Source organism: Triticum urartu, chromosome 3 (assembly GCF_003073215.2).
Source record: "Triticum urartu cultivar G1812 chromosome 3, Tu2.1, whole genome shotgun sequence".
In the NCBI taxonomy this organism is placed as follows: domain Eukaryota; kingdom Viridiplantae; phylum Streptophyta; class Magnoliopsida; order Poales; family Poaceae; genus Triticum; species Triticum urartu.
In genome coordinates, this window is record NC_053024.1 from 650,610,069 (window position 1) to 650,681,701 (window position 71,633).

The 71,633-nt window shown below is 43.6% G+C and overlaps 4 protein-coding genes and 1 pseudogene across 7 annotated transcripts; 2 read left to right on the plus strand and 3 right to left on the minus strand.

Moving 5' to 3' along the window:
* Window positions 1-26,956: 26,956 nt before the first annotated feature.
* LOC125548989 (male-cone protein 1-like) lies at window positions 26,957-27,580 on the plus strand. The gene has a single exon (XM_048712491.1). It carries the CDS (start codon window positions 27,063-27,065, stop codon window positions 27,384-27,386), a length of 324 nt encoding a protein of 107 aa, XP_048568448.1. The 5' UTR covers window positions 26,957-27,062; the 3' UTR covers window positions 27,387-27,580.
* A 1,620-nt stretch (window positions 27,581-29,200) lies between these two features.
* On the minus strand, window positions 29,201-37,139 carry LOC125545701 (pentatricopeptide repeat-containing protein At3g29230-like). 3 transcript variants are annotated; one of them, XM_048709731.1, is made up of 8 exons: window positions 35,142-37,139; window positions 34,958-35,038; window positions 34,741-34,800; window positions 33,668-33,719; window positions 32,518-32,717; window positions 31,695-31,763; window positions 29,961-30,739; window positions 29,203-29,863 (listed from the first exon to the last, which is right to left on the minus strand). In XM_048709731.1, exon 1 carries the CDS (start codon window positions 37,062-37,064, stop codon window positions 35,304-35,306), a length of 1,761 nt encoding a protein of 586 aa, XP_048565688.1. In that variant the 5' UTR covers window positions 37,065-37,139; the 3' UTR covers window positions 29,203-29,863; window positions 29,961-30,739; window positions 31,695-31,763; window positions 32,518-32,717; window positions 33,668-33,719; window positions 34,741-34,800; window positions 34,958-35,038; window positions 35,142-35,303. The 3 variants fall into 3 exon arrangements, with proteins under 3 accessions (XP_048565687.1, XP_048565688.1, XP_048565686.1); XM_048709730.1 differs by having other exon boundaries at window positions 29,201-29,863; window positions 33,668-34,800; XM_048709729.1 differs by lacking the exons at window positions 29,203-29,863; window positions 29,961-30,739; window positions 31,695-31,763; window positions 32,518-32,717; window positions 33,668-33,719 and having other exon boundaries at window positions 34,800-35,038.
* LOC125545702 (EPIDERMAL PATTERNING FACTOR-like protein 9) lies at window positions 31,087-32,366 on the plus strand. Of its 2 annotated transcripts, none has more exons than XM_048709733.1 (3): window positions 31,087-31,371; window positions 31,506-31,579; window positions 31,916-32,366. In XM_048709733.1, exons 1-3 carry the CDS (start codon window positions 31,257-31,259, stop codon window positions 32,096-32,098), a joined length of 372 nt encoding a protein of 123 aa, XP_048565690.1. In that variant the 5' UTR covers window positions 31,087-31,256; the 3' UTR covers window positions 32,099-32,366. The 2 variants fall into 2 exon arrangements, with proteins under 2 accessions (XP_048565690.1, XP_048565689.1); XM_048709732.1 differs by having other exon boundaries at window positions 31,099-31,371; window positions 31,913-32,366.
* Window positions 37,140-40,752: 3,613 nt separating the features above from the next.
* Window positions 40,753-43,428, minus strand: LOC125547109 (annotated as a pseudogene).
* Window positions 43,429-62,243: 18,815 nt separating this feature from the next.
* Window positions 62,244-65,923, minus strand: LOC125545703 (endo-1,3;1,4-beta-D-glucanase-like). The gene is made up of 7 exons (XM_048709735.1): window positions 65,633-65,923; window positions 65,444-65,465; window positions 63,836-63,959; window positions 63,573-63,663; window positions 63,368-63,457; window positions 63,181-63,284; window positions 62,244-62,586 (listed from the first exon to the last, which is right to left on the minus strand). The coding sequence occupies exons 1-7, from the start codon at window positions 65,853-65,855 to the stop codon at window positions 62,446-62,448; spliced, it is 795 nt and encodes a 264-aa protein (XP_048565692.1). The 5' UTR covers window positions 65,856-65,923; the 3' UTR covers window positions 62,244-62,445.
* Window positions 65,924-71,633: the final 5,710 nt, after the last annotated feature.

The window sequence follows — 71,633 nt, forward strand, 5'->3', positions numbered from 1 at the left end:
TTAGGCAGATTACTTGTTTCTTGTGTGAAGGGACTACTGTTGGAAATATGCCCTAGAGGCAATAATAAATTAGTTATTATTATATTTCCTTGTTCATGATAATCGTTTATTATCCATGCTAGAATTGTATTGACAGGAAACTCGGATACATGTGTGGATACATAGACAACACCATGTCCCTAGTAAGCCTCTAGTTGACTAGCTCGTTGATCAATAGATGGTTACAGTTTCCTGACCATGGACATTGGATGTCATTGATAACGGGATCACATCATTAGGAGAATGATGTGATGGACAAAGACCCAATCCTAAGCCTAGCACAAGATCATGTAGTTCGTATGCTAAAGCTTTTCTAATGTCAAGTATCATTTCCTTAGACCATGAGATTGTGCAACTCCCGGATACCGTAGGAGTGCTTTGGGTGTGCCAAACGTCACAACGTAACTGGGTGGCTATAAAGGTACACTACAGGTATCTCCGAAAGTGTCTGTTGGGTTGGCACGAATTGAGACTGGGATTTGTCACTCCGTGTAAACGGAGAGGTATCTCTGAGCCCACTCGGTAGGACATCATCATAATGTGCACAATGTGATCAAGGAGTTGATCATGGGATGATGTGTTACGAAACGAGTAAAGAGACTTGCCAGTAACGAGATTGAACAAGGTATCGGGACACCGACGATCGAATCTCGCGCAAGTATCGTACCGCTAGACAAAGGGAATTGTATACGGGATTGATTAAGTCCTTGGCATCGTGGTTCATCCGATGAGATCATCGTGGAACATGTGGGATCCAACATGGGTATCCAGATCCCGCTGTTGGTTATTGACCGGAGAGTCATCTCGGTCATGTCTGCATGTCTCCCGAACCTGTAGGGTCTACACACTTAAGGTTCGGTGACGCTAGGGTTATAGAGATATTAGTATGCGGTAACCCGAAAGTTGTTCAGAGTCCCGGATGAGATCCCGGACGTCACGAGGAGTTCCGGAATGGTCCGGAGGTAAAGATTTATATATGGGAAGTCTTGTTTTGGTCGTCGGAAAAGTTTCGCGCATTATCGGTATTGTACCGGGAGTGCCGAAAGGGGTCCGGGGGTCCACCTGCCCCGGGGGGCACATGGGCTGTAGGGGTGTGCGCCTTGGCCTATATGGGCCAAGGGCACCAGCCCCAAGAGGCCCATGCACCAAGAGATAAGGGAAAGAAAGAGTCCTAAAGGGGGAAGGCACCTCCTAGGTGCCTTGGGGAGGATGGACTCCTCCTTGGCCGCACCCTTCCTTGGAGGAAGGGCCAAGGCTGCGCCCCCCCCTCTCCCTTGGCCCTATATATAGTGGGGGGAAGGGAGGGCAGCCGCACCTAAGCCCTGGCGCCTCCCTCTCCCTCCCATGACACATCTCCCTCCTCCCGCAGCGCTTGGCGAAGCCCTGTTGGAATCCCGCTACTTCCACCACCACGCCGTCGTGCTGCTGGATCTCCATCAACCTCTCCTCCCCCCTTGCTGGATCAAGAAGGAGGAGACGTCGCTGCTCCGCACGTGTGTTGAACGCGGAGGTGCCGTCCGTTTGGCGCTAGGATCATCGGTGATTTGGATCACGACGAGTACGACTCCATCAACCCCGTTCTCTTGAACGCTTCCGCGCGCGATCTACAAGGGTATGTAGATCCACTCCTCCCTCGTTGCTAGATGACTCCATAGATAGATCTTGGTGACACGTAGGAAAATTTTGAATTTATGCTACGTTCCCCAACAGTGGCATCATGAGCTAGGTCTATGCGTAGTTTCTATGCATGAGTAGAACACAAAGTAGTTGTGGGCGTTGATTTTGTTCAATATGCTTACCGTTACTAGTCCAATCTTGATTCGGTGGCATTGTGGGATGAAGCGGCCCGGACCGACCTTACACGTACTCTTACGTGAGACTGGTTCCACCGACTGACATGCACTAGTTGCATAAGGTGGCTAGCGGGTGTCTGTCTCTCCCACTTTAGTCGGATCGGATTCGATGAAAAGGGTCCTTATGAAGGGTAAATATCAATTGGCATATCACGTTGTGGTTTTTGCGTAGGTAAGAAACGTTCTTGCTAGAAACCCATAGCAGCCACGTAAAACATGCAAACAACAATTAGAGGACGTCTAACTTGTTTTTGCAGGGTATGCTATGTGATGTGATATGGCCAAAAGGATGTGATGGATGATATATGTGATGTATGAGATTGATCATGTTCTTGTAATAGGAATCACGACTTGCATGTCGATGAGTATGACAACCGGCAGGAGCCATAGGAGTTGTCTTAATTTATTTATGACCTGCGTGTCAACATAAACGTCATGTAATTACTTTACTTTATTGCTAACCGTTAGCTGTAGTAGTAGAAGTAATAGTTGACGAGACAACTTCATGAAGACACGATGATAGAGATCATGATGATGGAGATCATGGTGTCATGCCGGTGACGATGATGATCATGGAGCCCCGAAGATGGAAATCAAGAGGAGCAAAGTGATGATGGCCATATCATGTCACTATTTGATTGCATGTGATGTTTATCATGTTTATGCATCTTGTTTACTTAGAACGGCGGTAGTAAATAAGATGATCCCTCATAATAATTTCAAGAAAGTGTTCCCCCTAACTGTGCACCGTTGCGACAGTTCGTTGTTTCGAAGCACCACGTGATGATCGGGTGTTAGATTCTAACGTTCACATACAACGGGTGTAAGACAGATTTACACACGCGAAACACTTAGGTTGACTTGACAAGCCTAGCATGTACAGACATGGCCTCGGAACACAAGAGACCGAAAGGTCGAGCATGAGTCGTATGGTAGATACGATCAACATGAAGATGTTCACCGATGATGACTAGTCCGTCTCACGTGATGTTCGGACACGGCCTAGTTGACTCGGATCATGTAATCACTTAGATGACTAGAGGGATGTCTATCTGAGTGGGAGTTCACAAGATGAACTTAATTATCCTGAACATAGTCAAAAGGTCTTCGCAAATTATGTCGTAGCTCGCGCTTCAGTTCTACTGTTTAGATATGTTCCTAGAGAAAATTTAGTTGAAAGTTGATAGTAGTAATTATGCGGACTAGGTCCGTAAACTGAGGTTTGTCCTCATTGCTTCATAGAAGTCTTATGTCCTTAATGCACCGCTCAGTGTGTTGAACCTCGAACGTTGTCTATGGATGTTGCGAACATCTGACATACACATTTTGATAACTACGTGATAGTTCAGTTAAACGGCTTAGAGTTGAGGCACCGAAGACGTTTTGAAACGTCACGAAACATATGAGATGTTTCGAGGGCTGAAATTGGGATTTCAGGCTCGTGCCCACGTCAAGAGGTATAAGACCTCCGATGATTTTCTTAGCCTGCAAACTAAGGGAGAAAAGCTCAATTGTTGAACTTGTGCTCAGATTGTCTGAGTACAACAATCGCTTGAATCGAGTGGGAGTTGATCTTCCAGATGAAATAGTGATGGTTCTCCGAAGTCATTACCACCAAGCTGCTTAAGCTTCGTGATGAACTATAATATATCAGGGACATATATGATGATCCTTGAGATATTCGCGATGTTTGACACCACAAAAGTAGAGATCAAGAAGGAGCATCAATTGTTGGTGGTTGGTGAAACCAGTAGTTTCAAGAAGGGTAAGGGCAAAAAGGGATGCTTCATGAAACGGCAAATCAGCTGCTGCTCTAGTGAAGAAACCCAAGGTTGAACCCAAACCCGAGACTAAGTGCTTCTGTAATAAAGGGAACAGCCACTGGAGCAGAATTACCCTAGATACTTGGTAGATAAGAAGGCTGGCAAGGTCAATAGAAGTATATTGGATGTATTATGTTAATGTGTACTTCACTAGTACTCCTAGTAGCACCAGGGTATTAGATACCGGTTCGGTTGCTAAGTGTTAGTAACTCGAAATAAAAGCTACGGAATAAACGGAGACTAGCTAAAGGTGAGATGACGATATGTGTTGGAAGTATTTCCAAGGTTGATCAAATATCGTACGCTCGCTCTACCATCGAGATTGGTGTTTGCGTTGAGCATAGACATGATTGGATTATGTCTATCGCAATACGGTTATTCATTTAAAGAGAATAATGGTTACTCTGTTTATTTGAATAATACCTTCAATGGTCTTACACCTGAAATGAATGGTTTATTGAATCTCGATCGTAGTGATACACATGTTCATGCCAAAAGATAGTAATGATAGTACCACCTACTTGTGGCACTGCCACGTAAGTCATATCGGTATAAAACGCATGAAGAAGCTCCATGTTGATGGATCTTTGGGCTCACTTGTTTTGAAAGGTTTGAGACATGCGAACCATGTCTATTGGTGTATATGCATGAAGAAACTCCATGCAAATGGACCGTTTGGACTCACTTGATTTTGAATCACTTGAGACATGCAAATCATACCACATGGGCAAGATGACTGAAAGCCTCGTTTTCAGTAAAATGGAACTAGAAAGCAACTTGTTGGAAGTAATACATTTTGATGTGTGCAATCCAATGAGTGCTGAGGCATGTAGTGGATATCGTTATGTTCTTACTTCACAGATGATTTGAGTAGATGTTGAGTATATTTACTTGATGAATCACGAGTCTGAATTATTGAAAGGTTCAAGTAATTTCAGGGTGAAGTTGAAAGATCGTCGTGACAAGAGGATAAAATATCTATGATATGATCATAGAGATGAATATCTGAATTACGAGTTTGGCACAGAATTAAGACATTGTGGAAATTGTTTCACAACTAATACAGCCTGGAACACCATAGTGTGATGGTGTGTCCGAACATCATAACTGCACCCTATTGGATATGATGCATACCATGATGTCTCTTATCGAATTACCACGATAGTTTATGGGTTAGGCATCAAAGACAACCACATTCACTTTAAATAGGGCACCACGTAATTCCGATGAGATGACACCATATGAACTATGGTTTAGAGAAACCTAAGCTGTCATTTCTTAGAAGTTTGGGGCTGCGACGCTTATGTGAAAAAGTTTCAGGCTGATAAGCTCGAACCCAAAGCGGATAAATGCATCTTCATAGGACACCCAAAACAGTTGGGTATACCTCCTGTCTCAGATCCGAAAGCAATAAGGGATTGTTTCTAGAATCGGGTCCTTTCTCGAGGAAAAGTTTCTCTCGAAAGAATTGAGTGGGAGGATGGTGGAGACTTGATGAGGTTATTGAACCGTCTCTTCAACTAGTGTGTGGCAGGGCACAGGAGTTGTTCCTGTGGCACCTACACCAATTGAAGTGGAAGCTTATGATAGTGATCATGAAACTTCAGATCAAGTCACTACCAAACCTCGTGGGATGACAAGGATGCGTACTACTTCAAAGTGGTACGTAATCCTGTCTTGGAAGTCATGTTGCTAGACAACAATGAACCTACGAGCTATGGAGAAGCGATGGTGGGCCTGGATTCCAAAATGGCTCGAGGCCATATAATCCGAGAGAGGATCCATATATGAAAACAAAGTGTAGACTTTGGGAGAACTACTTGATGGTCATAAGGCTGTTAGGTACATATGGATTTTAAAAGGAAGACGGACAATGATGGTAGGTATCACCATTAAGAAAGCTCGACTTTTTGTTAAGATGTTTTCCGACAAGTTCAAGGAGTTGACTGCGATGAGACTTTCTCACTCGTAGCGATGCTAAGAGTCTGTTGGAATTATATTAGCAATTACTGCATTATTTGTGAAATCTTGCAGATAGGATGCCAAAAACCATTGTTTCCTCAACGATTTTTGAGGAAAGGTTGTATGTGATACAACCGGAAGGTTTTGTTAATGCTGAAAGATGCTAATAAGTATGCAAAGCTCCAGCAATCCTTCTAAGGACTGGAGTAAGCATCTCGGAGTTGGAATGTATGCTTTGATAAGATGATCAAAGTTTTGGGTGTATACAAAGTTTATGAGAAACTTGTATTTCCAAAGAAGTGAGTGGGAGCACTATAGAATTTCTGATAAATATATGTTGACATATTCTTGATCAGAAATGACATAGAATTTCTGGAAAGCATATAGGGTTATTTGGAAAGTATTTTTCAATGGAAAGCCTGGATTAAGCTACTTGAACATTGAGCATCAAGATCTATAAGGATAGATCAAAATTCTTAATGGTACTTTCAAATGAGCACATACCTTGACATGATATTGAAGGTGTTCAAGATGGACTAGTCAAAGAAGGAGTTCTTGCCTGAGTTGTAAGGTATGAAGTTAAGACTTAAAGCTCGACCACGGCAGAAGAAAGAGGAAGGACGAAGGTCGTCCCCTATGCTTTTGTCATAGGCTCTATACGGTATGCCATGCTGAGTACCGCACCTGATGTGTGCCTTGCCACATATCTGGCAAGAGGGTACAAAGGTAATCTAGGAGTAGATCACCAGATAGCGGTCTAAATTATCCTTAGAGGAATAAGGATATGTTTCTCGGTTATGGAGGTGATAAAGAGTTCGACGTAAAGAGTTACGTCGATGCAAGCTTAACACCTATCCGGATAGCTCTGAGTAGAGATACCGGATACGTATAATGGAGCAACAATTTAGAATAGCTCCAAGTAAAACAGTTATTTGAAATGGCTCCGAATATAGCGTAGTAGCTGCATCTACAAGATGACATAGAGATTTGCGAAGTACATACGGATCTGAAAGATTCAGACCCGTTGACTATAACATCTCTCACAAGCATAACATGTTCAAACCCAGAACTCATCGAGTGTTAATCACATGGTAATGTGAACTAGATTATTGACTCTAGTAAACTCTTTGGGTGTTAGTCACATGGGGATGTGACCTTGAGTGTTAATCACATATCGATGTGAACTGGATTATTGACTCTAGTGCAAGTGGGAGACTGTTGGAAATATGCCCTAGAGGCAATAATAAATTAGTTATTATTATATTTCCTTGTTCATGATAATCGTTTATTATCCATGCTATAATTGTATTGATAGGAAACTCAGATACATGTGTGGATACATAGACAACACCATGTCCCTAGTAAGCCTCTAGTTGACTAGCTCGTTGATCAATAGATGGTTACAGTTTCCTGACCATGGACATTGGATGTCATTGATAACGGGATCACATCATTAGGAGAATGATGTGATGGACAAAGACCCAATCCTAAGCCTAGCACAAGATCATGTAGTTCGTATGCTAAAGCTTTTCTAATGTCAAGTATCATTTCCTTAGACCATGAGATTGTGCAACTCCCGGATACTGTAGGAGTGCTTTGGGTGTGCCAAACGTCACAACGTAACTGGGTGGCTATAAAGGTACACTACAGGTATCTCCGAAAGTGTCTGTTGGGTTGGCACGAATCGAGACTGGGATTTGTCACTCCATGTAAACGGAGAGGTATCTCTGGGCCCACTCGGTAGGACATCATCATAATGTGCACAATGTGATCAAGGAGTTGATCATGGGATGATGTGTTACGAAACGAGTAAAGAGACTTGCCAGTAACGAGATTGAACAAGGTATCGGGATACCGACGATCGAATCTCGGGCAAGTATCGTACCGCTAGACAAAGGGAATTGTATACGGGATTGATTAAGTCCTTGACATCGTGGTTCATCCGATGAGATCATCGTGGAACATGTGGGAGCCAACATGGGTATCCAGATCCCGCTGTTGGTTATTGACCGGAGAGTCATCTCGGTCATGTCTGCATGTCTCCCGAACCCGTAGGGTCTACACACTTAAGGTTCGGTGACGCTAGGGTTATAGAGATATTAGTATGCGGTAACCCAAAAGTTGTTCGGAGTCCCGGATGAGATTCCGGACGTCACGAGGAGTTCCGGAATGGTCTGGAGGTAAAGATTTATATATGGGAAGTCTTGTTTTGGTCGCCGGAAAAGTTTCGCGCATTATCGGTATTGTACCGAGAGTGCCGAAAGTGGTCCGGGGGTCCACCAAGGGGGTCCACCTGCCCCGGGGGGCACATGGGCTGTAGGGGTGTGCGCCTTGGCCTATATGGGCCAAGGGCACCAGCCCCAAGAGGCCAATGCGCCAAGAGATAAGGGAAAGAAAGAGTCCTAAAGGGGGAAGGCACCTCCTAGGTGCCTTGGGGAGGATGGACTCCTCCCTGGCCGCACCCTTCCTTGGAGGAAGGGCCAAGGCTGCGCCCCCCCCCCCTCTCCCTTGGCCCTATATATAGTGGGGGGAAGGGAGGGCAGCCGCACCTAAGCCCTGGCGCCTCCCTCTCCCTCCCATGACACATCTCCTGTTGGGGAACGTAGTAATTTCAAAAAAATTCCTACGCACACGCAAGATCATGGTGATGCATAGCAACAAGGGGAGAGTATGATCTACGTACCCTTGTAGATCGCAACGGAAGCGTTGACACAACGTAGAGGAAGTAGTCGTACGTCTTCTTCCCGATCCGACCGATCCAAGCACCGTTACTCCGGCACCTCCGAGTTCTTAGCACACGTACAGCTCGATGACGATCCCCGGGCTCCGATCCAGCAAAGCGTCGGGGAAGAGTTCCGTCAACACGACGGCGTGGTGACGATCTTGATGTTCTACCGACGCAGGGCTTCGCCTAAGCACTACAACGATATGATCGAGGTGGAATATGGTGGCAGGGGGCACCGCACACGGCTAAGGAACGATCTCAATGATCAACTTGTGTGTCTAGAGGTGCCCCCTGCCTCCGTATATAAAGGAGCCAAGGGGGAGGGGTGCGGCCAGCCCTATGGAGGCGTAGGAGGAGTCCTACTCCTACCGGGAGTAGGACTCCCCCCCCCCCAATCCTATTCCAACTAGGATTCCCAAGGGGGAAAGAGGGAGAGGGGTGGCCAGCCACCTCTCCTAGTCCTAATAGGACTAGGGGAGGGGGAGGCGCGCAGCCCTTATGGGCAGCCCTTTCACCTTTCCACTAAGGCCCACTAAGGCCCATATGATTCCCGGGGGGTTCCGGTAACTTCCCGGTACTCCGGTAAAATCCCGATTTCACCCGGAACACTTCCGATGTCCAAACATAGGCTTCCAATATATCAATCTTTATGTCTCGACCATTTCGAGACTCCTCGTCATGTCCGTGATCACATCCGGGACTCCGAACAACCTTCGGTACATCAAAATGCATAAACTCATAATAACTGTCATCGTAACATTAAGCGTGCGGACCCTACGGTTCGAGAACAATGTAGACATGACCGAGACACGTCTTTGGTCAATAACCAATAGCGGGACCTGGATGCCCATATTGGCTCCTACATATTCTACGAAGATCTTTATCGGTCAGACCGCATAACAACATCCGTTGTTCCCTTTGTCATCGGTATGTTACTTGCCCGAGATTCGATCGTCGGTATCCAATACCTAGTTCAATCTCGTTACCGGCAAGTCTCTTTACTCGTTCCGTAATACATCATCTCACAACTACCATATTAGTTGTAATGCTTGCAAGGCTTATGTGATGTGCATTATCGAGAGGGCCCAGAGATACCTCTCTGACAATCGGAGTGACAAAACCTAATCTCGAAATACGCCAACCCAACATGTACCATTGGAGACACCTGTAGTACTCCTTTATAATCACCCAGTTACGTTGTGACGTTTGGTAGTACCCAAAGTGTTCCTCCGGTAAACGGGAGTTGCATAATCTCATAGTTATAGGAACATGTATAAGTCATGAAGAAAGCAATAGCAACATACTAAACGATCGGGTGCTAAGCTAATGGAATGGGTCATGTCAATCAGATCATTCAACTAATGATGTGACCTCGTTAATCAAATAACAACTCATTGTTCATGGTTAGAAAACATAACCATCTTTGATTAACGAGCTAGTCAAGTAGAGGCATACTAGTGACACTTTGTTTGTCTATGTATTCACACATGTATTATGTTTCCGGTTAATACAATTCTAGCATGAATAATAAACATTTATCATGATTATAAGGAAATAAATAATAACTTTATTATTGCCTCTAGGGCATATTTCCTTCAGTCTCCCACTTGCACTAGAGTCAATAATCTAGATTACACTGTAATGATTCTAACACCCATGGAGTCTTGGTGTTGATCATGTTTTGCTCGTGGAAGAGGCTTAGTCAACAGGTCTGCAACATTCAGATCCGTATGTATCTTGCAAATCTCTATGTCTCCCACCTGGACTAGATCCCGGATGGAGTTGAAGCGTCTCTTGATGTGCTTGGTCCTTTTGTGAAATCTGGATTCCTTTGACAAGGCAATTGCACCAGTATTGTCACAAAAGATTTTCATTGGACCCGATGCACTAGGTATGACACCTAGATCGGATATGAACTCCTTCATCCAGACTCCTTCGTTCGCTGCTTCCGAAGCAGCTATGTACTCCGCTTCACATGTAGATCCCGCTACGACGCTTTGTTTAGAACTGCACCAACTGACAGCTCCACCGTTCAATGTAAACACGTATCCGGTTTGCGATTTAGAATCGTCCGGATCAGTGTCAAAGCTTGCATCAATGTAACCTTTTACGGTGAGCACTTTGTCACCTCCATATACGAGAAACATATCCTTAGTCCTTTTCAGGTATTTCAGGATGTTCTTGACCGCTGTCCTGTGATCCACTCCTGGATTACTTTGGTACCTCCCTGCTAAACTTATAGAAAGGCACACATCAGGTCTGGTACACAGCATTGCATACATGATAGAGCCTATGGCTGAAGCATAGGGAACATCTTTCATTTTCTCTCTATCTTCTGCAGTGGTCGGGCATTGAGTCTTACTCAACTTCACACCTTGTAACACAGGCAAGAATCCTTTCTTTGCTTGATCCATTTTGAACTTCTTAAAAATCTTGTCAAGGTATGTGCTTTGTGAAAGTCCAATTAAGCGTCTTGATCTATCTCTATAGATCTTTATGCCTAATATGTAAGCAGCTTCACCGAGGTCTTTCATTGAAAAACTTTTATTCAAGTATCCCTTTATGCTATCCAGAAATTCTATATCATTTCCAATCAGTAATACGTCATCCACATATAATATCAGAAATGCTACAGAGCTCCCACTCACTTTCTTGTAAATACAGGCTTCTCCGAAAGTCTGTATAAAACCAAATGCTTTGATCACACTATCAAAGCGTTTATTCCAACTCCGAGAGGCTTGCACCAGTCCATAAATGGATCGCTGGAGCTTGCACACTTTGTTAGCTCCCTTTGGATCGACAAAACCTTCCAGTTGCATCATATACAACTCTTCTTCCAGAAATCCATTCAGAAATGCAGTTTTGACATCCATCTGCCAAATTTCATAATCATGAAATGCGGCAATCGCCAACATGATTCGGACGGACTTTAAGCATCGCTACGGGTGAGAAGGTCTCATCGTAGTCAATCCCTTGAACTTGCCGAAAACCTTTCGCGACAAGTCGAGCTTTGTAGACAGTAACATTACCATCAGTGTCAGTCTTCTTCTTGAAGATCCATTTATTCTCAATTGCTTGCCGATCATCGGGCAAGTCAACCAAAGTCCATACTTTGTTCTCATACATGGATCCCATCTCAGATTTCATGGCTTCAAGCCACTTTGCGGAATCTGGGCTCACCATCGCTTCTTCATAGTTCGTAGGTTCATCATGATCTAGTAGCATGACTTCCAGAACAGGATTACCGTACCACTCTGGTGCGGATCTTACTCTGGTTGATCTACGAGGTTCAGTAGTATCTTGATCTGAAGTTTCATGATCATTATCATTAGTTTCCTCACTAACTGGTGTAGGTGTCACTGAAACAGTTTTCTGTGATGTACTACTTTCCAGCAAGGGAGTAGGTACAGTTACCTCGTCAAGTTCTACTTTCCTCCCACTCACTTCTTTCGAGAGAAACTCCTTCTCTAGAAAGGATCCATTCTTAGAAACGAATGTTTTGCCTTCGGATCTGTGATAGAAGGTGTACCCAACAGTCTCCTTTGGGTATCCTATGAAGACACATTTCTCCGATTTGGGTTCGAGCTTATCAGGTTGAAGCTTTTTCACATAAGCATCGCAGCCCCAAACTTTAAGAAATGACAACTTTGGTTTCTTGCCAAACCATAGTTCATACGGCGTCGTCTCAATGGATTTTGACGGTGCCCTATTTAACGTGAATGCGGCCGTCTCTAAAGCATAACCCCAAAACGATAGCGGTAAATCTGTAAGAGACATCATAGATCGCACCATATCTAGTAAAGTACGATTACGACGTTCGGACACACCATTACGCTGTGGTGTTCCGGGTGGCGTGAGTTGCGAAACTATTCCACAGTTTTTCAAATGTACACCAAACTCGTAACTCAAATATTCTCCTCCACGATCAGATCGTAGAAATTTTATTTTCTTGTTACGATGATTTTCAACTTCACTCTGAAATTCTTTGAACTTTTCAAATGTTTCAGACTTATGTTTCATTAAGTAGATATACCCATATCTGCTTAAATCATCTGTGAAGGTGAGAAAATAACGATATCCGCCACGAGCCTCAATATTCATCGGACCACATACATCAGTATGTATGATTTCCAACAAATCTGTTGCTCTCTCCATAGTACCGGAGAACGGTGTTTTAGTCATCTTGCCCATGAGGCACGGTTCACAAGTACCAAGTGATTCATAATCAAGTGGTTCCAAAAGTCCATCAGTATGGAGTTTCTTCATGCGCTTTACACCGATATGACCTAAACGACAGTGCCACAAATAAGTTGCACTTTCATTATCAACTCTGCATCTTTTGGTTTCAACATTATGAATATGTGTATTACTACTATCGAGATTCAATAAGAATAGACCACTCTTCAAGGGTGCATGACCATAAAAGATATTACTCATATAAATAGAACAACCATTATTCTCTGATTTAAATGAATAACCGTCTCGCATTAAACAAGATCCAGATATAATGTTCATGCTCAACGCTGGCACCAAATAACAATTATTTAGGTCTAATATTAATCCCGAAGGTAGATGTAGAGGTAGCGTGCCGACCGCGATCACATCGACTTTGGAACCGTTTCCCACACGCATCGTCACCTCGTCCTTTGCCAGTGCCCGCTTATTCCGTAGTCCCTGTTTCGAGTTGCAAATATTAGCAACAGAACCAGTATCAAATACCCAGGTACTACTGCGAGCTCTAGTAAGGTACACATCAATAACATGTATATCACATATACCTTTGTTCATCTTGCCATCCTTCTTATCCGCCAAATACTTGGGGCAGTTCCGCTTCCAGTGACCAGTCTGCTTGCAGTAGAAGCACTCAGTTTCAGGCTTAGGTCCAGACTTGGGTTTCTTCTCCTGAGCAGCAACTTGGTTGCTGTTCTTCTTGAAGTTCCCCTTCTTCTTCCCTTTGCCCTTTTTCTTGAAACTAGTGGTCTTGTTAACCATCAACACTTGATGCTCCTTCTAGATTTCTACCTCCGCAGCTTTCAGCATTGCGAAGAGCTCGGGAATAGTCTTGTTCATCCCTTGCATATTATAGTTCATCACGAAGCTCTTGTAGCTTGGTGGCAGTGATTGGAGAATTCTGTCAATGACGCAATCATCTGGAAGATTAACTCCCAATTGAATCAAGTGATTATTATACCCAGACATTTTGAGTATATGCTCACTGACAGAACTGTTCTCGTCCATCTTGCAGCTATAGAACTTATTGGAGACTTCATATCTCTCAATCCGGGCATTTGCTTGAAATATTAACTTCAACTCCTGGAACATCTCATATGCTCCATGACGTTCAAAACGTCGTTGAAGTCCCGATTCTAAGCCGTAAAGCATGGCACACTGAACTATCGAGTAGTCATCAGCTTTGCTCTGCCAGACGTTCATAACATCTGGTGTTGCTCCAGCAGCAGGCCTGGCACCCAGCGGTGCTTCCAGGATGTAATTCTTCTGTGCAGCAATGATGATAATCCTCAAGTTACGGACCCAGTCCGTGTAATTGCTACCATCATCTTTCAACTTTGCTTTCTCAAGGAACGCATTAAAATTCAACGGAACAACAGCACGAGCCATCTATCTACAATCAACATAAACAAGCAAGATACTATCAGGACTAAGTTCATGATAAGTTTAAGTTCAATTAATCAAATTACTTAAGAACTCCCACTTAGATAGACATCCCTCTAATCTTCTAAGTGATTACGTGATCCAAATCAACTAAACCATAACCGATCATCACGTGAGATGGAGTAGTTTTCAATGGTGAACATCGTTATGTTGATCATATCTACTATATGATTCACGCTCGACCTTTCGGTCTCCGTGTTCCGAGGCCATATCTGCATATGCTAGGCTCGTCAAGTTTAACCTGAGTATTCTGCGTGTGCAAAACTGGCTTGCACCCGTTGTAGATGGACGTAGAGCTTATCACACCCGATCATCACGTGGTGTCTGGGCACGATGAACTTTGGCAACGGTGCATACTCAGAGAGAACACTTCTTGATAATTTAGTGAGAGATCATCTTATAATGCTACCGTCAATCAAAGCAAGATAAGATGCATAAAAAAGATAAACATCACATGCAATCAATATAAGTGATATGATATGGCCATCATCATCTTGTGCTTGTGATCTCCATCTCCGAAGCACCGTTATGATCACCATCGTCACCGGCGTGACACCTTGATCTCCATCGTAGCATCGTTGTCGTCTCGCCAATCTTATGCTTCCGCGACTATCACTACCGTTTAGTAATAAAGTAAAGCATTACATCGCGATTTGCATTGCATACAATAAAGCGACAACCATATGGCTCCTGCCAGTTGCCGATAACTCGGTTACAAAACATGATCATCTCATACAATAAAATTCAGCATCATGCCTTGACCATATCACATCACAACATGCCCTGCAAAAACAAGTTAGACGTCCTCTACTTTGTTGTTGCATGTTTTACGTGGCTGCTACGGGCTTAAGCAAGAACCAATCTCACCTACGCATCAAAACCACAACGATAGTTTGTCAAATAGACTCCGTTTTAACCTTCACAAGGACCGGGCGTAGCCACACTCGGTTCAACTAAAGTTGGAGAGACAGTCGCCCGCAAGCCATCTATGTGCAAAGCACGTCGAGGGAACCGGTCTCGCGTAAGCGTACGCGTAAGGTTGGTCCGGGTCGTCTCGTCCAACAATACCGCTGAACCAAAGTATGACATGCTGGTAGGCAGTATGACTTGTATCGTCCACAACTCACTTGTGTTCTACTCGTGCAAATAACATCAAACCATAAAACCTAGGCTCGGATGCCACTGTTGTGGAACGTAGTAATTTCAAAAAAATTCCTACGCACACGCAAGATCATGGTGATGCATAGCAACGAGGGGAGAGTATGATCTACGTACCCTTGTAGATCGCAACAGAAGCGTTGACACAACGTAGAGGAAGTAGTCGTACGTCTTCTTCCCGGTCCGACCGATCCAAGCACCGTTACTCCGGCACCTCCGAGTTCTTAGCACACGTACAGCTCGATGACGATCCCCGGGCTCCGATCCAGCAAAGCGTCGGGGAAGAGTTCCGTCAGCACGACGGCGTGGTGACGATCTTGATGTTCTACCGACGCAGGGCTTCGCCTAAGCACTACAACGATATGATCAAGGTGGAATATGGTGGCAGGGGGCACCGCACACGGCTAAGGAACGATATCAATGATCAACTTGTGTGTCTAGAGGTGCCCCCTGCCTCCGTATATAAAGGAGCCAAGGGGGAGGGGTGCGGCCAGCCCTATGGAGGCGCAGGAGGAGTCCTACTCCTACCGGGAGTAGGACTCCCCCCCAATCCTATTCCAACTAGGATTCCCAAGGGGGAAAGAGGGAGAGGGGTGGCCGGCCACCTCTCCTAGTCCTAATAGGACTAGGGGAGGGGGGAGGCGTGCAGCCCTTATGGGAAGCCCTTTCACCTTTCCACTAAGGCCCACTAAGGCCCATATGATTCCCGGGGGGTTCCGGTAACTTCCCGGTACTCCGGTAAAATCCCGATTTCACCCGGAACACTTCCGTTGTCCAAACATAGGCTTCCAATATATCAATCTTTATGTCTCGACCATTTCGAGACTCCTCGTCATGTCCATGATCACATCCGGGACTCCGAACAACCTTCGGTACATCAAAATGCATAAACTCATAATAACTGTCATCGTAACGTTAAGCGTGCAAACCCTACGGTTCGAGAACAATGTAGACATGACCGAGACACGTCTTTGGTCAATAACCAATAGCGGGACCTGGATGCCCATATTGGCTCCTACATATTCTACGAAGATCTTTATCGGTCAGACCGCATAACAACATACGTTGTTCCCTTTGTCATCGGTATGTTACTTGCCCGAGATTCGATCGTCGGTATCCAATACCTAGTTCAATCTCGTTACCGGCAAGTCTCTTTACTCGTTCTGTAATACATCATCTCACAACTACCATATTAGTTGTAATTCTTGCAAGGCTTATGTGATGTGCATTACCGAGAGGGCCCAGAGATACCTCTCCGACAATCGGAGTGACAAAACCTAATATCGAAATACGCCAACCCAACATGTACCATTGGAGACACCTGTAGTACTCCTTTATAATCAGCCAGTTACGCTGTGACGTTTGGTAGTACCCAAAGTGTTCCTCCGGTAAACGGGAGTTGCATAATCTCATAGTTATAGGAACATGTATAAGTCATGAAGAAAGCAATAGCAACATACTAAACGATCGGGTGCTAAGCTAATGGAATGGGTCATGTCAATCAGATCATTCAACTAATGATGTGACCTCGTTAATCAAATAACAACTCATTTTTCATGGTTAGAAAACATAACCATCTTTGATTAACGAGCTAGTCAAGTAGAGGCATACTAGTGACGCTTTGTTTGTCTATGTATTCACACATGTATTATGTTTCCGGTTAATACAATTCTAGCATGAATAATAAACATTTATCATGATTATAAGGAAATAAATAATAACTTTATTATTGCCTCTAGGGCATATTTCCTTCATCTCCCTCCTCCCGCAGCGCTTGGCGAAGCCCTGTTGGAATCCCGCTACTTCCACCACCACGCCGTCGTGCTGCTGGATCTCCATCAACCTCTCCTCCCCCCTTGCTGGATCAAGAAGGAGGAGACATCGCTGCTCCGCACGTGTGTTGAACGCGGAGGTGCCGTCCGTTCGGCGCTAGGATCATCGGTGATTTGGATCACGACGAGTACGACTCCATCAACCCCGTTCTCTTGAACGCTTCCGCGCGCGATCTACAAGGGTATGTAGATCCACTCCTCCCTCGTTGCTAGATGACTCCATAGATAGATCTTGGTGACACGTAGGAAAATTTTGAATTTATGCTACGTTCCCCAACAACTACCCACTATCCTGCTAAGTGTCACATTTACCCCATGGTACAACGAACCATCCAGCAGAAGAAAGAAGTAAAGAAAGGAGCCCTTATGGGAATTTTAGAAGAAACTGTGATGAAGGAAGAGGTGGAGGACACACCTAAAGAAGACCCGAGTAAACCCTGCACTAAGTCTTGCTATTCATGTGGAGAAGAAGGACACATCTCCCAAAATTGTTTGAATGGGGATATAGTAGAATTCCCGACAGAGGAAGTAGAGTATGACCCACAGGAAATAGAAGCCCTAATTGGAATGGAAAGGTCCAGGAAGAGAAGCAGATTGGATTCCAGGAGGGACCTGAGTCATATCACCTGTTATAGGTGCAAGGAGTCAGGGCACTACCTCAACAGTTGCCCAAAAAGGAAACCTCGATACTTGTCAGAAGTAATATGTTTTAGTTGTAATGGAGCAGGGCACTTTGCCAGAGAATGCCCCAAGGAGAAGGAAACTTGTGCTAGATAGTTGAGTTTGCAACAAAAAATGGAGTAGTAGAAGTGAGAACATTTTCTTTTCTATTGAGGTGTTGAGTTGAGACATGTAATGGAAAAGCGAGAGATTGTAATCACTTGAGAATGAATAAAATTAGCATCGTTGGTACTGATATGGATTTTATGAGTTGTTACTCTATGAAGAAGAATTTTGGCCATTCTGAGGATATAAGAAATATGTTCTATGGAAGATTTGTGCATTTTAAGGGTGGTAGTACCCTGTAAGAACCATTGACCCCTGGAAAAGATAAGGATACTCCACTGAGTGGATTTCGGACAAAATGAATACGAGTTTTGTCTCGATATGTGTGATGCCCCAAGAGTATGTGGGATGAAGTTGGAGACCGTCAGTTGTTTGGACCAAAGGTGATCAGGGAGTCCAAAGAGAATGTTAAGTTGATAGACTGAAGGTAGCTCAGTCCAGGCAGAAGAGTTATGCAGACTCAAAAAGAAAAATGCAAGGAGGTAGCCTATGAAATTGGAGATAGAGCATGTCTTCGCATGTCCCCTATGCGAGGAGTTAAACGGATTGGAGTTAAGGGACAGTTAGCCCCGAGATTTGTAGGACCATACTGAGTTTTGGAGCGTATGGGAGAAGTGGCCTACAAGTTGGAGTTACCCGAAGGACTGTCAGAAGTTCATGATGTGTTTCATGTTTCCCAGTTGAAGAAGTGCCATGCAGAGATGGCCAATATTACCCTGTAAGGACGCTTGACCCTGGAAAGGATAATGATGTTCCACGAAGTGGAATATGGACTCCATAAGTATAAGTTTATATCTCGGTATGTGGGATAACCCACGAGGATGAAGAGATAAATTACTATTGGATATAAAGGAGGTATGATGTCGGAAGTATGGATCAATGGAAAACTCCATGATGAGTCTGAATAATCATGTCCTAGTTTGGTGCCAATATAAGGAAGGAAGACAATACAATTGGATGGATTTAAGAATACTAGGAAGTTGGAAGTTGGAATAATGATCAGTTGCCCGATGATAAAGTTCAAGGGCTACAAGTGATGAGATGGGCCATAACCCACAGGTCCCAGGACCTGCCAAGAAGCAAGCACACTCTTGCTGAAGGAAAAACCCCGGAAGAAGTTACGATTTTATCGATAGAAGATTTTATAGGAGCAACGCAAAACCTGAGAGTTGTGAAGGAACGATAGATGTTTGCTAGGCTTGCAGAATCAATGGATTATTCCGAACTTGGTTCGTCGACGAGAGAAATTCTGCAATGCTTGTGAGGATGACTGAGTGTTAGTATGCGAGATTCGCTAAACTGTATACATGGTAATGATTTGGGTGCGGGATGGATTGATCACCATACCGACTTACTCTCATTATTCGCCTTGCTATATGGGATGGTAAATCTGAGTGACTTACCTATAGTAGAGTGCCGACGATCAAAACCTTGTTTAAGCCTTAGAATGGTATAGGTATTTTTCCTTTGTACAAGGCAGCTTTGTCACCCGTAGGTTATACGGTGAGGATCAACCCAGACCCATTTCCTGCAAGAGAAACCATAAATTGTTAACCACCATGAGATATCGATAGTTATTTAGAATTGGCGCCAGACCCGTCAGCTAAGGAGACCAAATCTCGGAATAACCTTACCAAGAGGAAAGGACAAAAGAATTGAGGAAAAAGGTTATGCCGTTACCGGAAGAGCTCAGAGGAGGAATTTTCTCGAGGATCTGAGAAGACCGACACTGTCAAGAATAAGGATGGAGTATATGAGTTTTGATGGAACAGTAACCATGCTTCTAAGGGTGGTAGCACCCCAGACCCCTGTGATGAGCGATGGATTTTGAGGAGACCCCCAAACCCTAACCTTTTCTTGCTAGCCTCTCCGAATCTCGAGGACGAGATTCATTTTAAGGGTGGTAGGTTTGTAACATCCCAAAATTCTAAATTTTGGAATGTTATAATAAATAGATAGATTTGATTGACTGTTTGATTGATTGACTGAAAGTGAGTGAAATTCGAAACTTTTTGAAAGTTAAACAAGAGGGGGAATAAAAGGACTTTCCCAAACTTTCATTGCCTTTATGCTCTCCGTGAATTCAAATACTTTTTCATCACGAAACCCTGGAGAGAAGATGACATGACTTCTTCCATTTATTAAATGACAAGGGGTGTTGAAAATATTTGAATTTCATTTGAGAATATTTCCAATTCTGAAACTTTATGCAACTCAATGATTTTCACGAGAGAAGATAAAATGACTTCTTCAAATTATATGAAATATGAGTTGGGAGTTTCAAAGGATCAAATTCAAAGTCTTTTGAATTTATTTTCAATTTGGAGTTATTTGAGTTTTATTCAAATTATTTTTCTCCAAAAATAAAATATATGGAAAATAGGGTAACAACATGATTCCCTACAATAGAAAATTGGAGAAAAATTAATTTGAAATTATTTTGGTTTTTTTTAAATGATTTTTGTTGGATTTTAATAGACTAGTAGCACTGTTTGAATTATTAGAATTTATGTGTACTTTATTTAATGCAAGAAAAATGTTCACCGTGTAGAAAATCTTTTTCTGAAAATTTTGATATATTATATGCCTATATAATATTTTCTTTTAATTTGTTTTATTATTTTATTTGTCTGGAAATGTTTTTTTAAAACAAAAAAAGAATCTTGACTGGGCCGACCCAGCCGAAGCCAGGCCAAGGCCCAGCTCCGCGCCGCCTTCCCCGTCGTCCCCGACCGGGACTCTCCCCGGAGTCCGGCGCCGCCCCGCCTCCATTGCCCCTCGCCCAAGCCGCCCTCGCCTCCCCCCTCCTTAAATCCGGAGCCCCGGGCCCCTCTCCCTCTCCTCTCCCCGCATCGCCGCAGATCCGCGCCGCCGCCGCCGCATCGCTTCGCTGCCCACACCGCTGCTCGCCTGCGCCGCCGCCTGCTAGCGTCGTTGCCCGCGCCGCCCTCTGCCGCATCCGCCACTCGCCTGCGTCGCCGCCCGCTCCTCGCCGGAGCCGCTTCGCGCCGCTAGTGCCGCGCTAGAGCTCGCCGTCGCCTCGCCGGAAACCGCCGCTGTCGCCGTTGCCGTTGACCCGCCGTGGACCGGTAAAAAAACCGCCCGGTCTGATCCGGTTTTATTTTAAGTTCAGTTTATTTTTTATAAAAAAACCCTAGACTAGATCTGTTTTTTAGGTTTTATTAAACAGCGAACGTCCACTGTTTAGACCTTATAAGCGAGTGTTCGCCTTTTAGTTTTTTTCTTTTTCTGTTATTTTCGGCCAGGGACCCGTTTGTGAATAACATATTTGCAGAATAGCCCATAATCTTCAAAACACCGTAACTTTTTGCTCGTTAGTCCAAATCCAACGAAACCAACGCCCACGTCTTCGTTATGATCCCCTTTATCCAGTAATCCAACTCAAACATGTTTTTGAAAATTTTAAATTTTGAATTAGATCAGAATTGAATGCAAACTCCGTTTGATCATAACTTGAGTTTCGTAGCTCCGTTTGAGTTGATTCTTTTTGCAAATCGAAGCTCTTGACCTAAACATTCTAATAAGGCCAAATTCACATAATTTTGGTACTGTTAGAAATTGTTTTATGTTGCAAGAGTTATTTGTTTGGTTTTGATGTTTTCCGAATCGACTTCTTCGATCTTTCTGATCTTTTGAGTGATTGCTTATGTGTGGTTACTATTGCTTGATTACGATAGATTGACCAGAGTGTGATGAGTAGAGCTATCAAGATTTTTGAGTGCGAATCATCTTCATCAACATTGCAGGAAAGTTCACACTTTGATCATATTCCTTTATCACCCAGTTTTTATGCATTAGTTTCAACCTCAAACATTGCATGAGTAGGATTGGTAACATGTGGGTATTGGGAAGTAGTTGATGAGGTAGGAACCTATTACCTGTTTATTTTCAAACCCTTGGGAGTTACTATTACGTTATGCTTACATTGCCGTGCTATGCTCGTAGACGTGGATTGGGTTTTGAGAGTATTCATGACAGATGTGAGATTGTTAATTCATAGTTTATTTAAGGTGGCAACTTAAACACACATCTGGGTGGATTGAGGTACCTGGTTATTCCAGGATTGCCTGTCTAGGCACCTGGGTAGACCAGGATTGCCTTTTTTTATGGACCGCCACCCAGGCTCAAAGGGATCATGAGACTATTCATACTAGAAACTTCCGTGTGCAGCCACAAGCTATTATGGGCTCTAGCATAGTTGACTAAGTTGTGCGAACTCTTACAGTGGTAGACTAGCAGATGTAGGGGATGTAGGTGGTACGGTCTACCCGATCGTAAGGTGCTAGCGCTTCTGAAAGACTATGTCTCGGTCATCCGTCTTCTCAAACACCATGTAGTGCGAGAAACCAAACGGAGGCGGTCGAGTCTTGTGGGGAAAAGTGCGCAAACCTCTGCAGAGTGTATAAACTAATCATGATTAGTCGTGTCCCCGGTTATGGACATCTTGAGTATCTAGTACTTGGATTATCATGTGAATCTCATCATGTGACTTTAAATAATTTTATTGGGTATAATGATGTTACTTAATTGGGATTGAGAATGCTGTCAACCATTCTCAATGTTCAACAACCACCATGATAGTTAAATAAAATTTAATCCTTTGCAGTAGGGAAAAATTGGCTTCACACAAAACTATAACCATAGAGCTTTTCCACCAGCCAAATATGCATGTAGTGATAGCCATTATTCATCATTCTCCTATGGTGTGAATTTGCCAGTACATTCAATGTACTGACCCTCTGTGGCTGCAACGTCTCATGTTGCAGGATATCTTACGACGAGTAAGTGATACGTTAGGGTTACGATTTCTACACTCAACTTTGCCGTTGGTGTTGATGGGAATCCACAATCTTGTTACTTCCGCTATTTTGGATTGAGGTAATAGTATTTACGTTACTTTTACATGTGATTTACCTCTATTATAAATCCTCGAGTACTGTGTGTGTCAGCATACCGATCCAGGGATGACACTTAAGCACAGAGACTTGATCCATTCGGGTCGGGTCGCTACAACATGACACACATGTATCGTTGCTATTAAGGGTAAAAAGATGGGGTCTATTCCTACATGAATAGATCTTGTCTACATCATGTCATCATTCTTATTGCATCACTCTGTTTCCCCATGAACTTAATACACTAGATGCATGCTGGATAGTGGTCGATGTGTGGAGTAATACTAGTAGATGCAGGCAGAAGTCGGTCTACTAATTTTGGACATGATGCCTATATACATGATCATTGCCTTGGATATCGTCATAATTATTTGCTCTTCTATCAATTGCCCAACAATAATTTGTTTATCCACGGTATGCTATTTGTAGGATCAAAAGTATGTCTAGAGGGGGGTGATTAGACTACTTGACCAAATAAAAATCTAGCCTTTTCCCAATTTTAAGTCTTGGTAGATTTTAGCGACTTAGCACAAGTCAAGCAATCAATCTGCACATGCAAGTCTAAGAGTATAGCAGCGGAATGTAAAACATTTGCATATGAAGGTAAAGGGAGGAGTTTGGAGGGAGCAAACGCAATGTAGACACAAAGATTTTTGGCGTGGTTCCGATAGGTGGTCTATCGTACATCCATGTTGATGGAGACTTCAACCCATGAAGGGTAACGGTTGCGCGAGTCCACGAAGGGTCCACGAAGAAGCAACCTTGTCTATCCCACCATGGCCATCGCCCACGAAGGACTTGCCTCACTAGGGTGATCTTCACGAAGTAGGCGATCTCCTTGCCTGTACAAACTCCTTGGTTCAACTCCACAATCTTGTCGGAGGCTCCCAAGTGACACCTAACCAATCTAGGAGACACCACTCTCCAAAAGTTAATAGATGGTGTGTTGATGATGAACTCCTTGCTCTTGTGCTTCAAATGATAGTATCCCCACACTCAACTCTCTCTCACGGATTTGGATTTGGTGGAAAGATGATTTGAGTGGAAAGCAACTTGGGGAAGGCCAGAGATCAAGATTCATATGGTTAGAATGGAATATCTTGGTCTCAACACATGAGTAGGTGGTTCTCTCTCAGAAAATGAATGCTAAAAGTGTAGGCACGTTCTGATAGCTCTCCTTCATAATGAAGGAAGGGTGGAGGGGTATATATAGCCTTCACACAAAATCTAACCGTTACACACAATTTACCAAACTCGGTGGGACCGAATCAGAAAACTCAGTCAGACCGATTCAGTTCAAAATGTGAATGTTAGGCTTTTCGGTGGGACCGACATGTCAACTCGGTGGGACCGATTCCATTAGGGTTAGGGCATAACGTAATCTCGGTGAGACCGATTACACAAACTCGGTAGGACCAACTTTGGTAATAAGCTAACCAGAGAGTTGGTCAGGCAAACTAGGTGGGACCGAATCGCTCATTTCGGTGAGACCGAAACGTTACGAAAGGGAAACAGAGAGTTTGCATTGCGAACGCGGTGGGACCGATCGCTCATCTCGGTTGGACCGAAACGTTATGGAGGGAAATAGAGAGTTTGCAATCTCATCTCGGTGAGACCGAGATCCCTATCAGTGAGACCGAAATGACTAGGGTTTCTGGCAGTGGCTATGTCAAGTGAACTCGGTGGCGCCGGATAGAACATTTCGGTGGGGCCGAGTTTGACTTTTGGTTTGGGACATATGTGGATATGAGAAAGTGGTTGAGGGTTTTGGAGCATATCACTAAGTATTTTGAGCAAGTAAGTCATTAAGCAACACATCATCCCCTTTTAATAGTATTGGCTTTTCCTATGGACTCGATGTGATCTTGGATCACTAAAATGAAAATGTAGAGTCTTGAGATTGAGCCAATGTGTGTCCTTTGCATTTTGAGGGGTCCACATTCCTAATCCATGCCATGCCAATCATTGAAATTTCTAAAATGATCATCTTGAAATAGTATTAGTTCAATGAGCTATATGTTGTTAGTAATTACCAAAACCACCTAGGGATAGTTGCACTTTCACTATTTTCTCGAGAGAAGCCACTAGTGAAATCTACGGCCCCGGGTCCATTTTCTATCATACTGTTTTCAGATCTATTATTCCGAAAACCCAAAAATACCTTGCTGCACTTTTTGTGTGTGTTTTCGCTAGATCTATTTATCCAATCTCATACAATTTAATCTATCTCAATGCCGATGAGGGATTGACAACCCCTCTTACATGTTGGGTTACAAGTATTTGTTCTTTGTGTGCAGGTATCGTTTACATAGTGTTGCTTGGTTCTCCTACTGGATTGATAACCTTGCTTTTCATAACTGAGGAGAAATACTTACCATTGTTGTGTTGCATCCTCCTCTCCTCTTCGGGGAAATACCCACGTAGATACAAGCAATCACCATAATCTTTCAGTCCTGTCCGAAATGTGACTCCGATCGGCGCCACGAGAGGCCCAACGATGGGCGCCAACTGTCGTGGTATTTGCATGGCAGATGCCATGGGATGGACTAATCCCGCATTAGGACACCGTCAGCGCTCATGGTCCCTAACCACACGAGATAAGTCATCCCATGCCATCTGCCGTGCAAATACCACGATAGTGCTGATTGTACTCCTCGCCCGTGACGACGTACACCAGGGCCTACACCATCGTGTGGATTGCTATTGCGGCGGCTGGTCCTCCTCGTCGCTGGAGGAGATGACGATCTAATCCCGCATTAGGACACCGTCAGCGCTCATGGTCCCTAACCACGCGAGATAAGCCATCCCTTGCCATCTGCCGTGCAAATACCACAATAGTGCTGCTCGTACTCCTCGTCCGTGACGACGTACACCAGGGCCTACACCGCCGTGCGGATTGCTATTGCGGCGGCTGGTCCTCCTCGTCGCTGGAGGAGATGACGATCTCCGCCTTCGTCGAGGAGTCGCCCACCGATGAGGACGACGGCCCCGGAGTTCGAAGGCGGCGTTGCCACGATCCTCCGGAGCTGATCCCGAAACCACCGCTTGCCGGCGCCGAGGCCCATGACTTGCCCATCACCGGAGTTGTGGAGGAAGAGGGGCTAGGAGGGGAGTAGGAGGAGGAAGAGCAGAGAGATTGCAATGTGGACGGTGCCGGAGCACGACTTAAATATCCGCGACTAGGCCATGCGAAGGGCCGATCAGCCACTTTAATGTGGCGAGTTGGTTCCTCGGCAAGTTGCGTCCGTATTGAAGCTGCGGCTCCTGAGAAGTCGCGTAGTACTATGTTACCATAGACTCCAAACACCTTTCTCCTCATTAACTAGCTGCCACATAAGTAATCTTGTCTTGGGATATGTTATGTTCCTAGCTAAGTTACTCCCACTATGACTAGCCTCACATACAGTCGCACGCCCAACACCGGCTGCAACGCGTAGGAGATATTATTTGTGTAATTCTCGAATTAGTAAACTAATAGCTAGTTTATAAACTGTTATTTGATTTCATTTAAAAATACAAATTTGAGCTTATGTGGATAATGAGATTGGGAGATAATTGCTATCTTGTTACACAGATGAAACTTTTGATTCAAATTTGATATTTTTCAAACTTGCACCTGTCCTTTTTCCTAAAGAAACACCGATGGTTCTTCTCTTTTGCTCTCTTTCCTCGTTTGTTCCTCGGTTTGCTCCGGTACTGGTCAACGTCTATGGCATTACCTCACCTTCATGAATCTCTCCCATCGTCACTTTGGTTCTTCCCGGGACAAAAGACCTCCACCACGTCAGTCAACCTAACTTTTGTAGAAATATTGTTCAACACGGCTCTTGCTTGGAGACATGACGAGAACCTCAAAATAGTATTCCTCCAAAAGTTGGTTGATTAGGTAGCGGTCTCAGTCTTCTTCAAGTGTCACTAGCTAGTGGAGCACTTGCCCAACCAGGAGTGGCTGCTGTCTGCCGCCTCTTTCTCCTCTACTAATTCTTACACCGCTTTCACAGTCAATGGTCTCATGCCAGTCCCCTGTTCAGACAATCATATGCACACTACTACTCCTACTTCTCAAACACGAAAAAACAAAGAATTACTCGTCTCTCCATTGGCACCATCTTCTAGGAAATTACATGAGCGACGCGGCCAAACGCACGTCGTCGCGGGCCACGCTACCCCCACGCTATATAAGCCCTAGCCATCGCCCAAACGTGACACACACCCAGACAATCAACTGCCCCCCACGCACGCACACATCAAGCGCAGCTGATCCCCCAGTTGATCGATCCGGCAGCTAGCTAGCCATGGCCATGGCCGGGAGGAAGGTGACGACGAGCAGCGCCAGCGTCGCCGCAGCGCTGGTGGCGCTGCTGGTCGTGGCGGCGGCGTCGGGCGCGGCCGGGATTCATGTGTGCAACGTGGACACGGGGAGCATGCTGAACAACTGCAGGTCCTACTGCTCGGTGGGCAGCAACGAGGCCAGCCCCAGCGGCGCGTGCTGCGGCGCGGTGCGCGGCGCCAACTTCAAGTGCCTCTGCAAGTACAAGGGCTTCCTGCCCAAGGACATCGACGCCAACCGCGCCATGCAGATCCCCGCCAAGTGCGGCTACGGGCCGGCCTCCTGCTAGTCACCCACTACCAACAGCTTGCTACCAACTTTCACTCGTTCGTAGGAGTGTACGTACGTAGGTTGATCTGATGTGCGTGCATGCTTTGTGTTGGCCATGCATGCTACTACCTTTGTATCCTCTTCCGCTTTTCCTAAGTCATGTTGCTGTGTGTCCACAACTATGTGGCAGAAATAAAACTTATTTCCCGCGTCTTTCTCTATATGTTAGATTTTTTTGGTCATCGATTAATAATGCCAATAAGTTCTATGAAACTTTAAAAAATATTCCAAAAAAACATTTCTAAACATTTGGGTCAACACTACAAACGATCATAGGTCAGAGGTGCCTGCAAGAGTCTTCGCAAAATGTAAACAAAATTTAGAAAGTTATATATAGCGATATCACTAGTTAAGGAATGCCCCTTGTGAAGAGTGAAATCCACAAAACCATCACAATTGTGACATCAATAACAAAAAACCACCACTTTACGTTTTATTAGCAAGATGCACCAAATGCAATGTTATCTTTGACAAAAGAACACTAAATGCCCCTTGACCCAGGTATTGATGTGGCAAATGACAGACGTTGCAAAGAGCAGGCATGGGGTGATGGTCGTTAACTAGCAAGGCGTTAAGATGACCAACCGACTGTCTACTACAACAAGTTTTGCCCAACTCCGGTGATGAATGGGCGATGACAGCGGCGCGCCTTCGGCTCGCTTCAATGCTTGTAGTCGTCGCTAGGTGGTCTATGAATCTGGATGCAATTTTTATTATTTCTGGTGTTCGTTATACTGTCATGATTGAAGACGAATAGATCGGATGTTTTTTGCAAAAAAAAATGACCAAAGAGCCCACTCATCAATATGTTCCCATGCTCACCGTCACCGAGTATGAACTGGGGTGGAGAGCCAAACCACCCGGCTGCAGATGAGATGTAGTGGTGAGAGAGGTGGAGATGTGAAGTATCGTTTAACTAGTGATTTCGCCGCCGCAAGAGGTGCCCACTTGTCGCAATCTAAGAGTTTTCTTTTTTCGTAGACTCGTTTATTCAAAATATTTTATCTCTTAAACCGTGTGTCAAATTTCAAACCGTTTTTATCTTTGAATTCCTCACGTCAAGATCTTCGAAACTAGAACCCATGTTGATAGATTTCCATGAACTTTTTTCACAAAAAAACCAGATGAAGAAAACCGAGCAGAAAGCACTTTTTTGACTTTCTTTTTCCTTTTTCAAAGAGGCACAACTGTGGCTCTTGCAAAGCAATTTTGTGTCTCTAGGTTGTTTTTTTCTGGCTCACTGGTGCAGAACAACAGCTACCATTTTCTTATAGTTAAAAACATGATTTAAAAAATGATCATTAATTTTTAAAAATCATGATTTTAAAAAAATGTGGGTTTGAAACAAATTCCACAAATTTGAAAAAAAAAACTTTGCAAAATTTAAAAACGATCAATAAATGTTCATGAATTTGAAAAAAAACTCACAAATCTAAAAAATCATGAAGTTTGAAGTTTTCACAAAAAATAGAACTTTATTCATCAATTGGAAAAGGTAAGAAAGTAAAGAAAATGGCAATAAAACACAAAAAATGGAGAAAATCAGAATGGAAGCATACCAAAACCGTGACAGTGTGAGAAGCTTTCGTAGGCTGGCCCATCTAAAACCTATAGCCGGGGCAATGGGCGCCTTCGACCAAATAGAAATTTCCCTTGTCCATCTTCCTTCTCATCGGCTCTCAGTTGCTGGCCAGTTGCTTAATTTAGCCCAAGTCACTACAATTGGCCTTTCTTCAAATCCCTCCACATATTATCTACAAGCTAAAAAAATGGCACACCTTCTAAGAGTGAAATCTTGCAATTTGAGATGATTGGGACTTCAAAATAATGAAAACTTTAGGAAACTAGGAACTAGCAAAAGTTCTTCAAGTTGTGTATGTGCGTTGGGGTGCAGATCTTTGTTGTAACAACACTGCAGTTACAGTCAAAGTTGTGTGGAGCCGACCCCACGTGTCATCTGCAGCACTGCACTGATAACTGCAGAGGATCCCAACCCGCGCATCTGATGCTGTATCAATCAAGAAGATCACAAACCTTTGCAGCCCCATGATAAAGCTTGCCACTGGTTCAGATCCAATAGTATAATTTCTGCCCCATGTCAGAGTGATTATACCTAGATCGACTCAGAAATAACTACAGTTGAATAATAGAAAAGTCGTATCAATGTATAGGACATACTATTAGCAAATTGTGTTTGTGCCTATTTGTGGGGCAGTTGAGTTGTAGGTGCCTAAAAAGTGTAACACTCTACCGAGTACACATGGGTTTGAATTCTGGTATCCCGACACCTTGGTGGATGGATGTACCTTGTGATGGCAAAATATGGATTTTGTGAATGTCGTCTAGTCGGGAGTGCAGTACGCCATATCCTTGTGATCCGTGGGGCTGAAAACAAGAAGTCCCCCTCAGCACGACAGGGTGGAATGCAGACCCCCCCTGCAAATATGCTTAGCCAGTGTAAATTAGTCCAGTAAGTTCTTGGAAGCAAAGAACAATTTACACGCTGGATTCTTAGTGGCCAAAATGTCCTTACTTGGACAAACAGTACCCACTTGGCTATTTTTCAGACTGGACCAAAATCTTGACCCAGTTGGCGTCTCGTGACCGCCAGCATTGGCCTCTCCCGGTGGTGGTAGCCGCTCTGGTACTGAAAGCAACCACCGCTGAGCACTGCCCATGTCCACGGCCAGTCAGTGCATCTTCCTCAAGGAAGAAGCACACAAGCAATATGACCAACGCGCCGCAGATCCCGAGCTTCCGAGAATTGCTCTCTGCGGCTGCAAGAGGCCGCCAGACTGCGCGTGGTACGGCTCTGGATGCTTGTCCCAGAATCCAGTGGCAAGCCCACGCCGCCGTGCTGAAGGAGAGCGAGAGAAGAAAACAAGAGCTAGGCTGGGAGAAACGCAGAAATCCAAGCACCTCCGCCACGCTGCTCTCTCCGAAATGCAGAATCCAAGCATCTTCACCCGAGCTGCTTTTCCAGTTCCCACACCCTCCTCTCGGTCCTCTGGCATACAGACATACACCTCTGCATGTTCAGAGATGATACGCCATAAATCTGTGCTTCCCCTTGGCTTTCACCGTCATCACTACCCCAGGCATCCTAGGTAGTTAGTTCCTTGAAGCATGTCCTTTAACTGAACATAAGTTTCCTCTTCTCCCTCAGGGTTTTCCTTGAAGCATGTTCTTTCGCTGATTATTAGGTTTACTACTATTCCCACATAGATTTTGCGCACTGTGTCCGCCGTTTCGATGTTGCATATGATTGGCGCAAATAATTGGCCCATCTTCCCTTCCCTCCATGGCCTGCCTCTGTAGAACAGAAGGAACAAAAAGAGGTGAGCAGAACGGCTAATGAAGCACATTATTTGACTACTTAAGTTCAAAACTGGGATAAATAAAGAAAATAAGATGCGTGCAGAGAAGGCACATGTGTGGCAAGAAGGGACAAAGGTGATGCGGTGCAAAAACAATGCAAGGACGGTCCCCCGTTGCTAAGTTTCAGAGGCCTCTGTTATCCCGTGTGTGCGTGCATATGAGGGAGAGCGGAGCCACCTGTTGGTGGTCACCTCAGTCCCCACCCCACCCCGCCCCTCTCTACACCATTGTCTGCATGGTATGGCACAAGGATACGCACACATAATTACATATGCTAGGCAACAGCGGAGCCACAAGGCAACGCACGCATACGCACAAGAGCTCTTGCACCCGTCTGCCATCTATATAGCCTCTAGCACTTGCGACCTTAAGCAGTTTCTGTAATTACAAGCACACCTCCATTCCATCCTCCCGTTCCCTATCCATCTCTCCATTTTGGAGAAGGCGGGTTATGGCCGGTGGTAGCCCCACAACTACCTCGAGCTCCCTGCTCCTCTTCTTCCTCCTCTCTTGCTTGCTCATCGGCCAGGCTCTCTGCAACCAAGGCCGCCATGGTAGCATCTCAGGTTTCACTTCTTCACTGCAAATACTTTGTGTTCTTCGTTTGTTCTTGCATTAGAATGGCTTGTTTTCTTTTTCTTTCTTTAGTGTGCATATGTTCACCATGTATTCACTAGTTTCACTTCAATCTACTGTACAGGTGCAGACTATGGAGAACAATATGCTCACCAGGGATTACCTGAAGAACATATGGACTTGCAAGAGAACATCAAGGTACATATGCCATCTAGTTAGTACTAAGCGCCGTTCTTATAGGTACTATAGCACATGATAAATTATGCTTGCATAAAGATTCTGTAAACTTCAACTTGCTTGAAATACTATATACCTGCCCATGGAGTTTTTGGTAAGCGGACTGATAGGAAGAGGATACAGTAGCCAACTTGCCTCCTTACTCCTACAGTTAGTACGAGAAGTTCTTAGAACAAGAGCAAAAAGAGCATGGGTGCAGCCGTGCAGGATATGCAAGTTAATTTGGAAAATGGGGCCCATGACATAGCCATCTGAAAGCAACAATAACTAACATGTTGTTCACATGCTTCACAGCAGGGTCTAAACAAGGAGAAGCCGCCCAAGTATGCAAGGAGAATGCTGATTGGTTCAATTGCTCCCATATGCACGTACAACGAATGCAGGGGTTGTCGATCCAAGTGTACCGCTGAGCAAGTCCCGGTGGATGCAAATGACCCCATGAATAGTGCCTATCATTACAAGTGTGTCTGCCACAGGTGATCATTGATGGTTAGTAGGAGCTTCTATGATATGATATGTCTAGTAGAGAGTAGTGGTTTTCCTTCAGTCTCCTCTTCTTTTCCTTCTATTCTCTTTCTCTGTTAAAAAGGCTTCTTCTTTTTTCCTTTTTCTTTTTTACTAGAGGTTAACTAGTAGCAGACTGGAGGGGCATTTTGTACTGTAAGATGTCTAGTTCAGCTTGTGAACTAGTAATTTTGAGAGTGAATGGTCCGAAATTTTGATATCGGAAGACCAGCTTGGCTGTGCAGATAACCAGTTTCTTTGTTAATACTCCCTCCGTCCCAAAATAAGTGTCGCTGGTTTAGTACAAAGTTAGCACAGCCTTGTACTAAATCAGCGACACTTATTTTGAGACGGAGGGAGTATATTGCAACTAGAAATCAAATCTATAAGCAGACCTCGATGTGGTCTTCTGCTTGAATAGGCTTAGAACTTCAGACTGGATCTTCTACACGGTCTCCAACTGTGCAGTGTATAAATGCTGTAAACGTTCGTATGTTCCACCAGAAGTTGACAGTATCTTCTCTACCCTGGGCATCTTCAGCTCTCGTGGGTTTTGTGCCATCCCTCTTTCCATGTAACAAAACAACCACCTGTACTGTACAAGGGAGCAGTAGATTCATATTGACAAATGAGAAAAGAAAGAAGATGATGACTTCTGTGCAGACTGTATTTCTTCAGCAGAGCAGGCTTCATGTGTTGAATTTAACCAACCAGGTCTAGTTTCATGTATGTACCACATTTTACGCAAAAGCTGTAGCATAGGTAATAAACAACCCAGTACCAAGCAGAGCATTTATTTTGCAAGCAGAGAGGCTGCAGGGTGCCTTGTATGCATTCAACAAAAGAACAGTTGAAGATTTGTCTCAAAGTGAATATTTATTACCAATAGCTCTTTTACTGGAGAGGGGTCAGGATGCCTCTATACTACGGGACACTCCGGGGTAACTCATGTATATTTAAATAACACTGACAGGTGCTAGTTCAGGCACTACTGTCCGTTGACAAGTATTGCTCTCTTTAAACATTCTTTTCTGCTCAAATAGATTACTACGGTTCTACACAAATCACTAACAGGTTTGTACCTGGTTGTTTCCTCTTAATAAATTGCCACACGGTCTAGTCCCTGTTGGTCTCGTTTTTATGTCTTTACTTTAGTATAAGTCCATTTGACCAGTAGACTAGAGCTCACAAAAATCTATAGTGTTTCACCCAATAGAAAGAGGTTAAGACATGAATTTTAGAAAGTTAACATACAGCAGAACTATTGGAAGTCTTCAGAATTGACAGGTATTGTGCTTAAAGCCTTAATTCTGCCTGTTTGAAAAACAATTCCTTATGCACCAAAGGAATTCAGTGAGAATAATGCCTAATGACAGAGGCGGCTAATGTAAATGCTGGCCCACACATTACATCGGCAATTACGTTTGAACTTAATAATTTCCAAACCAAGAAAAAGCAGCATGTAGGAAAGTGCTCAAAGCAAGTAATCACACTTTGCTGACCATGGACCGATTACACGTGAAGAACTGAGGGTAGCAGCTTTACCATTTGCTCCTACTGTAGCTTCAAATGGCTTCAGGACCAGCATGTAGATCTCCTAAAAAGACAATGAGAAAAAAGAAGATCAATCCAGTTGTATCCTGAGAGTGACATTACAGAAGAGGGTTTGTATGGTGAGAGGAATAAAAAGCTGCCGCGCAGTGGCCCTAGTGCTACTCTCTAGCGGTAGAAGCAGGTCAGCATTTTTCTTAAGAAAACAAGAAGAGGTCTCCTATGAAGTGGTCCTGCAAAAATATTCACATGGAAGTAAGCAGTAGGATCCATCTCGAGCTGTTTTGTTTTGTATAACACGAGATGCATGCTTTCGACCCAACATAGATGACACATGGGTTGCAGCTCCTTCGAATCAAGGCCTGAAGGCTGCAGCTCTTTCCTGTCTCTATAGTACTCATCAGCATAGTTACAGGTATTATATATTTATATTCTAATTTATGCTAAAGCATGCTTCTAGATCGGCAGCATTCAAAAAAAAAATGGCCAGCCAATTTTGACATCACTAAGGTTATGAAATTTGCCTATGGCCATCCAAGAGAATCTCTGGTCAGGAAACTGGATATTCAGAACAGCTTTGTAATGTGGAAAACAATGAATTCGACATGAAGCCAAAGAATTCATAAAGAGAACACGGTTGTTCTTTGCACTTCTATGCTTAGATGGTCATTCCTACTATATTTCACACGATTAATTTCCATCTATTTTCATTCAAACATAAAATAATAATGTAGAAAGTAGACAAAAATAGCTGGCGACATTGACAATTGGACTTGCTGCATACTATCTCGATGACGCCAGCCTTCAACCTGAGTTTCACTTTTCTTCATTCTGAGGATGTTAAAGACCAACTCAACAGAGGTTCAAAGTCTTTTTATTAAGATCAAACTTGTGGTCAAGCCTGAAATCGTTATTAAAACTCCATGATCATCAACTGGTAGCCCCGAACTGTTTCTTACCCATTAAAACTGGCTGAAAGAAGGGGTAAAAACATCAAGCTCAAATAGAGCTTGTCCATTCAACAAATATGTTTTATATAGTGAACTATGAAGGTTGAAATTAATTACCTCCGTGCAAGTAAGTCAAGGAAAGCAAAATGGACCACCACCCCATGGATCTCAAGATCTCTGCGTTTCGGAACCTTTTAGTCAGTCTGCAACTAAGTCCAGTAAAATGAATACAAAGAAAGGCATGGACCAGTGTGCAAGTAACTAAGCACCCATTTGGCTGCTATATCATCAATAGAACTTGGGAGGTAGCTCTTCCAATAGCGTAATTAACTACCAGGTGCAATTTTCGATCATGTTAATATCTCCAAAGTCCTCTGGGAAATAAGCCACAGCTCCAACCAAACACTTTGTTTTCCTGAAACCAATGAAGTGTGGAAATGTTCAGAAGGACTAACATGGATTTGGACACTAAAAAGGGCAATAGTGGCAATTATGTTTTGTTTTATCTGGAAACTCACATTTGCAAATGTTTTTCATGACAAGCAGCTTCAGAAAGAAGCCCTGGGACAATGAGTTTTCAAGAGCTTCATCCAGCATGTAGCATTTCATGCCGAGAATGTTCAATCAACTAACAGGCATCACACCAAGGGATTCAACACAATTTCGGTGCAACAGAGCAATCAAGCAGATGCTACCATGTTAGATAAATTCCACAGCATCATGTAAATTTCATCCTTATCAGGATGTGAACTGCCGCCATTCACAAACTCGTGTATTTGCCCATCTGCCTCAATCACACTCCTTCCAATGTCCTTCTTCATCCCTTCAGCACTCATCAGTCTCCTAATCCTCGAGACACCATCCCACATTCCTTCATCCGCATAGATATTGGACAGAAGAACATAGACTCCAGAGTCGTCAGCTCCAAGACTTGCTAGGCGTTCAACCGACAGCTCAGCCAATTCGACGCACCTATGACTTCGGCAGGCAGCAAGCAGAGATCCCCATAATTCTGGAGTTGGTTCCATGGGCATTGTCTCTATGGCATGCCTAGCCTGATCCAAATGTCCAGCACGGCCAAGGAGATCAACCAATGCACCATAATGTTCAACCTTGGGATCTATCCCAAAATCCTTCTTCATTCTATGAAATATCTGTAAACCCTCTGAGATCAACCCAGCATGTGTGCATGCAGTCAGCACGGCAAGCACACTAAGATCATCCATTGGTGCTCCTTCAGACTCCATTTGGCAGAAAAGCTTGACAGCATCAAGTCCGCAGCTATGAGTTCCAAGTCCAACAATCATCACATTCCAAGTAACCACGGTCTTGTCAGGCGTGCTTTCAAAGATCAACACGGCGAGATCCAAGCGCCCACATTTCATGTACATATCTATCAGAGCTGTCTTCACCACAATATCGAATAAAATCTTCTTCTTCTCCAAGTAAGAGTGCAGCCACCTGCCTTGCTCCAGAGCTCCCAGCTGTGCGCAGGCTGTGACAGCCCCAACTGCAGCGACCCTATCAGGTCTGATACCGCACCTCAGCATCCTTCGGAAAAGTTCCAAAGCCTCTGAAGGCTCCCCACACCTGACATACCCGTCAACAACAATACTCCACGAGATCACATTCCTCTCAGGCATCTCATCGAATAGCATCCTCGCCTCGTCCATCCTCCCCTGCCTAGCATAGCCATCGATCATCGAGTTCCAGCACACCAGATCCCTCTCAGGCATTTGATCAAACAACTCACGCGCACGGTCCACACCTCCAGACCGCTTCCCGTAGGCATCAATCATGGCGGCCCAGGAGAAGGCGTCCCGATGCGGCATTTCGTCGAACAGCTCCTGCGCCAGCTCCACCTCACCGCATCCGACGTACCCCGCCACCATGGAGTTCCACGAAACGAGGTCCCGCGCGCCGTCGTCGAACACCCTCCGCCCGGAGCGGCAGTCCCCGGTCCTGCAGTAGAAGCTGACGAGCGCGTTCCGCGTGAACAGGTCGCGATCCAGACCCCTCCTCACGGCCTCGGCGTGCACCAGCAGCCCGACCCTGCAGCCGGGCGCGCAGCCGCACGCCTTGAGCACGGCGGGGAAGGTGTAGGCGTCGGGGTCCACCGCGCCACGGCGCATGCGCGCGAAGTAGGCGAGGGCCCTGCGGGGGCTCGCGGGGGCGTGGAGGCGGATGAGGGTGTTCCAGGGGAAGGCGTGGCCGGAGGCGGCCCCCGGGAGGCGGGCGAAGACGGCGTCGGCGTGGGCCGCCGCGGAGGCCGACGCGAACGCGAGGAGGAGGAGGTTGGAGAGGCGGAGCGGGGAGGCGGCGAGGTGGCCGGAGGTGAGGAGCAGGGCGTGGCACTGCAGCGCGTGCGGGGCGGAGCCGCAGGCGCGGAGGCGGGAGAGGAGGATCGAGAGCGCGAGCGGGGGCGGCCGAGAACAAGACATGGCGGTCGAGTTTGAAATTCTGAAACGACCGACTGTTCCTGAGATCGAGTCGGAAACCAATCCATGCCACACTAGAGTTCGTTTTTTTTTTCTCGTTGTTTGTCACCTCTTCGTCTTGCCCTTGTCTTGTCTTGTCATCTTTGGGGCAGCGGCCAAGACGGCGTACGGGTCGTCGTTTCAGGGTCGAAGTCGGGTGAATGGGGTTGGGCGGCACTGGCTTTGACGGTGGGCGTCACTTGCTCAGCCATTATCCATTCGGACGTCCCGATGTCGTATTGTAATATCTTTACATTCTTGCGGCAGAGGTCAACGGACGATACAGGAGGCAAGACAACATGGACTGTTGGTTCACGTCGGAGTCAAAGACCAAGCGAACAACCAGAACAGAAGGTTGGATCTGGCCTTGGTCGATGTTGCTTGCATGACGTGACAAGCTGCTCACGCCTTGAACTCCAGAAGCCGTCACGGGTTAGGAGGACGTGGCACTAGCACCCAACATCGTTCAGGAGTGTGGGTTGGCGGCGACAACCAAGAGCTCCAAGAGCCTCGCTAGTCCACCAGGGACGACACAAACATCAACAAAAACATGGGCTCTATTTGGATACTCTAACACAGTTAGAGTTAGAGTTATTTTCTAACCCACTCTAACCCAAATAAGCATCTCTCCACCGGGATAGTTGGGTTAGATGAAACTAACCCACTCTAACCCTCCCTGTTTAGATACTTTTAGGTTATTATTTAAGCCTTCAACTAACCCAAACTAACTCTAACCTCATGATCCAAACAGGACCATGGTTGCACTCACCCTCCAGGCCACGGAGCTTGAAGATATGTCCTTGTCCATCCGCAACCAAAGGGGGGGGGGGGGGGGTGAGCTTCTCGTTGGACGGCACGGATCTCGAATCTGCCATGACCAGTCAATGGGATTGGGCCCAAATCCGGATCCGTTCATTACAAGAAATATGTTAACTAGTAACCTTTTGTCAGTGACCCTGGAAGAATTAGTTATAGATCTACGATCATTTGAGATCAATTGGTCAAAAGCCGTTCGTGGGGCTCCAAACCCTCAACTATATCGACCATTTTGATCAGAAAGGTCGTAATTTTTTTACACGAAATGGTCATAAAGCAGACAGCACTGGTCTGCTGCCTTATTTCTAGCTGATCACGACCAATATAGATGGTCATAACCTTGTAAATTGTGGTGAATTGCTATGACTAGGCGCCACCTCATCAGTTTTGCCTATGTGTCATGTCCATGTGTCAATTTTTGTCCTAGGTTGTGAAGCAACCTATATTTCTGTCATTCCCAAAATTCCCTAAAAAATCTCATAAATTCTGCACTTTTTATATGTGTGTTGAGAGAAAAAAATCCATCCATTTTTATCGACACCTCCTAACCGAGATATTGTTTCTTTTGGCAACAAACAGCCCTGCATTTATCAGGATAGGTGGTTTCTATATTTCCTTCAAACATTTCAGTAATGGGCTCAAAAAGCGCGCACATTTGAACAATGAGGTGATGTCACTTTACATCGAAAGTTTCAACATTGAGAAGACGTACAACTCAACCAAGCCAAGGAAGTTTGCGTTCTCACCACATGTTGCTGTGAGTTAACTAACATGTTTTTTGTTTGCTTTTTTTGTCACTTGAGTTTTCCACCCGCAACATAGTAGATTTTTACATGATAGTTACTAGCTTTTCACCTTTTTGTTGTGACCATTTTTTGTTTTTAATACAGACCAAGCTTTGTGTTGATCCAAGTCCATTCAAGACAAGTTCCTGCATTAGAGATTTGACCAGGGTCTGCAAGAAGAATGACATCGTGAAATTTGATCAAGTAAAGCTCTCGTTCAACTGTCGTATGTAGTGCAAAGTTTTCCTTGTAGCGCAACAATGTTTCCGTTTTATTTATCTCATTTTTTAATTTTTGCAGCTGTTCTTCACCATAGTCCAGAGAGACCATTGGGCAGTTGTTGTTGTAAAATTCATGAAAAAACAGTTTAATGTCTTTGACTCCAGGAGCTTAGACCCTGACTATGTCAGCATCCTTGAGAAGCCTTGTTGCAATCTGATATGGTGTCGAACACATCTTTTTTATACGATTTTCCCTTTTTTGTTTTTTCAAATCAATGTTGCGGTACTAATCAATTCGACATTTCCAGATAACAAACTTCAAAGAACTGGTCACAGAATTTAACCCATGGAAGCAAGATTTTGGCACATTTCAGATGTCCAGTCCACCAAGCTACCCGCAGCAGTCAACATCGTACTATTTTTTCTATATTATTCATTTGTGGCTTTTCGCAACTTTACATCCTGTTTAGGAAGCATTTTCATCTTTTTGTTGTGATCTCATGTTTCCTCTCCCTCCTTTTTCCATGACAGATTTGATTGTGGCATCTTTGCTATTCTATACTTGGAGAATTTAACTGCCAGGGGGATGAAGCCATTCAATACAGTACGACTCGGACTCATTTATTTTTATTTTTCTTCTTTTGCAACCTATGAAACACTAGTAGTAAATAAATTATAGCAGTCAACTACTATCATATATTTCTGAAATTTTATGTTATTACCCACCTTTTTTTCATCCCCTGCTAGTAGTGTCTCACAATGTGTTTTTTCTCTTGTTGTGTATGCTCAGGATTCAAACTCATTGCTCAATGTCCGGAAGTACATTGCGGCGAAGCTTTTCAAGCACCCTCAAAACACCCTCAACTCAGAGGACGAGCTTCAAGCTTTGCTGAAAAACTCATAGATTGATGCCAACCGCAACAAGACATCTCTAGTAGTTTAGACCTTTTTTTGTAGTGCATGTGTGTGCGACATGTTTGTAACCGAGCTCTCTAGTAGTATACGAAACTAAAGTGTTTCGGAAGTAGAATGTGTCATGCTCGGGCATGCCCCCTTTCTCCCTCATTTATGTATGCTGGAGACATGGTGTTTCACTACTGATCTTGTGTTTTTGCACACACATATATATAATGTAGACATGATTCCAATGGCAGTTGTTACCCTTTTCCTGAAATTGTGTTCTTTTTTCTGCACACTGGTGTTGTATTCGAGCCATTTGTTGCATTTAGAAATCTTTTACTAGAAAAATGTCGAAATTTGCTATAATGATCGTCATCTCCGTAACATTTTTTGTTACTTACACTAGAAAAATGATGAACTGAAGGCATTTTCTCATCACAACATCATGTCCCTGCAACATAAATACATCTTATAACATCACCAAAATGAAAAGTGCTCATGTTCCTGTAACATGAATACATCATGTAACATAACCAAAACGAAAAAGTGCCCTTCCTGTGAAGATCATGTTTTCATGTAACAGGAATACATCATATTTTTTTCCAACCTGTGAGACCACACAAGCTTTTTTTCCTGCAATATGGATTAATATGGGATGTATATGCATAGAAACAGTGAGGTTGTATGTCCGAAACCTAGGCAACTACATGGAGCAAACATAACACAGGTTGCAAATTGAAATTATAGCTTGTACATCATCATTTTTGCAAAAAATAAGTTACTAATGTAGCTCAAACACAGGGAGCAAGCACATCTTGCTTAGGAGATGAAACAAAACACCCAAAGCTGGTTGATGGGGGATCTTCTCCCAAATGAAAAACATTTTTTTCTTAGGAGGATTTTCCTCCCTGTTTCTCTCATCTTTTCTTTCTAGAGCTTCAGCTGCGTTGCTTGGGAAATGTTTCGGTCACTTGCCATCACGGCTCTCATGTATTGACAAGCTGGGACTGCATGTCCAACCTCAGAGCAGAACTGGCATTTAGGGGGTGCCGCCGCCGCCTCCGTTGCAGCTTTTAGCGTCCCACATGTCTGAATATTATGTCCTTCTTCATGGCAGTACTTGCAGCGGGCAATCCTTTTTCCAGCTCTTGGCTTTACTGTTGCCGTCGGCTTCTTCTTTTGTTGCTTCGCCTTCTTTTTTTGCTCATCGTCTCGCTGCTCTACCCGTGTTTTCTTTCTCTTCTCTCTTTCAGTTGCCCGACCTTTCTTAGGGACATGAGCTGGGTTTTGTAGCATCTCTGAGCTTTGAGCCTGTGGTAGGTTGTCATTCAATGTTCCCGTTGCGGCAGTGGGTGGTGTTGGGGGTTCACTCTGTTGCGTTGCTTGTTGCCCTGACAGCGCTCCTCTCTTTGCCGCTGCTATGGCAGGCTCAAGAACTGTTATTGCTTCATCTAATATCTTGTAGGCATCATCGTTGCAACATGCATTAGAGGCGAGCCATGTCAACCTTCGACACAAGGAGTTGTATTTCAATGTGTTCATTGAGGGGTGCCCGAAGTCCAGCAATCGGCCAGTCCTGCCCATGCTTGTTGTGGCTGCTTCAGACCACCTCTCCAACAAGTATTGTTGCGGAATTTCTTGAACATTCAGATGCACCATTGCCCTTATTATATGTGCGCAAATCAGGCCATTCATCTCGAAGTAGTGGCAACTACATTCAAACAACCCTTCATCCATCATAATATGCACATAATAGAGTTTTGGGTTCTCACAGGAGCTTGCCTTTAGCTCAAACAGCAGGCCTTGCCCTCGATACTCAGCGTCTTGGTTGATAACGAAGCCGATAGACGTGATCACCTGCTTCTGGAACTTGCCAAAGACGCTACGGGTGTAGTAAGCAGCAGCTTGGCGCTCAATGTTGTACCTGCAACATCACAAGAAATAGGTCACAAACCACATCACATAGAAACTTGGCCCAACAACAATTTTTTTCTTTTTTTTGGTAAAGCGCAAAAGTGTGTGTACCGAGAGTATAGTGGCGGAGCTGTTGTTTCACCAGTGAATCCAGCATTGTCTTCACGATCAAGCATAGTTTCTTGGCACATTTCGTATTGCTGGACAAACCTCCAAACGGAATCAGCCGGACGAATTAGTGTCTTGAAATATGAGTTAAGCCCCTCAGACCTGCCCGTTGTGCTTGTGAACGGGAAGAATTTGTTCTTGAAGTACGCTGGAGCCCACATGTGCCTTGTTCGCCACATGTTCTTTAGGTGTTTGTTCTCAGCCACTTCAAAACAATGCAACATGTGTTGCCATGTTTCTTCAAACTCCTCAATGGTTTCTGATTGATTGATACAAGTGTAGAACACATCTGCAAACGGTTCATCTCTTCTCAACAGCCTCCCCAACTTGGTACGTGCATTGCTAAACACATGAAACTTGCAACACCTATGGCAGGTGTTTGGCAACACATCCTCAATAGCTGTTGCCATCGCTTTGTCCTGGTCGGTCATGATGTTTGTGGGATGCTCGTTATCCATGGCAACCATCCACTGTTGGAAGACCCACTTAAATGTTTCAATACTTTCATCCGGCAACAAGGCACACCCGAGTGCAATGGTCTAGAGATGGTTGTTGACCCCAACTATAGGAGCAAATTGCATATTGTACCTATTGGTGCAGAAGGTTGTATCGAAGAACACACAATCTTTATATTTCGGGTAGAGCGCCCTTGTTCTCCCATCAACCCAAAACAAGGCAGTCACGGAGTTTATTGCAGGATCCTTTTGTTTCGCATAGAAAAACTCTAGATTCTCAGCTTTCCTCCTCTCAAAGTACTCGACTGTCTCGGAATGTTAGCCCTCTCCGGAGCTTTGCACGTTCATTCGAAACATCTCTCTTCACATATGGGAGTATCCTGGTGTCACCTCCATGGACCCTGCCGAGGACACCCATGCAATCTGAATTTGATAGGTTCACATCATGCAACATCAACAAGAGCTGGTAATCCTCGGCAGGTATGCTGCGGTGCGACTGGTAGTACCTAACACGCTCTGGCTGTTCCAGCAATGGATGTGTATGCTCCGCAACAAAACAAGTCACTGTCCATCTCTCCTCTCTCAGCCCAACAATCATGTGCGCCTTACAATCATGGCGGAGCAGCCTGTTCTTTTGACGTTTTCTTGTCACATCCATTCCTTCACTAGGCTGCCTACTGGAGTTGCTTTTTCCTGTTGCAATGCTCTCCAATGTGCTACTCGTTTCCGTTTTATCGGGCTTTCTGGCATGCACACACCCAAAGACCCTCTTGATCAATATTTGATCCTCTTTCTTCTGGCCTCTCTTCTGGCTGAATTTTGAGGAAGATATATGTGTCCCGAACCCCAACTTGAAGGCATAGTCATTGCAGAATTTCTGAGCATCCTCAAGTGTGTCAAATACCATGCCAACATAGGGTGGCAGTGGCTGTGATGAAACATCTCCATCATCTGAATCATCTTTGATTGCATCTTCAGCAAACAACAACGCATCTGAATCCTCACCACCACAAACAGAAAAATTGCCTTGGACATAGCTCCCTTCCCCTTCATTCCCATGATCCTGCATCAGAGTTGTTGCGCAACAGTCATTTTCATCTCTCCATGGAATCAGCAAAAAAAATCATGTTTCAGAAATTCAGGCACCACACAGAAACATGCAACATAATCAAACCGACAGAATTTCTACATGTGCAAGGGGTCCCATGAACATGCAACATCCACATTCAAATCACACAGTTGGAGCAGGGCATTAACAGAAACATGAAAACATACACAATGCAATGAAAGCGGAAGCATTAACAAGTTTCATAAAATTAAGAGCAAGTGGCAACTAAACAATGAAACTAGAGGCATAAGCCAATGCAACTAAATTTTTCTGAGTCTCATGTGTGCATAGATACAAACAGGTAGGACATGTTGAATAGAGTTAATGTTTCAAGAAATATGGAGGCTTATGTGCAACTAAAATTTGGGAGGCTCATTCCTCTGTTTTTTCACACAAGTGTTCATGTTTTTTAGAGTGGAACAGAGCTAGTGTTTCAGAAACAGGATCTCACCGAAGATTGTTGATGGGATCTGCTCGATCGAGCTTCAGGAAACACCACCAGGGGATTTGCGAACCAAGTCGAAGATCCAGCCCGCGGCGGAAGCCCCCCGGCGGCGCTTGGAGCTGACAAAGATGGCCGCGTCCGTTCTGCAAGCGGTCCTCGGTAAGCTAGATTTGCGTCCGATCCCACCATCTGGCGCGCGATGTGGTGCGCCATGGAGGTCCCCCACGCCGGCGGCGCCTGATTTTGCGGTGGTTTGGGGGCGGCGCCACGCTGGGCGCAGGTCGGTCGGGGCCGGGACAGAGCCTTTGTTTCTGCAACTGGACCGTTGTTTCAGGAATTAATGAGTGGAGGGGAGGCGACCGAGCCGCGTGCCAGGAGATCGATCGGACGGTTGCGCGCGCCTACATCGAACGGCCATCCAGGTGGCGGACATATCGCGCGGATCGGCCGGTGGACGTGTAGCAGCGCCCATTATATCTTCGTCAAATATGTAAAAATCCTTCCTTGCCTAGTTAAAAAATAATTCAACAATATTCATTTTTCTATTATGTTCACAACAATACTTTGTGAAAGAAGTGCTATTTATATATTCTTGATTGCCCTCAAAATTTTTGGGCACTCTTTCCTATCCAAATCATTACCTCATGACAAAATTCAGCTCCATTTGCCCAGTAAATCTTCCTCGGTAAATTTTCAAAGTTTTTTTCCACCTAGAAGCATTGTGAAGGAAGTATCATTTTTATATATCCAAATGACATGAAATTTATACAGTTCCTTCATATGACCAAATTATCACCCTCCTCCAAATTGCAGCTCAGTCAAATCATCTATGTGAGCCCAGGTTCCATTTATATTTTATGGCCAGATTGGCACATTGCAAAGCAAGTGTTATCCAGATCCCTCCTATTACCCTCAAACTTTTTGGGCACTCTTCCATACCCAAATCATTGCCACATGATAATATTCAGCTCCATTTTCCTGGTAAATCTTTCTCAGGAAATTTCCAAAGTTTTTATCTCAAGAGAAGCTTTGTGAAGTAAGTACTAGCTAGGCTTACCCAAATGATCTGAAAATTTATCAGGGCATGACCATACCTATGTAACTTACCTACACCAAATTTGAGCTCATTTAATTTATCCAATTTCTCTCGCTAATTTTCCCAAGTTTCTGTCCAGGGAATAGCATTGTGAAGGAAGTACCACTTTGGCATGTCCAAATGGTATCAATTTTCCATAGTGCTTTCCTATGCCCAAATAACCACCCCCACCAAATTTCAGCTCAATCCATTCATTATTTTGAGCCCAGCTTCAACATTCATATTTCTGTCCAGTGTGGTACTTTGCAAAGCAAGTACCACCTAGGCTCCTCCTTTTGAGCTAAATTTTTTTGAAGGCAGTCTTCTTAGTAGATGATCATCCTCAGCCAAAACTCGTGCCCATTGGCCACGTGCATTTCCCGTATCGCTAATCAAACACTTGGCTGCTAATTCATGTTTGAGCATAGTTCGGTCTCCTCATGAAAATCTTATGTTGTAATTTTCTTCCTAGCACCTTCCTGGGAAGTACCCAACCCCCTAGAGATGCCTAGGCCGCCCAGAACACATGGCAACGCCACGGTCACGCGGTGACCACGCGGCGGGCATGCGAGTTTACGCGCTCTGGAGTTGGGGCCCTCGTCCACCATCCAAACCTCGATGTATCGCCATCAAACCATGTATTTCTGATTAAATAGATACTTATATACCTAGAAATGATTTTTATAAAAAAATAAAGAGCAAACTATAAGGTAGATGCAGTTCAAAATTGACCCGCTTCCTGCTGAATCGGCAAAAAATTGTCTTTTTCACAAGTGGTGGATCAAAACTTTTGACACCCAACCATTTTGTCAATTATGCATTAAATATGGCCTAATATTTTAGAAAAATTATTTGGTCCAATTTTGCAACAAATATATGGTAGCTCCTTCACAAAAAAAACTCATTTTGAGCATTCAAAAAATGGAAAATAAATTTTTCGTGCAAAGAAACTGAAAACTCCCTTAGCCAACATTGTTTGGAATTCCAAGATGCACCATTGTGCATAATATGAGATCATTTGAAAAAACCATGCCATGAATGTGGCCATAAGATTGATCATTTAGCTTGAAAACCCTGAATCTTCGCACATGATAGCTCATTTCCGAGAATACTTTTTTAAAATAATTACCGTATTGCAAGTTTAATATTTTTCCTGGAAACTTGTTCACATATAATGACACAATGCGAAGGTTTTCCAATTTTTTGATTTTTTTTGAATTTTTATGCCCGTTTCGAAATGCGATCAAAACGGCGGGTTTGACCGTTCCTAGCTAGTGGTTGAATCTTGGAAAACTTTTGATGTTTCTATGATTAAATAAATACTTATGTACCTAGAAATGATTTTTTGAAAAAATAAAGAGCAAACTATGAGGCAACAGCAGTTTAAATATGACACGCTTCCTACTGAATCGGCGGGAATTTGTCTTTTTCACCAGAGGTGGATCAAACCTTTTGACACCCAACCATTTTGTCAATTTTGCATTAAATATGGCCTAGTATTTTATAAAATTGAGTTGGTCCAATTTTGCAACAAATATATGGTAGGTTCTTCACACAAAGAACTCATTTCGGGCACTCGGAAAATGGAAAATGAATTTTCCGTGCAAAGAAAATAAAAACTCCCTTAGTCAACATTGTTTGGAATTCCAATATGCATCCTTGTGCACAATATGGGATCATTTGAACAAACTATGCCATGAATATGGCCATAAGATTGATCATTTGGCTTGAAAGCCACGAATCTTCACGCATGATAGCTCATTTCTGATAACACTTTTTTAAAATAATTTCCGTATTACAAGTTTAATATTTTTCCTGGAAACTTGGTCACATATAATGACACAATGCGAAGATTTTCCAATTTTCTATTTTTTTTAATTTTTTATGCCCGTTTCAAAATGCGGTCAAAACGGCGGGCTTGGCCGTTCGTAGCTAGTGGTTGAATCTTGAATTTTTTTTATTTTTCTCTGATTAAATAGATACTTATGTACCTAGAAATGATTTTTGGAAAAAATAAAAAGCAAACTATGAGGCAGCTGGAGTTCAAATTTGACCCGGTTCCTGCTGAATCGGCGGGAATTTGTCTTTTTCACCAGAGGTGGATCAAAACTTTTGACACCCAACCATTTTGTCAATTATGCATTAAATATAGCCTAGTATTTTAGAAAATTGATTTGGTCCAATTTTGCAACAAATATATGATAGGTCGTTCACAAAAAAAACTCAGTTCGGGCACCCGGAAAATGGAAAATGAATTTTCCGTGCAAAGAAAATAAAAACTCCCTTAGGCAACATTGTTTGGAATTCCAATATGCACCCTTGTGCACAGTATGAGATCATTTGAACAAACTATGCCATGAATGTGGCCATAAGATTGATCATTTGGCTTGAAAGCCATGAATCTTCACGCATGATAGCTCATTTCTGAGAACACTTTTTTATAATAATTACCGTATTACAACTTTATTATTTTTCCTGGAAACTTGGTCACATATAATGACACAAATGCGAAGGTTTTCTGATTTTTTGATTTTTTTTGAATTTTTTATTCCCGTTTCAAAATGCAGTCAAAACAGCAGGCTTGACCGTTCCTAGCTAGTGGTTGAATCATGAATTTTTTATGTTTCTCTGATTAAATAGATACTTATGTACCTAGAAATGATTTTTAGAAAAAAAATAAAGAGCAAACTATGAGGCAGCTGCAGTTCAAATTTGACCCGGTTGCTACTGAATCGGTGGGAATTTGTCTTTCTCACCAGAGGTGGATCAAAACTTTTGACACCCAACCATTTTGTCAATTGTGTATTAAATATGGCCTAGTATTTTATAAAATTGATTTGGTCCAATTTTGCAACAAATATATGGTAGGTCCTTCACAAAAAAACTCATTTCGGGCACTCAGAAAATGGAAAATGAATTTTCTATGCAAAAAAAATGAAAACTCCCTTAGGCAACATTGTTTGGAATTCCAAGATGCACCCTTGTGCACAATATAAGATCATTTGAACAAACTATGTCATGGATGTGGCCATAGGATTGATCATTTGGCTTGAAAGCCACGAATCTTCACGCATGATAGCTCATTTCCGAGAACACTTTTTTAAAGAAGTTATCGTATTACAAGTTTATTATTTTTACCAGTAAGTTGGCCACATATAACGACACAATGCGAAGATTTTTCAATTTTTTGATTTTTTTTGAATTTTTCATGTCCGTTTCAAAATGCGGTCAAAACGGCGGGCATGACCGTTCCTAGCTAGTGGTTGAATCTTGGGAAACTTTTGGTGTTTCTCTGATTAAATAGTTACTTTTGAACCTAAAAATGAATTTTGGAAAAAAATAAATAACAAACTATGAGGCAGCTATAGTTCAAATTTGAACTGTTTCCTGCTGAATCGTCGGAAATTTGTCTTTTTTCACGAGAGGTGGATAAAAACTTTTCACACCCAACCATTTGGTCAATTGTGCATAAAATTTGGTCTAATGATTTCTAAAAATGATGTGGTGCCATTTTGCAACAAATATTTGGTAGGTTTTTCACAAAAAAGAACAATTATTGTTACTCAAAAAATAGAAAATACTTTTCTTGTGAAAAGAACTTATTTTTAATCAATTACGACCAATTTGAATGGTCATGACATCTTCAAAATGTATACTGCATTCTGATTGGTTCATAGGCATCTCACGCGGATCATGGGTCAGACACCGTCGGATACTCCCGGATCCGACGACAGCCCTTGTCCCTCTCACACTCTCACCCCTCGTGGCCTCTTCCCTCCCACCCCCTTGGCCAAACTCCAAACCCTAGCGTCCCTCGCGCCCCACCCGTGCATCCTTGCCTCCGCACGCCGCCACCCACCCACCGCCTCGTCCCTCCCACAGCTCGCTGATGTCTACTACACAACCTTCTTCTTGTAGACGTTGTTGGGCCTCCAAGTGCAGAGGTTTGTAGGACAATAGCAAATTTCCCTCAAGTGGATGACCTAAGGTTTATCAATCCGTAGGAGGCGTAGGATGAAGATGGTCTCTCTCAAGCAACCCTGCAACCAAATAACAAAGAGTCTCTTGTGTCCCCAACACACCCAATACAATGGTAAATTGTATAGGTGCACTAGTTCGGTGAAGAGATGGTGATACAAGTGGTATATGGATGGTAGATAAAGGTTTTTGTAATCTGAAAATATAAAAACAACAAGGTAACTAATGATAAAAGTGAGCACAAACGGTATTGCAATGCGTTGAAACAAGGCCTAGGGTTCATACTTTCACTAGTGCAAGTTCCCTCAACAATAATAACATACTTGGATCACATAACTATCCCTCAACATGCAACAAAGAGTCACTCCAAAGTCACTAATAGCGGAGAACAAACGAAGAGATTATGGTAGGGTACGAAACCACCTCAAAGTTATTCTTTCCAATCAATCCGTTGGGCTATTCCTATAAGTGTCACAAACAACCCTAGAGTTCGTACTAGAATAACACCTTAAGATACAAATCAACCAAAACCCTAATGTCACCTAGATACTCCAATGTCACCTCAAGTATCCGTGGGTATGATTATACGATATGCATCACACAATCTCAGATTTATCTATTCAACCAACACATAGAACCTCAAAGAGTGCCCCAAAGTTTTTACCGGAGAATCACGATGAAAACGTGTGCCAACCCCTATGCATAGGTTCATGGGCGGAACCCGCAAGTTGATCACCAAACATACATCAAGTGAATCATGTGATATCCCATTGTCACCACAGATACGCACGACAAGACATACATCAAGTGTTCTCAAATCTTTAAAGACTCAATCCGATAAGATAACTTCAAAGGGGAAACTCAATCGATTACAAGAGAGTAGAGGGGGAAGAAACATCATAGGATCCAAATATAATAGCAAAGCTCGCGATACATCAAGATCGTATCATATCAAGAACACGAGAGAGAGAGAAAGAGATCAAACACATAGCTACTGGTACATACCCTCATCCCCGAGGGAGAACTACTCCCTCCTCGTCATGGAGAGCACTAGGATGATGAAGATGGCCACCGGAGAGGGATTCCCCCCTCCGGCAGGGTGCCGGAACGGGTCTAGATTGGTTTTCGATGGCTACAGAGGCTTCTGGCGGTGGAACTCCCGATCTATTTGTGCTCCCTGGTCGTTTTAGGGTATATGGAGAGATATAGGCGGAAGAAGTACGTCAGGGGAGCCACGAGGGGCCCATGAGGGTGGAGGGCGCGCCCAGGGGGGCGCCCCCTGCCTCGTGGCTTCCTCGTTGCTTACCTTACATGGACTCCAAGTCTCCTGGGTTGCTTTCCTTCCAAAAATAAGTTTCATGAAGTTTCAGGTCAATTGGACTCCGTTTGATTTTCCTTTTCTGTGATACTCTAAAACAAGGAAAAATCAGAAACTGGCACTGGGCTCTAGGTTAATAGGTTAGTCCCAAAAATCATATAAAATAGCATATAAATGCATATAAAACATCCAAGGTTGATAATATAATAGCATGGAACAATCAAAAATTATAGATACGTTGGAGACGTATCAGCATCCCCAAGCTTAATTCCTGCTCGTCCTCGAGTAGGTAAATGATAAAACCGAATTTTTGATGTGGAATGCTACCTAACATATTTATCCATGTAGTTCTCTTTATTGTGGCAAGAATATTCAGATCCATAAGATTCAAGACAAAAGTTTAATATTGACATAAAAATAATAGTACTTCAAGCATACTAATTAAGCAATTATGTCTTCTCAAAATAACATGGCCAAAGAAAGTTATCCCTACAAAATCATATAGTCTGGCTATGCTCTATCTTCACCACACAAAATATTTAAATCATGCACAACCCCGATGACAAGCCAAGCAATTGTTTCATACTTTTGGTGTTCTCAAACCTTTTCAATCTTCACGCAATACATGAGCGTGAGCTATGGATATAACACTATAAGTGGAATAGAATGATGGTTATGGGGAAGACAAAAATGGAGAAGATAGTCTCACATCAACTAGGCGTATCAACGGGCTATGGAGATGCCCATCAATAGATATCATGTGAGTGAGTAGGGATTGCCATGCAACGGATGCACTAGAGCTATAAGTGTATGAAAGATCAACAAAAGAAACTAGTGGGTGTGAATCCAACTTGCTTGCTCACGAAGACCTAGGGCATTTTGAGGAAGTCCATCATTGGAATATACAAGCCAAGTTCTATAATGAAAGATTCCCACTAGTATATGAAAGTGACAACATAGGAGACTCTCTATCATGAAGATCATGGTGCTACTTTGAAGTACAGTGTGGTAAAAGGATAGTAGCATTGCCCCTTCTCTCTTTTTCTCTCATTTTTTTATTTTTTTTATTTGGGCCTTTTCTCCTTTTTTATGGCCTCTTTTCTCTTCTCTTTTTTTGGGCTTCTTTAGCCTCTGTTATTTATTTATTTTCGCCCGGAGTCTCATCCCGACTTGTGAGGGAATCATAGTCTCCATCATCCTTTCCTAATTGGGACAATGCTCTAATAATGATGGTCATCACACTTTTATTTACTTATTACAACTCAAGAATTACAACTCGATACTTAGAACAAGATATGACTATATGAATGCCTTCGGCGGTGTACCGAGATGTGCAATGACTCAAGAGTGACATGTATGGAAGAATTATGAATGGTGGCTTTGCCACAAACATGATGTCAACTACACGATCATGCTAAGCAATATGACAATGATGGAGTGTGTCATAATAAACGGAACGGTGGAAAGTTGCATGGCAATATATCTCGGAATGGCTATGGAGATGCCATAATAGGTAGGTATGGTGGCTGTTTTGAGGAAGGTATATGGTGGGTTTATGGTACCGGCGAAAGTTGCGCGGTACTAGAGAGGCTAGCAATGGTGGAAGGGTGAGAGTGCGTATAATCCATGGACTCAACATTAGTCATAAAGAACTCACATACTTATTGCAAAAATCTATTAGTTATCGAAACAAAGTACTACACGCATGCTCCTAGGGGGATAGATTGGTAGGAAAAGACCATCGCTCGTCCCTGACCGCCACTCATAAGGAAGACAATCAATAAATAAATTATGCTCCGACGTCATCACATAACGGTTCACCATACGTGCATGCTACGGGAATCACAAACTTCAACACAAGCATTTCTCAAATTCACAACTACTCAACTAGCACGACTCTAATATCACCATCTCCATATCTCAAAACAATTATCAAGTATCAAACTTCTCTTAGTATTCAATGCACTCTATATGAAAGTTTTTATTATACCCCTCTTGGATGCCCATCATATTAGGACTAAATTCATAACCAAAGAAAATTACCATGCTGTTTAGGACTCTCAAAATAATGTAAGTGAAGCATGAGAGTTCATCTATTTCTACAAAATAAATCCATCGCCGTTCTCTAAAAAGATATAAGTGAAGCACTAGAGCAAATGACAAACTACTCCAAAAGATATAAGTGAAGACCAGTGAGTAGTCGAATAATTATGCAACTATGTGAAGACTCTATAACATTAAATAATTTCAGATATTGGTATTTTATTAAAACAGCAAGCAAAACTAAATAAAATAAAATGACGCTCCAAGCAAAACACATATCATGTGGCGAATAAAAATATAGCTCCAAGTAAAGTTACCGATGAACGAAGACGAAAGAGGGGATGCCTTCCGGGGCATCCCCAAGCTTAGGCTCTTGGTTGTACTTGAATATTACCTTGGGGTGCCTTGGGCATACCCAAGCTTAGGCTCTTTCCACTCCTTATTCCATAGTCCATCGAATCTTTACCCAAAACTTGAAAACTTCACAACACAAAACTTAACAGAAAACTCGTAAGCTCCGTTAGCGAAAGAAAACAAAACACCACTTCAAGGTACTGTAATGAACTCATTCTTCATTTATACTGGTGTTAAACCTACTTTATTCCAACTTCTCTATGGTTTATAAACTCTTTTACTAGCCATAGATTCATTAAAATAAGCAAACAACACACGAAAAACAGAATCTGTCAAAAACAGAACAGTCTGTAGTAATCTATAACTAACGCAAACTTATGGAACCCCAAAAATTCAAAACTAAATTGCTGGATGTGAGTAATTTATCTATTAATCATATTCAAAAATAATTAACTAAATATCACTTTCCAAATAAAAATGGCAGCAGTTCTCGCGAGCGCTAAAGTTTTTGTTTTTTACAGCAAGATAGACAAGACTTTCCCCAAGTCTTCCCAACGGTTCTACTTGGCACAAACACTAATTAAAACAAAAAAACTCAATTATAAAACAGTCTAGATAAATTATTTATTACTAAACAGGAACAAAAAGTAAGGAACAAAAATAAAATTGGGTTGCCTCCCAACAAGCGCTATCGTTTAACACCCCTAGCTAGGCATGATGATTTCAATGATGCTCACATAAAGGATAAGAATTGAAACATAAAGAGAGCATCATGAATAATATGACTAGCACATTTAAGTCTAACCCACTTCCTATGCATAGGGATTTCGTGAGCAAACAACTTGTGGGAACAAGAATCAACTTGCATAGGAAGGTAAAACAAGCATAACTTTAAAACTTTAAGCACATAGAGAGGAAGCTTGATATTATTGCAATTCCTACAAGCATATGTTCCTCCCTCATAATAATTTTCAGTAGAATCATGAAGGAATTCAACAATATAACCAGCACCTAAAGCATTCTTTTCATGATCTACAAGCATAGAATTTTTATTACTCTCCACATAAGCAAAATTCTTCTCATTCAGAATAGTGGGAGTATCATAAGAAACTCGAATACTATAAATTGTTTCCACATTAAAAGAGTAATGTTCAGAAAAGGGGTAACCATAATCATGACAAGTTTTATAAATATAATCACTACCTTTTATAGCATAAGTATCATCACAATAACCATCATAAGTAGGAGGCATGCTATCATCATTATAAATTTGCATATCAAAACTTGGGAGACTACAAATATCATCTTCATTAAACATAGCATCCCCAAGCTTGGGACAAACATTAATTGCAGCAAATATATTCTCAAAAATATCATCTTCATCAAACATAGCATCCCCAAGCTTGGGCCTTTTCATATCATAAGCACAATCACTCTCATAATTAATAGTATGGATAGCACCAATAGTATAGCAATTATCATATTCTTCCAAGCAAGTGCCAAAAAGATTTTCAAGATCATAAGAAGTATCATTATTTTCCACAATTATATTTTCATGAGGCACAATAGTAATAGGAGCAACATTATTTGGGAGAGATATATTTTTACCTCTCTTCCTTTTTCTTTTCTTCTTTTTCACCACATCATGTGTGGGTTCAATCCTGTTTTTGGAACTCCTTATTAATGAGATTGGTGGAATAGGAAGCTCCTCCTCGTTGCCTTATTCATCATAAGAAATAATAGGAGGGTATTGGGAAGTCTCTTCCCTTTCATTAGTATTCTCTTCATCTTCTATTTGTTTTATTTTATTTATGTAGTTGGCAATATAAGGATTTTCAATACAATTCACCGCACAATACATATAAATTTCCTCTAGATCAAAATGAAGAACTCTATCAAGGGAAAATTTTGGAATATAGTTAGTTATACGTTTCATTTCTTTGTAACCCATAAGCAAACTAAGTTCATTATGATGTGCAAGAGAAATCAAGTCATCACAATTTTTGGAAACGATTAGATCATGAAACAATTTGCATCGGATGGTTAAATGACCACGTTCATTGCAAAGCTCACAAGTATGGCCAAGAAAATTTAAATTTTCAGCACAATCATCTAGCCTTTCTTGCAACAATTTAGTTTCTAAGTACTTATGCCTCTTGCAATATCTATCTTCCCTATTTGGTGTGTACTTACAAACCCAATGCACTCCACAAAAATTGACATGTTTATAGGAGACATTTTCATCATAACTAGTGCAATCATCATTAGTACCATGGATATTCAAGGAGTTCATACTAATAACATTGCAATCATGCTCATCATTCAAAGATTTAGTGCCAAACATTTTAATGCATTTTTCTTCTAACACTTTGGCACAATTTTCCTTTCCATCATACTCACGAAAGATATTAAAAAGATGAAGCATATGAGGCAAACTCAATTCCATATTTTTTGTAGTTTTCTTTTATAAACTAAACTAGTGCTAAAACAAGAAACAAAAAGATTTGACTACAAGATATACCTTCAAGCGCTAACCTCCCCAGCAACGGCGCCAGAAAAGAGCTTGATGTCTACTACACAACCTTCTTCTTGTAGACGTTGTTGGGCCTCCAAGTGCAGAGGTTTGTAGGACAGTAGCAAATTTCCCTCAAGTGGATGACCTAAGGTTTATCAATCCATGGGAGGCGTAGGATGAAGATGGTCTCTCTCAAGCAACCCTGCAACCAAATAACAAAGAGTCTCTTGTGTCCCCAACACACCCAATACAATGGTAAATTGTATAGGTGCACTAGTTCGGCGAAGAGATGGTGATACAAGTGGTATATGGATGGTAGATAAAGGTTTTTGTAATCTGAAAATATAAAAACAGCAAGGTAACTAATGATAAAAGTGAGCACAAATGGTATTGCAATGCGTTGAAACAAGGCCTAGGGTTCATACTTTCACTAGTGCAAGTTCCCTCAACAATAATAACATACTTGGATCACATAACTATCCCTCAACATGCAACAAAGAGTCATTCCAAAGTCACTAATAGCGGAGAACAAACGAAGAGATTATGATAGGGTACGAAACCACCTCAAAGTTATTCTTTCCAATCAATCCGTTGGGCTATTCCTATAAGTGTCACAAATAACCCTAGAGTTCGTACTAGAATAACACTTTAAGATACACATCAACCAAAACCCTAATGTCACCTAGATACTCCAATGTCACCTCAAGTATCCGTGGGTATGATTATACGATATGCATCACACAGTCTTAGATTCATCTATTCAACCAACACATAGAACCTCAAAGAGTGCCCCAAAGTTTCTACCGGAGAATCATGACGAAAACGTGTGCCAACCCCTATGCATAGGTTCATGGGCGGAACCCGCAAGTTGATCACCAAAACATACATCAAGTGAATCACGTGATATCCCATTGTCACCACAAATACGCACGACAAGACATACATCAAGTGTTCTCAAATCTTTAAAGACTCAATCCGATAAGATAACTTCAAAGGGGAAACTCAATCTATTACAAGAGAGTAGAGGGGGAAGAAACATCATAGGATCCAAATATAATAGCAAAGCTCGTGATACATCAAGATCGCATCATCTCAAGAACACGAGAGAGAGAGATCAAACACATAGCTACTAGTACATACCCTCAGCCCCGAGGGAGAACTACTCCCTCCTTGTCATGGAGAGCACCGGGATGATGAAGATGGCCACCGGAGAGGGATTCCCCCCTCCGGAAGGGTGCCAGAACGGGTCTAGATTGGTTTTCGGTGGCTTTCGGAGGCTTCTGGCGGCGAAACTCCCGATCTATTGTGCTCCCTGATCGTTTTAGGGTATATGGAGATATATAGGCGGAAGAAGTACGTCAGGGGAGCCACGAGGGGCCCACGAGGGTCGAGGGCGCGCCCCCTGCCTCGTGGCTTCCTCGTTGCTTCCCTTACGTGGACTCCAAGTCTCCCGGGTTGCTTTCCTTCTAAAAATAAGTTCCGTGAAGTTTCAGGTTAATTGGACTCTGTTTGATTTTCCTTTTTTGCGATACTCTAAAACAAGGAAAAAAACAGAAACTGGCACTGGGCTCTAGGTTAATAGGTTAGTCCCAAAAATCATATAAAATAGCATATAAATGCATATAAAACATCCAAGGTTGATAATATAATAGTATGGAACAATCAAAAATTATAGATACGTTGGAGACGTATCACTCGCCACCGACGACCTCTCCTCTCCCATCTGCTTCCCTCCCACAGCAAGTGGAACGCCTCCTCCCCGATCCAACGCGCCGCCGTCTCCTCCCCGATCTAGATCCAACGCGTCGCCACCTCCTCCCCGATCCAGATCGACACGCCGGCTCTCTCACCTTGCCAGTAGGTCCCTCTACCGTCGCCGCCCTCTCCTCCCCCTGACCCGGCGACCCTTCCTTCCGCCACCCCCGCCTGCTCTGCCTACTGCACCGCCGCCTCCGACGCCATGGCGGACGCCGACAGCAGCAGCAACCCGCTGCTCGCCGACTTCGACTTCCCGCCCTTCGACCGCGTCGAACCCGCGCATGTCCGTCCTGGGATCCGCGCACTCCTCGCCTGCCTCGTACGCCCTTATCCCCCTTCCCCTGATCCCCGTTCGTTCGCCCGCTCATCGCCCGTCCGGATCTGACCGTGTGTGGTTGTGGTTGCTCACAGGAGGGCAAGCTGGAGGAGCTCGAGAAGGGCGTGGAGCCGGCGTGGGAGTGCTTGGTCCACCCGCTCGAGCGCATCGTCGGCAGGCTTGACATCCTCTGGAACGTCGTCGACCACATCAAGGCCGTCAAGGACTCGCCCGACCTCCGCACAGCCGTCGAGGACGTCCAGGTAGTCTCTTCTTCTGTCAAGCTGCCCGTGATCTGCATGGACGAAGCAGCTGATTTGTTAGCGCATCATCAGATGTTGTCTTTGTATTTCTTCTTTCTCCATGAATTATCCAGCAATATGGTGCATAGATAGAAATTTCTCATAGATCCTGGTTTCGTGCTTGCACCTTTGGTCCGCATGGTTTTTGTGGGGATATGGTACCGGACTAGAGCGTAGAGGCTGATGATTTCTGGATGCATACAGATTGTGGATGCCATGTCTGAAACTGTTCAATTTTTGATGACTCAAACTGGCTCTAGCTAGCAATATCTCTCTCCATCTCTTTGTATGTGCGCGCCTGTGCATCCATTGCATGTAAAATCACGTTTTCAAACTCTTCTACTATCGGATAGACCGACCTTGAATGCACCAACACATTGTGTCACTTTTCAATGCTCTGTCTAGTACTAGTTCCTAACTTCCTATACATATAGGAGTATTCTGCTTGCTTTGGTTGCCAAACCAAAATACCATGGATGGGTGACGTCCGTCTGTCCTGGGTTACGTTAGCATACTAGTACAACAAAGCTAGTCATAACAAGGTTAGTTCATCATATACTGCGCTTGATATAAATGTTTAGCTTCTATCAAAAAGTAATTTGGGAATAAATTCTTCCATCAGTTTAATATGATTTATGTTGATAGATTTGTCTAGAACTGTTGAAATTGTGATCAACACAGTATAATGTTGGGTTCTTACCCATAACATGAGGATATCTGTTTTTCAAATGTGGAAGCCATCATAACATCAGCTGGTCATAGTTATACGCATTGTTTAACTTTTTCTTCTTTGAATTTCACATTGCAGTTCTTTGTTGTAAGATAATGCACATGTATCAATACCAAATATGGAAAGCTTTAGTAAAAGATGTAAACATGCTCATCATATGCTATCTGATTCTGAGTTGATTTAGATTAGTTATGATTTTGTTATTCTGCTTTATGATTTACTCAATCACTATTGTTTCATGATGATCATGCAGTAATGCTCCTCTTCTTCCTCGACCACCTGAACCACCACGCCGGCGGGCTCCTGAAGCATCAACTTCAATAACGGTGACCATCCATTCCTCCATTCCTTGCTTGCAGCTAGCGTTTTAGTTCTCCTAGAGCTAGCTAGTTTAGTCTGCTACGGTTTGAGGGTGCTTTGGGTTTCAATTCACTGCAGCAGAAGCACCATTCTTTTGCCTTTTTCAGTTAGATGCCTTTGGATTGTTTGGCATCAGAACCTGTTCAAGGAGATTTGCTTTTGGTAGATGCAGAGTATAGATTAAGTATTCCATAAAATTCACCACATGAGTATACTACTTAATAGCCAATTTTCGTGGTCAAATTCAGCCCTGGATGCAAATGGACATCATGATTCTGTTATGCGCCGAGGTCGGTGGTCGAATTGAGGTGCCTCTGGACTGTAGTGTATTAGGTTGCCAGGAGTAGTAAAACTTAGTGTTGTATTGAGGATTGAGGGTGGCTGGGCTTATAAGTTAATCATCAGCGTGAATGCTTTGTTTGTCTGATCCTCACAAGTTAATGCTTCGCTCGTCTGGGTGTGTGATAATGCCATGTGTCTTGTGCAATCAGATTACATTTCTGTTTGTTATGGTAATATAAAAAATATTCGTGCTGTCAAAATTTTCACCGTGCGTGCCTTTCATTTCTTTAGTTTGATTGTTTCCCTTGTATTCAATATGCTTCTAGTGGCTGATCCTTCCATTTTTGTTGTGGCATCTTTATTTTCACATGTGTTGTGTGTTCTGGAAGATGGAAGAGGAAGAAAACCTATTTTTGTTGAACTAAATTTTATGTATTCTGTTTTGTTGTACGTATCATTTGATAGTTTTGTATAGGAACAAGTAATACTATTTTGTAGGGCTTTATGGCCTGTGATGTAAACATATTTAGTGCTGAAATATGAAATTATCTGCAAAATTTGTCGAAAAGGTGGATCATATGTATGAATATGTGAATGGGATGAAAAGAGTACTGGACCAACTCCAGGATTGAATTAATATTTGAATGTATAAAAAGGCCGAATGTAAACCAGAAATGGGCTACACAAAATTGTACATATATTCTTGAAAGGCCAAACGTGCATAAAAATTGATGGGCTGACCAGTTGGGCTTGGCCCATGTAGCAGACAAAAATTAACAGAAATAAATATACTAAATGGGTTGAATTAATGTGCTCGGCCCATATAGACACCTAATCAGACCGGGCTGAATCTTATCCACGTTAGCTTGCCACGCTGGATCCTACGTGGCTTGGGGAGGCTGCTAGTGACCAAAATTTTGGTCGAAGAACCAACGACCTTTTACATATCACAGAGAAGGTCGTTAATTTCAGTTACGACCGCCAGCTTTTGACCTTTTGTTTTTGGTCAAAAAAATGTCGCAAATGAAAAACAATGACCTTTCAATGACCAATAGTGGTGGTCGCAAGTTGACATATTTCTTGTAGTGGTTCTTGGAGCTGGATAGTGGCATGGGGTGGCAGGGAGGGGACCAGATCGAAGCAGAGGGGAGGGGGAGGATGGAGAGGGGTGCGGTCAAGGTGATGTATGGCTTGGTCTGACGTCTGGAGGAGATGGGTTTTTGTGGGTTCAGGCCGGTCCAACATGACGAACGTGTCCGGATCGCCCCAAACCCTCCCACATATTGACTGGGTTCGGAGGATGCTGGACAACCTGGACATTTGGGCTCGAAATAAGGGGTCCGGTTGTGCAACATTTTTGGTACGAAACTTGTCTAGGTTGTCTGCCCAGATAAATGGGGAGTAGGGGCCTCATTGGTAAAGCCCGTATGTTTTCCACACTTCTATTGCAACGCTATGCTTTGCAAGCTTATCCATATTTTCCTTGTTTGAGTTTTGTTTGAACAATCATGGGGGAGAGTGTGCCCACCTGAATCAATTACTTAGAGGGGCCAGATCTAGTATGGCAGAATTACGCGGAGGGGGGGGGGGGTGCACTAAGGTGTGAGAAGAGGTAGTCGCGCCAGGACATGGTGGTTACGTTTAAAGAGGCCTCCCTAAATATATTGATCGGGAGACTAAAAGTCGGGTGCGATGTTCTGTGAGGTCATGAGAGGTGTTGTTTTTCATCTCGAAACACCTTAGCGTTCCTAGAGTCCCAAATTTTCCACGGTATGGTTAGGGTGACCGAGGGCCAAATGGTGTTATCAAGGCCTGGTGGGGTCACAGTTTCCCAAATGGAAGCAATGTCAGTGTATAGGAAAGCCAAGGGTTGTCCAGATAGCCGCAGGAGAGTGGTTGATTGATTTGTTTGTGAGAATGAAATAAGCCTACCATTTCCCTTCCTAGTGTGCAATCGGTAAGCTCTGGCTCAACCAAGCATGATCATGTTGTGATCATCGAAGCCTAACATCGTACCACACATGAAGGTATTGGTGTATATTTCTTCAAAAATGCTAATTGTCACTAACCACATTTATTTGGTTATCTTTCAATCATTTCGTGGGTCATTTAATGATGGTTGAGATATGATCAATGCAGGGTGATGATGTTAAGCTTGTTGTGTTTTTGTATTTTAACATGGCATAGTCTTGCTTTTGCTCTTTAGTTCATTGATATGGATCCTTACCCCTCGTATTTGAACATACCTTTAGCCATGCACATACATCTGCAATTGTCTTCCCCATAATTATGACTATATGGTGATCATAGACAATGTTGCGGTTCGGGGCCACAAAAAAAATCTTACAAAAGTATCCTTAATTTTGCCACCCCTTCTCAAATCCCTTTAGGGTTAATCCTTTATAACTTCCAACCAGTATACATGAATAAACATATTTAACACTTACTTAGGTCACATGTCCATTAACCCACTATCGCGCCTAGACTTGCCCGAACCTAGACCACAATGGATGAATGTGCCATGAATATGAGTGTTAAGAAAGACAAGTACAGACATGATCGACTATGCAAGGTCAATCATGCGTTGTTTGATAGGTACCGCATGATCAACTTTCCAAGGTTAACCTCACCTGCTTCTACTGGTATCGACGAGATCTACTAGAGAAAGTCACACCGACCTTTCATAGGTATCAATGAGATCGACTGTGTGAGGTCCCCTATCTAACAAGTACCGACAAGGTTGGTTAGGCAAGAATGGCCAGTCTGCCAAAGGACCCATCACCACCCAGCCAAGTTGGAGCTCTCAAGGAAGTGGAAAGCCCTAAGATGTAGAGGATATGCCGAAAATACCATACTAGGGTTTAAGATACTCATGAAATGGTGGTAAAGCCAGATGATGAATTGTTCCTATTGAGAAGGTGTGCAAAGCCATGTGAGGTCAAAAGTGTAACACTATAATGATCCTTGCCATGGAAGTTGCCTTATTCAACACGGAGGTAATCCAATTTATAGTAGTTGTTATGCTATGAATGAACAAAACAAATTCTCTCTCTCCATTGCATCCCCGGTGTTCACCCATGAGGTTTAGAGTAGCTAGTCAGATCGAGATGAGCAAGTTCTCAACTGCTCTCTATTAAGGCACAAATTTGTGTGGGGGGGGGGGGGTTTTGGATCTCTACTTTGTTGTCCAAAGGAGTAGATGCTAACACAAAGCAAGCATAATTTTAGGGTTAAAATTAATGGATTATTTTCTTTAAGTTATAGTCATATCATATAATTAATAATTATTTAAAATGCATATGATTAAACTTCACATAGATTTTTGATATAAACAAACAATATACATACCAATATGGAGGTTACAAATGACTCACAAATCATACCCAATACATGTACCTTTTTTATGGATGCATACACATCTACACAAAAATGGGGTTGGAGAACTTTACATGGATATGAGACTTAGAATTGTATCGGACCTGACCTTTGTGATTAACATTTCTCATTCCAGGTATTTCTTGAACCAGTCGAGCATTAAGGCAAGAGCTTGTTCAGCTGTTCTAACTGCAAATGGGTCGGTGCTATTGTATCTACAAGCAAAACCATGTGCAACTCCTGGAAAGATCTTGCCGAAGTAAGGTACCTACAATAAGCAAGCATATGAGGCTAGCTAGCTTGTGGGTAAAAGGCTTCTGGTAAGCTCTATGAATACACTATTTGTGTCAAGTCTTGCGTAAAAAGGGTACGTAGTTGGTTAAGTCAAACACCATTTTTATAGTTCTACCTTTGTCCTCATTTCCTTGTCCAAGAATTCCTTCTGCGTTAAACTATGTACAATGATTATATAACAGTTTTGTTATTCAAAGTATATGTAGAGTATTATAATTTTGTTTGCACATTTTAATGTAAATTAAAGTTTATATTAAGTTAAGTACCATGGTTAACACTCAAGGAAGTACAAAAAGTGAAATGATAGCAAATAGAGTGAGTAATTGCATACACTGAGATTTATCCTCCAACTACATCATGAAATATGAGCTCTTATCGATAAATACAATTGTATTTTGTTCGCGATCATGTTAACATGTGAAATGTGTGCCGGTTGCACCCACTATGATGTTTCTAAATTGAATATTATACTTTAGCAAATTACATTTCAAATTTTGGAATAGCAATGCCAGTAGAGCTATATAAAAGAATTCGATATCAAGTGTCAACAGATCCGATACTAACTCACCTTATCACTTCTTTTACGAAGGGCCTGCAAAAACTGATATATGAACTTCTGTGGTGTAGTTGTGTCATTTTGAGCTCCAAGGATCTCAATGGGGCACTTGACCTCTGAGTTCCGCGTAAACTTAAAATAATAAGAAGAGGGATTCACAATGAAACTAGTCACCATAGCAGTAGAAACAAAGGGTCACCTCTCATATCGTCAACAATGATGGATGAAGGATGGGAGACGACGATTGCCTTCACCTCCTCCATTTTCGCTATCTCCACTGCAAACTTTCCTGTTAATTCACCGGGACAAGAAAAATAGCTGAGTTATGTTTAGACTTGTAAAACAAAGGAGTTTATATTGGTTGTAATGCCAATGTTGCAGTAATGTGTATTGATTTAACTGACCACCCCAACAGTATCCCCCAACTCCAATAATTGATTTTTGCTCTTTTTTCAAGGTCGCAAAAATTGGTTTAGCATCTCGAGCGGCTTTTACCTGTAAGATAAACCCAGTAAATAATATATCAATTTAACACAAATATACTTAAAATATTTTGGACCATACCACTTTGACAATAGTATGTTTCGATGTATTTTAGAGAAAAAAATCGACCAAAGTTGAAAAATGTTTAATAAAAATCAGAGCGAACTTTATTGAAATGTATTACCGGAGAGTGGTCATCTATCCACTGTGTGATGTTTACACTTGGGTCACCCATGTAAGGTTTCCCATTGAAGAAATCAGGCACCACAACATAGTATCCAGCTTCAGCAACTTTGTCGGCTGCGTGCCTTCCTTGTCATGTAGAAACATTATGCACAATGATGCATGATTATAATTTAGATGCAAAGATATGGAGTTAAAGAAGCTAATGATCACCCACGACACTCAATGCTTTCTCATGTCACTTTGCTTTTCTACGTACATAAATGACAGAGGTACTATCTTGCTTTGATATTTATGATAGAAAAGAAAAGTTGTTGTTTAGCACCATGGCACGTACACCCTCTATCTTTTTCTTTTTGTGAGGGATACACCCTCTATCCAGGTCATCAGTTTTGGATTGAGATATGTGCATAGGAATTTTTCTGTTTCTCCCGAACACAACGATATATAAACTTGAAACTTTGCATGTCAACAAATATTAAGATTAAAACTTTGGATGATAATATTAAACTATTTTGCTAAATCTCAGTCGATTGAGATTTTTAAGTCTCAATCAAATTTTAAAATGCAACTTCAATTCACCAAAAAGCGCAACTAGGTGAAAAGGTGCAAGTTGCACTCTTCACTAAACTAAAGTTCCACTTTGTTTGATTGATCGAGACTTTTTTTCACATTTTATATATTTATCTTCGCACAAAAGTCTGAAAATATTTTCTGCATATTGTTGTTCAAATGATACATTGACCTACAGAGTTTCAAGTTTTTATGTTGTTTTGTTTGGGTGAACCAAAAAAGAATCTATGGCATAAGTATAGTGAGCTAGCAGCCTAGCACATATCCCGGGAAAAAAATGGATGGCATGGTTAGAGGTTCTGGAAATTCCTATTGGTGCTTGGGCTCCAACCTTCTTTTCCAAAGTTTCAGAGAAAAATGAAAATAATACACATGCACAGAGGGGGTGTAGTCTACACATGTGCAGAGTTTCATGACAAAATGCATTAAGATGTGAGCTACACAAGAAAATAAAATCATACTTTTTAAGCACATGCACTGTTCACCATAAAGTTCATGATTATTTAGCTCGCATTAATGTATTTCAGCGTAAAAATTCACGAGCATGTAGAATACATCCCTACATGCATGCATGTGTGTGTATTATTTTTATTTTTCTAGAACACTCTAATAATCCCCATGTGTGTGTATTTTTATATCACATATTTACGAGCATATTTATCTTTCTTTATGGAGGGAGTACGAGAAAATATGTGATATAAGTTAGTTATGAAGTCTCTCTCTCTCTCTCAAAGATAGCTACAGATGCTTGACTAAAATATGCTATGTTTTTTTCCTTTTTCCATTAATTTTGTTTGAGAACCTTTTTCCATTAATTAAAAAAGAGAGAAATATGCATCGTGTGATGTTTAGTGGGTCTGCCTTTTGGAGTTGTTAGTGGGTCATTTTCACTTCAAGAGTAATTTATGACTTTGTACTTTCCTAGGTGTAGAGATCGAAGGTGACGAACCTTCTTCCGAAAAAATACATTTTTTTGAAAAAAAATACACATAGGAGACCGAATGACAACGAGTACAACGGGCGAAGATGGTCGAACCTCAGCAACGGCGCTTCGAATCCTGAAGAAACCAAAATGCAACAGCCATATTCATAGGCAAGTATATGCAGTTTTTCATCGCAGAAAGAAAGGGCATAAGCAGCTTCTTTTCCCACATACGTACTCCGTATATACGTACTGTCGAAGCACATGTACCGTATACAGTTTAATCAAATCAAATGAACTAACCGAAGATGTCGGAGGCCAGGACGATGGCCCGGTCGGAGTGGACGGGGCCGGTGACGTACGCCCTGAAGCCGGCCAGGTCATCGACGACCTTTCCCGCCTCGGCTCCGGCGGCGGTCAGGTCCGGCGGGTTGTCCAGGCACTGCGAGTGCAGAGGAGCGGAGGCGGCTCTGCCGGCGAGCACGGCGAGGCAGAGGAGGAAAGAGCGCAGCAACTCTAGAGCCATGGCACTCTGGTACGCTCTGTTCTCCTTGCTTCAGTGCGTTTCGCCGGCCGTGCGCTTATATAGACTGTACTGGGGTTTTGCTGCTTTGCAGCGGTAGGTGGCATGGACAAAAGGCTCCCTCCACCATGCCGTTTTGCTTGTTATTTTTTTCTCCTTTTTCTTGGAAAACGCTAACAATCAGTCGGCGGATCGCACAATGCAGCCGGCGTCCCTGCTCCACTTGCCACGTGCCTTCCTGAGCGCACCCTCAATCTATTTCTCTAGAACCAGAAGCATCGTGTGTTCGCCGCCGTAAAGTGCTTTTGCAACAAATGCAGTGTTGCAATGAGATTTTGCAACAAGACCTATGTTATAAAAAGATTCCGCGAAAGAAAAAATGTTCAGAAAAAAATCCACAACAAGACATTTGTTGCAAAAAAAGAAACATAACATGATCTTTGTTGCAGAAGTTTTTACAACATGAGTATTGTTGTAGAAGTTTCTGCAACACAGTTATTGTTGCAATTGTAAAGACTAGGCTGAGCTCTTGGCCGGCATCTATGGGCTGTTGAGGCGACAGATCCGGCTGACGCGTAGCGTTGCTCCCTTCTTTTGTTATCTTCTGATACGTGTTGTTCTCTGTGGCTGCTAAATGATGGCGGAGGATAAACAAGGGTTGCCATCATTCTCTTTTCTTAATCATCATTGTTCTTGCCTTTTAAGGGCTCCTAAACGAATACGACAACACGTCACGTGTATACCGTCCCTTTATAAGAGCAACTCCAACGGCCGCGCCAAAAGATGTGCGCACGGTAAACCTAGCTTTTAGCGCACGCGAGACGTTTTGCCGTGCTTCAGCGGTGGCGGGAAACTGGTGTGCGCAGGAACCGTTTGCGCGCGCGCGAAAAGGCGCCAGCTCGCGCGTTATTTTTAGTGCACCGCTTCCGGCGTGCCTATAAAATGCGGCACTCGCCACGCGCCTATTCCACGACTCCTCTTCCTCTTCCTCTCTGCCACGCGCGCCTTCACCTCTCCAGCGCCCCGCCACCGACGCGCCACCATGCCGCCGCGCCGCCGAGGAGCGTCGGGCTACCGCGGCGTCCGCCTGCGCCCCAACGGCGGGTACTACTCCGAGATACGCTCCGGCGATCTCCGGCTCGGCCTCGTCACCTACGGGACGGCGCACGAGGCCGCTCGCGCGTACGACGCGGCGGCGTGGCGCCTAGGCCGGCCGCGCGGGCAGATCAATTTCCAAGATGTGTACACGCTCCAGCAGGTGCTGGACGTCGCCCCGCCGCCTCGTCTGAACACGGCACAAGACCGTGCAGAGCACGCTGAGCGGCAGCGCCGTCTCCTCGTCGCCCAGGAGGACGAGCGGGTCATGGCGGAGTGACGCCGGCGCCACCTGGAGGACGTCGCCTACGAGCAAGTCTACTGGGCAAGGCGTCGCGAGGAGGACACGCGAAGGCGCCGCGAGAAGCGGTTGGACAGGCGTCGGCGGAAGGCATTGGCGAATGCGCAGTCCGATCTCGTTGCAGCAGGTGGGAGGTCGTTCTTCACGGCAGACGATGATCGTTGGTTGGACATATGGCTCGATACCTCGGACGACACCGCCGAGGATGATAATAGTGATGATGGTAGCGACTTAGAGTAGTTTATCTATACAATCTATCTAGTTTTTATCGTTTGTCGTTTTTATCTATGCAATCTATGCTTTCGATGTAAAATACCTTTGTATCGTTTAAAAAAAATCTATGTAATCTATCTAGTTTATCTATGCTTCCGATGTATACATCTAGTTTGTAGAATGAGCGAGATTTTTTACGCGTTGCTGGAGCGGCGCGCGCGCTGCATTTTTTACGCGCTGCTGGAGCGGCGCGCGCGCTGCATTTTAGCGCGGCTGCTGGAGCCAGCGCTGCGCGCCGCGTTAAACCAGACGATGGACGTGCGCTAAAGTTGTTTTTTGCGTGCGGCGCGTTCGGTGTCTGTTGAAGATGCTTTAAGAAAATGGATATGACTGTGATGGACAAAGTAACAAACAGTTCTAAAGAACTGCCGGCATTGACCAAAAAAAATGCTTCTACTAAAAGCCTGTTCGGTTTCGTTCCGCTTCGGTGACTCAGCTCCTGGAGCGGAGCAGGCTACTTCAATTTTTTATGGAGCTGCTCAAACTGAGCTTCGCAGCTTCGCGGAGTGGAGCAGAGCAGAGACATTCCAAACAGAGCCTAAAATACCCCCCGATCCATAATAAAGGTCAGTGATTCTAACGGAGGGAGTAGCTTTTACATATCGAGAGAGCAAAGAGAAGTAATGAGGAGGCAATAGTCCTGCCAAAATAGCTTCTCTAGTTTAACTGAAAACATTAAGATTAGAGCTTGTATATGGTTGATCTCAGTTTGGTTTATATTAAAGCATCTTCAACAGAAGTGCTATATAAACGACGCGCGGTATAAAAGCAGTTTTTAACGCGCGCGAACCTGATTTGAAGTCTCCACCAGCCGCACAAAAAGCGCGCGCTATAACTAATGTAGTGTGCACATTAAAAAGGCATCGCGCACAGCATATTTAGTGCGTCCGGTCACGCGCGTCGTAAACTTTGGGCTGCTGCAGATGGGACCACTGGACTCGCGCGCGTAACATATTTTGCAGCGCTTGTTGGAGCAAACGTCTTCTAGCGCCCTAAAAAACTACTTGCACGATGTAAACCTGTTTTTTGGGCGCCGCGCATTGGACGGCTGTTGGAGATGCTCTTAGAGCATCTCCAGCAGCCACGCTAAACAAGTGCCGCGCCGCAAATTTTATCATTTTAGCGCGCACGCAACCTGTAGACAAGCTCCAGCGGGCACGCAATAACCGCACGCGGGGCATATGTAGTTGGGCGCGTGGTCCGAATCGCCAACTTGCGCTGTGTATTTGGGGCGCCCGCTTCTGCGCGCGGCACACACGAGCGCTCGCGCCGCATTCTCTCCTCCCCGCCACCTTCGCCCTGCGCGCCGGCGCCGGCGAACTTGACCCGATGGACGCACGCGCCGGCACCCGCTCACCCCATCCTACAGCCATGACCCCTCCCCCGCCGCCGCTGCCGGAAACCCTAGCGTGGGGAGCGTTGGCCTCGCCACCACCGGAGCTCCTCTGAGCATCGGCCTCGCGCGCGGCCTCTTCATGCCGCCGCGGATGACCATGGCGACGGGTGGCGTCGCGCCGGCGCCACCCCTTGCCGCCTCCCCCTCGAAGCTCCCCAATGCGGCGCGGCCGAAGAAGGGCAAGACATCCGCGAAGAAGAACAAGGCGGCGGACGGCTTCGACACCTCGAAGGCGAGGAGAAAGAAGCTTGCAGGGCGTGTGACGGACGTGGCGGCTACCGAAGCGTCGGCGAGCTCACTCGTTGAGCCGCCGGCCGACGCGCATAACGTGTTCGACGATATGCCCCAAAGGTAGAATTTTTTTTCCAACTTTTCTTTTCTTGTTATTTTTTTGAATGCATTCATATAGATAGCTTATTTGCATTGTTCTATATATTTTGTAGTGTCAACAATGATGCATACATGTCAACTATGGGTGTTGGCTCCAATAATTCGCATTGGTATCAAACCAATGACATGCATTTCGAAGACCATGAGTTCGAGGTGGACGAGGATGGTGAGGGCATTGTCGACGCGCCGAAAGGAAGAGCGGGCAATTACACCAACGCCGATGACATCTTACTATGCAATACTTGGTTGCAAGTGTCGAGAGATCCATCCGTTGGAGGTGATCAAAATAGAGATACTTATTGGGGGCGGATGAAATAATACTTTGATGTTCGCAACATGAGTGGAATTGACCGCTCCGAGAGATCACTTCGGTCCCGGTGGTCGACAATCAACACGGATTGTCAAAAGTGGACGGCCGCACAAAAGGCGGTTGACAAGTTGAACCCAAGTGGCACCAATGAGGATGATAGAGTAAGTGGCATTTCATCCATGTTCATCATACTTGTTGTTAGTGTTTGAAGTGTTAACTTGCTTTGTTTTCATGTAGTACAACATTGCACAAAACTTGTTCAAAGGAGAGGAGAGGAGAAGAGAACCAAGAAGGGGAAGATCAAGAAAGGAAGGATATTTACCTTGCCTCATTGCTATGAAGTGTTGAAGGATGATGAGAAATGGAAGAAGCGTGATGATTTGGATGATTTGCATTTGAGCAACAAATGCAAGCGAACAATTGAGTTGAATGATGATGATGATGAGGAGGAGGATGCATCAAGTGATAACGGCAAGAGAAGCCCCACACCCAACTCAGTTTCATACTCGAAGCCAAAACGACCGGATGGGTGCAAGAAAGACACAAAAGAAAAGAAGAAGAGGAAAGGAGATGATAAGCTCAAAAATACTATGAAAGCTATTGTGAAGGCAAGAAAAGATGCCAACAAGGTGAGGAAAATGGCAAGGAACCAAGATGCCGTGACCGAGGAGAGGAGGTTGGCGACCGAGGAGAGGAGGGTGGCGGCCGAGGAGAGGAAGGTGGCTTTGAAGGAGAGGAAGGTGAGCAATGAGGAGCGAACTAGATTGTTGGAATGGGAGAAGCACTTGTTCTTCTTGGACACATCTATCCTCAATGAGGCGCAAAAGGAGTATGTCAATCTTGCCCGTGAAGAAGTCTTGATCCAAAAAAGAGCCATGATTCGCGCAATGGGTGGCGGTGGCCTTGGTGCCATGGGAGGCATGAGTGGCTTCGGAGGTACCGTGGGCGGTTTAGGTGCCATGGGTGGCTTTGGAGCTACCATGAAGACCATGGAAGGCATGGATGGCTTTGGAGCACCCCCCGACACTATGGCCGTCATGGGAGGCATGAGTTTTGCTTCTCTCATGGGAGGCATGGGTGCACCTCCGTCCCCCATGGGCGGAATGTCTTCCGGTGTGCCTCCTCACACACATTCCCATAAATATGCCGTTGAAGATCTTGCCAACACCGTCAGAGCTTCACGTGATGCGGTGCGCGATGAGGAGGAGGAGGAAGAATCATCTTCGGAGGAGGAAGAATCGTCTTTCGAAGATGAGGACGAAGACGAGGACGAGGCTTGATGTGTCTTTCGTTTGTGTCATGAACTTGGTTTGCATTTTGAACTTGGTTGGATGAACTTGTGGGCATGATTTTGAACTTGTGGGCATGAATTTTTATTCATCAACTTGTTTGTGTGAAATTTATATGTCATGTTCATTGCATTTTGAATGTTTGAAATTCATTTTGTGTCCAAAATGCAATATATGCAATGCCCCGGCGAGTCACACGCGTTGCATTTTTTTGCGCGCTGCTGGAGCGGCGCGCGAGCGCTGCATTTTAGCACGGCTGTTGGAGCCAACGCTGCTGGCTGCGCAAAACCAGGCGAAGGGCATGCGACAAAGTAGTTTTTAGCGCGCGGTGCGTTGGGCGGCTGTTGAAGATGCTCTTAGTAAATAAATCAATCTCTTTTCTTTTGCGCAAAGATAAAACGGTAATTCCTCTGAAAATTTTGCACTAAAGTTGCGTCAATTAATTTGGATGGGAGGGAGTAGCAAAAAGCATGATTTACTATTTATGTAAAATCTAGTTATATACTTCCTCCGTTTGAAAAAACTTGTCTCAAGATTGTTCCTCGCATCCATTTGAGAGACGACTGTAGCATGAATGCCTCGAAGATCATTTGCAACATCCTTCAACTATTCGGTGTCGAAACCTGAAACTAAACAAAGGACGGACAGTCATAGAACAGAGTCAATGCCACAGCGGTCGAAGATGAAAGTGATGCTCTTGTGCTTGATCATCCGCAGCATGGCCTTT

Bases quoted from the DNA above. Each gene is read 5' to 3' on its own strand.
- LOC125548989 (XM_048712491.1), top strand. From the start codon at position 27,063: ATGGCCATGGCCGGGAGGAAGGTGACGACGAGCAGCGCCAGCGTCGCC.
- LOC125545702 (XM_048709732.1), top strand. From the start codon at position 31,257: ATGGCCGGTGGTAGCCCCACAACTACCTCGAGCTCCCTGCTCCTCTTC. The intron at 31,372-31,505 runs GTTTCACTTCTT...TCTACTGTACAG, and splicing joins CCGCCATGGTAGCATCTCAG to GTGCAGACTATGGAGAACAA. The intron at 31,580-31,912 runs GTACATATGCCA...CATGCTTCACAG, and splicing joins ACTTGCAAGAGAACATCAAG to CAGGGTCTAAACAAGGAGAA.
- LOC125545703 (XM_048709735.1), bottom strand. From the start codon at position 65,855: ATGGCTCTAGAGTTGCTGCGCTCTTTCCTCCTCTGCCTCGCCGTGCTC. The intron at 63,960-65,443 runs GTTCGACCATCT...ATGACAAGGAAG, and splicing joins TTCGAAGCGCCGTTGCTGAG to GCACGCAGCCGACAAAGTTG. The intron at 62,587-63,180 runs GTGAGTTAGTAT...TGCTTATTGTAG, and splicing joins TTCGTAAAAGAAGTGATAAG to GTACCTTACTTCGGCAAGAT.
- LOC125545701 (XM_048709730.1), bottom strand. From the start codon at position 37,064: ATGTCTTGTTCTCGGCCGCCCCCGCTCGCGCTCTCGATCCTCCTCTCC.